The 71,575-nt window shown below is 41.4% G+C and overlaps 2 protein-coding genes across 3 annotated transcripts in view; both read left to right on the top strand.

Annotated features, from left to right (window-relative positions):
* The window catches only part of ARGLU1 (arginine and glutamate rich 1), a 9,955-nt gene extending 3,202 nt beyond the window's left edge, over positions 1-6,753 (top strand). Inside the window, exons 2-4 of one of the 2 annotated variants that reach the window (XM_054211367.1) lie at positions 1,989-2,214; positions 4,564-4,647; positions 5,886-6,753. In XM_054211367.1, the coding sequence (XP_054067342.1) occupies positions 1,989-2,214; positions 4,564-4,647; positions 5,886-6,050 (475 nt within the window). In that variant the 3' untranslated portion in view covers positions 6,051-6,753. Of the gene's footprint in view, positions 1-1,988; positions 2,215-4,077; positions 4,648-5,885 lie in introns of those variants that run through there. The other variant, XM_054211376.1, reaches the window with a different exon arrangement.
* Positions 6,754-13,943: 7,190 nt separating this feature from the next.
* EFNB2 (ephrin B2) lies at positions 13,944-60,260 on the top strand. The gene is made up of 5 exons (XM_054181189.1): positions 13,944-15,147; positions 36,482-36,765; positions 53,772-53,864; positions 54,625-54,738; positions 56,358-60,260. Exons 1-5 carry the CDS (start codon positions 15,020-15,022, stop codon positions 56,738-56,740), a joined length of 1,002 nt encoding a protein of 333 aa, XP_054037164.1. The 5' UTR covers positions 13,944-15,019; the 3' UTR covers positions 56,741-60,260.
* The last annotated feature ends 11,315 nt before the right edge of the window (positions 60,261-71,575 follow it).

Here is a 71,575-nt window from a genome sequence, read left to right as displayed (position 1 = left end):
ATATTTGAAAATTTCAGACATGAGTGTCAGGGTTTGGGTTTTTTTGTAACTATGTACTATCTTTATTCAGTTATCTAACTTTTATTCTAGATTTCCGTCATGTTAAACGTAAAGCTAAAATAGTTGAATAAAACATGCGAATTTGAGCTTTCTGAAAAATTACTCCTGTAGGACAGCCACTTATGTATGTTAAGCTGTATCAGTACAGGAAGGTGAGAGTACTTGCTCCTAAATAGATACTCATAAAAGGGATGAAAAACTTTTAAAATTAAAAGGTTATTTAGTATATAAAGGGTGTTCAAAAATTTGTTTTTAAACTTTTGACCCCTCTTCTACCTTTCATCCAAAAAGGATTGTAGGTAGTAGTGGCTTGGCAGAGACATGCTACCAGAATGGGGTTGATGCGTTTTTCTGGATGATGGTAGTCTTGTTTTTTTGTTTTTCTAGACAGAAGTTACCTCAAGGTATTTTGTGTTGCTTTAGGAAAAGTGAATGCTGGCTTAATGTGCCACTGGATAAGTTTGCTATCTTTTGAGGAACATAAGAATAAAATTTGTCTTCTGGGGCTGAATGTTTAAGTTGGGGGTACCAAAACTTTTTACTGAAGGAGACGGACTACCCATTTGTTTTGGCACACTTTTGAAAGGAAGATATATGAACAGGGAGAATTTGGGAGCCTTTCACCTCTGTGTTTCACGTGTTTATCTAGATTAGTAATCTTTATTATATCCTGTTGCATGTTTGCAAATTGTACACTAGGAAGACTAAAAGTTTGTAAACCTGTAACACTTTTTTCCCTTTTTTAAAGGTTGTTTTTATGTCTCTCAATATAAATAACATTTATCTCTCAAGATAAATAAATAAATGCAAACATTATGAAAATGACATGATAGTAGGATATTACAACAGTAGTAGTTGTTCTAAATCATGGGTTTCTGGTGCTGACAGACCAGAAGTTAAGTTTATAAGATTGAACTTTCATTTTAAGTATTCTGTGAAGTACAATTTCAAGGCTAAAATAACAACTTTCTCCTCAAAGCCCATAATGATTCTAAATAAGCAATATTATATGAAACATAGCTATACAGTATTCATTTTTGTTGGCCTTTCGATATCTAATTGCCATGTTGTACTAGTGATTACTACCCAGAAGAATTTTTTTCTTCCTTTTGTAATAAACTTGCAAATTGATCTAATCTTTTTGTGTCCTTTTTAATGAAAACTTACAACAGCGATCAGGCTGAGTGATAATGCTGTTACTGCTAAACAAAATAAAGACAAAAAGACATTTGAAAATACTTCCAAAATTAAGAACATGGAAAACTGTAAAGGTTGCAAGGATTTATTTAGTGCTTGGTATTGGTATTTTTATTGATAATTACTGTAGAAAAAGAGTGCTGCAATAAGTAACCTAAGAAGAGGTGAGGTATTTGAAATTTGATGAGGTAAATGATTGAATAACTAGATTACAGATACAACACTTGGAATTCTTGTTTAAAATATTCAAAATGCAAATTTAATTGCTTCTGTCTTCTATTTTAGTTATTAAAGATTAGTAATCTGAGGTGGTGGATTTAAGACAGGATTTTACAAGATGTGGCTTAAAATGGAGACCATTTAGATTCCTGAAGGATGGCCAAAGTTGGGTGGGGTCTTTTACTTTTTTTCTTTTCTTTCGCCCCCCTAAAAATGTTCGGGAAGTAGTATGATAAGCCGTTTTCTTAAGCTTAGTGTCTTGAGATATGGAGAGATGCTAAATATGGCATGGTCTGAATGGGTTCCCTGTGGTAGGAACACTGATTGCCTGAATATTCACTTTCCTTAGATGTAGCGCAAAACATTCTTTAAATATATAATCTGTGTCTGTAAGGTATAAAACTTTATAAAAGTGATTCAGTAGTGTGGCTGATGCTGTGTTTTTGAAAGACTGTTTCAGTGCAACCATTTTTTATTGATTAAAAAGTAATCCTGCTGTTTGCATTTTGTAGTCGTCAACAAGAAATTGAAGAGAAACTCATAGAGGAAGAAACTGCTCGAAGAGTGGAAGAGCTTGTGGCTAAACGTGTAGAAGAAGAGTTGGAGAAAAGGAAGGATGAGATTGAGCGAGAGGTTCTCCGCAGGGTGGAGGAGGCTAAGCGCATCATGGAAAAACAGTTGCTCGAAGAACTCGAGCGACAGCGACAAGCTGAACTTGCAGCACAAAAAGCCAGAGAGGTAACGCTCGGTCGTTTGGAAAGTAGAGACAGTCCATGGCAAAACTTTCAGTGTTGGTTTGTGCCTCCTGTTCGGTTCAGAAAGAGATGGAATACAGCAAATCTAATTCCCTTCTCATATAAACTTGCATTGCTGCGAAACTTAATTTCTAGCCTATTCAGAGGAGCTCACTGATACTTAAACAGTTATTCTCCTAAAACCTGAACAAGGATACTTGATTTTTAATGGAACTGACCTACATATTTCAGAATTGTTTGAAACTTTTGCCATGGCTGCAGGATTTATCAGCGGTCCTTTCATTTTTGGGGAAGGGTATTGAAAATCTGTAATTATGTATCCTTCATTTGTTTCATTTTATTTACCTAGACTGTAAGAGGCTTTTGCCTTCAGTCAGGCAAAAAGCAGGGTCCAGCAGTGAGCTGCAGTACCTGTCTTTAACAAATAGGTTTCTTACTCTTCATTTAAAATGAACATTTTCCTTGAGCATACATTGGACTAATTCTGGGACTTCGAGCATAAGCCCATCCACGTCTTCATGAAGGATCTATGTCCAAATCATTATATCCATTTTTAATAACTACTAACAACTACTTTTTTTTCCCTAGAAGTTATAAAAGAGCAGGTTGCCCTTGTCTGAAGTCAAGCTGAACATGTGACTTGGGTTTTTGGTTTTGTTTTTTTTTTTTAATCAGCAGCTGGAGCAGAAGCTGAAAATGTCTTTCTGTGAGACAGTAATTTGCTACTACAGGCTTTGATGCCTGCCTGCACCAATCATTCCAGGATCCAGAAATTTCAAGACAAACTTTAAACCATAAAGGAAATTTGTGCTGAATAGTCATAAGTCTCAAATGTCTTTTTCACTCTGTACCTCCTACACAGTTTATTTCAAATTAATATTTTGATTGGCTTACAAAAGGAAAGACAGTAGCAATGAAGCTTTCCCCTTCATACTAAATGTGACTTGTCTGTCACATAATATCTTTAAATTAAAAGAAAAAAAAAAAACAGAACACTGAGTTCCAACAAATATTAAGCATATTAAATTACACTCGTTTTGCAAATTCAAACCTTGACTATGTAAGAATTGAAGTTGAATTTAGATGTCTATAGTCAGCAAATGCTTCATGTACAGACGTCTTCATTTGATCAGATGGATGACTTTTTTTTTTTTTAACAAAAGTACTTTTGCCGTTGTCAATGTGATGTGAAGAAGTCCCATTGGTTCTTTATAATGCAGAATAAACTTCCATGCCTGGAGTGAAGTGTGCTAGCTAGTAGCTGGTTACTAGTCATAGTAAGAAGTTTTCTCTTCGTATGCTTGCTTTGTTCGTATTAACTTTTTTTTCTTACACAGACACAAACCTCTGGCTAACTTTAAATCTTCCAAATACTAAAATAATTCGGATCTATATTACGTGAACTGAAACACCTCAAAAACTTTCACGCAGTCTTCATATTTATGAGTTGCATAACAGAGTTCCATAAAATTCACCAAGAAAACAACAATTACAAGGCTTTATTTCCTGATCTTGCCTTCCCTGGACTCCTGAATTCCAAGTTCAGACTGCAAATGACAGTTTCAGCTGTCTTAAAATTGTCAAAATATTGAATGTTAAGTCCATTCTCCCAATGAAAGAAGCCCATAGCTCCATGAAGTATGGATTACCATTTGTATTTTTCACTAACAGTAAATGTATTTTTCTTATTAATTGTTTGCCTTAGGAATGATTTACATATTTTTGTTCCTTCTTATCATAAACATCTGCATTCCTCAGCTCAGCCTTCCTTGTATGTTGTTTCTTTATAAATGGTTGAGCTGCTGATGCAGGTATTGCCAAGCTAACAGTACAAATCATTTTAAAGAGGAAGCTGGCGCGTATGGCAGCCGAGGAGCACACTCTGCAGGACACTGGACAAGACAGTAAATATTCAACTTTTAATGCTGATTAAAGGAGTATAGGTAAAGAAATACGTAGGTATACTTAATTGGTGAGACAAACTATTCACTTTATTTATATTTTCTATATTACTTTTTAATTTGGTAAATACTATCCAGTTTTTGTAGTTGTCCTTGTTGATTTGTGTGATATTAAAATTCTAGTAATAAATTGTCAGGATTCTATGATTAGGGAGGGTTTAGTCGGTTGCTGTTTGGACTGGGCGGGATGACTTAGATTGAGTACTAGAAATCAGATTTAGTGGCTGCGCAATTTACCGTTGTGAGACAAAATTGGTGGCTGTAAAGCTGCCACTTTAAGTCAGTTCACAAAAGAATTCTGAGAAAGATTAGTGAACATGCATAAATGAGTATTTTACTTTACTAACATCTTGCCCTGTCCTCCCCTTTAGGAAGAAGAGCGTGCAAAGCGTGAGGAACTAGAGCGAATACTGGAAGAGAATAATCGAAAAATTGCAGAAGCACAGGCTAAACTGGTATGTGAAGATGTAGTTAACAGTTCTGTAGAGGAGTACAGGTCTCTCTGCCTGATTTGCAACACAATTAAAATAAGCAAATCGACTCTTTCTAGAATTTATCTTGTCTGTTGACGTTTATGTCAGTAGCGTTGCTCTCCTTTCCTCAAGCATAAGAGACCAGATCCTTAGCAGTAACACTAGTCTGAAAAAATTGTTCAGGTGCAGTTAATTTAGAGAAAGATAGCTGCTTTCAGAAATTGAAAAGTGTGTTTTTAACAGTATCTCACAGGGAAGGTTGAAGTAAGTTTGCAAACATGTTCAGCTTCTAGAACAGAAGTGACTAATTCTGTTTTGTTGAGCAGGACAAGTACAAACTGGATTTGAGGCTCGTATCATGGTGATGTAGAAGTGCTGAAAGGGACTTTCAGCATACACTTAAGATGTCTCAGTTATGAAAGTCTAGTTTATGTTGGTCTCCAAGCCTACTTAAGCAGGTGCCTGCCTCATAAGAACATTCAGTATGATTTAGCTGATTCTAATCAATTGATGATAAGCTAAACTAAGCTTCTTCTGAATCCTGATTGAAATCTATTGGTTTCAATTATCCAAGTAATTACACCTTTTTCAGGTAAAGATGATGCTTCTTAAAAATGTTTGCTTGAACTACATCTGCTGTAGAGCTCTTTCTCTTTTACTCCTTTCCCAACCTCTTATGCTGGAAACAGGACAAATAGAAAATTTAAGGTATTAACTGACATAATGAACACCTTTAGGAAGACACCATTGGAGGAGCTGTAAGAACCATAAGACAGTGTAAGGATTGATTTGTTAGAAATCAAGTAAAGATGGTTTTGAATTAGGAGAGGTTTTTAGATGGGTTTTGGAGTGGGGAGGACCTGTGAAGGTCTGTTACTTCATTAAATTGTGCCTTCATCTGACACGTGTCAGGGGAATTTATATATACACTGACTTCCTTAATTAAAACGTAACATGTTGTTTGCAAAGCAATGCTGAAAAACATTGCACTCAAGACTTTGATACACTAGCTGTAGAAAATATTCAGTCTTTCTTCTAAACTTAGCTCAAATAACCATTTTATAAATAGTTTCACTGAAACTAACTATGGTGTCTAGCTCAGGTAGAACTGCTTACATACCTATGCAGGATTAGACCTGTTTGGAAGTTAATAGGGACTTGTAAATTGCTTTTATGACTACAAAATATGCTGGCCTAAATTCTACCATTTTCATATATAGGCTGAAGAACAATTGAAAATTGTTGAAGAACAAAGAAAGATTCATGAGGAGAGGATGAAACTAGAACAAGAGAGACAACGTCAGCAAAAGGAAGAGCAAAAAATTATCCTGGGCAAAGGGAAGTCTAGGCCAAAACTGTCCTTCTCACTAAAGAGCCAGGATTAAATTGCAACTCTGAACTCTTAAAAGAAAAAAAAGAAACAAACAAAAAAACAACAAAAAAAGGAAAACAAACAAAAAAACTTTGTATGGTAGCTTCATGTTGAAGTGGTTTTTTTTTCTCTCAATTTTTTTTTTTTGTCTTTTTTGAAAGTCTGGAAAGTTAGCTTGTTCTAATAGGGGCTGTGCTCTGCAATTCTTAATTTTTTTTAAACTTCCATTACGTTAAACCCTTATCAGATCATTGTTGCCTTTTAGAGGGTAATCTGTTCTCATCAATTTTGTTTCTGTATTAGTGGCCTGAAGCAGATCAGGTCAGTTTATGAATTGTGGATGATCTGATAAGGTTTTACTGACCTACGCATCAGAGTTTGACTCTGATAATTGACAGAACTTTATACTGGGTATTGCTGACTTTTAATTTTTTTTTTTTTTTAAAAAGTCAGTAAATACATGAGTAAATTGCCATAGTATTACTGGACCTCTGTGGTTTATTGTTAAATCAGTGTCCTATGATACTGTCCCATTGTTGCTCTTGATGTTCCTGATACAGGTAAGGAAATAGTTTGTCACTTCTGCTATGAATACATAGAGAGAGTTCAGTATTGTCTCTGTTAGATTTGTTTTTATTACATTGACAGCATTCAACCAGCGTTCCCCATTGTGTAAATAAACCAATTTGCTGAATAAAGTGAAAGTCTTAAATTCATATGTTTAAGTAAATTTTTTTAGTACACTTCTATAAACAGCTATAAGAGTGACAATTCACATTACTAAATTCAAGACTATAGTGGTATTTTTTTCCTTAATTTTGCTTTTAACTATTGTGGCTTCTCATATGCAAAATTACACATGGTAAAAAAATCCCTGCAGTTGTGAATGTTTTTGATGGCTGCTGCTGTTTTCATGAATGTTGGTTTTTATTCTGACAGAGACTTATTTCAGCTGTAGTATCATGTTTAAACAGCTGTTTGGCTTACTGCACCCAAACCAATACCTCGATATCTAATCCCTTTCAGTTCACCTCATAATATACTATATTGTATCAGTTAAAGTCATTACCATATAATGAATCTGATGGATCCTAAAGGATTTAAAAATGGAAGTTTTTTTCCCCAAAGGACTGGACCGGCTAGCATACTCGAAGTGAAAAACAGAAAGTGAGATTCTGTCTAAATATATTGTTTTAACCAGAAAGCAACTGTTATACAGATCATGAATGTTATCCATTTATATATACAGGTTTTATTTTGAAAAAATGAAACTACAGATTGAAAACTATATATAAAGTCCCCTTTTTGTATATAATTCTCCTGCCAAAACCTGGATTACTGTAGCTTGTCCAGTTCTAAAACTTTCTTTTTCCTGTCGGTATGCAACATCTGTAGTAACCGTAAAAAGAAAGTTGCCAGTAGTTGCCTGAGCATTTGAATGTCACTGGACAAAGTTGGAAATAATTACTGATATTCCCAAAGGATCTATTTCTGTAGATTTGGCAAATTAAATGTGGGAGCAAGTTGAGTCTGCCACTGAAAGCAGTATTCAACGTGCTTTGTATGAAACCTGGGCTTGGGGGCAGACTTCTGTGTATCGCTTTGTCCAGTATGTCAAGAAAAATGTGAAGACAGTAAAATACCTACCTAAGTAAATTACTGTACTTAAATTTGTCTATATATTGTATTACAAAAGAAGGTTGAAGGTTGCTTAATGCATAAAAACAAAAGCTGAAGCCAAATAAATCATGTATATGACCTGTTGGCAGGAGCAGGTTGTATTTAAAGCTCAACTGATACCTGTATTTCTAAAACAGAAAACGTCCCCTGTTCCCTTATGAGAAACAAGCTATTAAAAGTCAATACTCAAAACAGACCTATGCATTTTTGTTTCCTCTCCTCTTCCAAGAGCAAGAAGCTAAGTTCTCATATGTGCAGCTGTGGTATCAAACATTTTGTTCTCCGTCACTAATTTGCTGCTAAATAGCAGCGTTTGTTCTTTACGGTTAACATTGCATAGGCTTAGTCTTTGAGAGGTTATTTTCAATCACACCTTTAGGACTACTGTGTGGACAAAATGTCCAATCACAATTAGATTGCCCTTTCTGCCGTTCCGTACCTTCGTACCTGTGTTTCCTTCCCCCTGCTGTCAAAGAAGGAAAAACAGCTACATATTTCCTTTTTGTTGTTGTTTGGGCAGAAGTTCAGTTGGTAGAAACCACTGTCTCTTTACTGTCCTAAAGCATTCTGAACTTGTTAGATAGTTTTCTGTGGACCTGGTACGGCACATTTGCATTATTCTGGGGTTTTCTTCTTAAAATTACTGTAGGACTTCAGGGATACTGTTTATTTCTAGGAAAATAAAGAGGTGCACACAGATTGGGAGGGGCGTAAATTGACATTGGATGATAAGAACTTGTGATGTTACATTGCCTTAAGACTCGATACCCATGTGATGCAAAGCAGGTTAGAATATAGAGTGACAGTTAGGTAGTGATTAAACTGAGTATGAGCTGTGCGGGTGGGTCTGCGTGAGGGCATTAACCTACCTAGAGAAATTCCTGTTAGAAATCATGTTGGGAGTTTAATTTTTATTTCACTACAGTTTGAAGTTTCAACTGCAAATTTTGGTTAGACAATTTTTGGTTCTGTTTTTTGTGTTTTGTTTTGGGGTGTTTTGGGTTGTGTTTTTTTTTGGGGGGGTGGGGTGGGGGGTGGTCCTGCCCTTCCCCCCATGGAGTCGTCGTTTTGTTGCCACATGCCCTGAGCGATCTTCACTTCCCTTATATGATGACAGAAGAGATCTTGAGTTTTCCCAACCCCTGATCATAAACATCCTGGAGAATTATTTTAATACCAAACGCTGCATCTACTGGGCAGAGGCAGGAGAGAGTGGAAGGCCTTGGAGCAGTGTCCTAGCAGCGTGCTGTTACTTTGTAGATTTGTTGAACTGCCCTTTGAACTTCCCATGTTCATCGCCATCATTTTTCCAAGCGCAAGTGGAAAGCTGACTGCTGTGAAATGTATTGGAGGGCTGGTGTCCTTGAAGCTTAGCAAAGCAGAGACAGTGAGGCTGGTGAGATGTCTAAGCTGCCAAGCAACTGCGTACCTGCATGTAGACAGATGTGTCGGTATTGCCTTACTAAAGTATCAATACTTCATCCGTTCCTATCTTGTCTTGAAAAAGAAGGATCTATTTTCATTGTCTCTCCTTTTCTCTTAAGCTGTGTGCCACCTCGTACACCTCACCCTATTGCCCTTGCTGACTTGAAGATTGTAAACCCCTCTTTTTCATGCTACTAACGTGCCCTTGTATGATTTTTTGAGTTTCTGTGCCGTTTTTTGCATGTACACCAAATATGAAGGTGTTAGTTGTGGTTCACTCTTAACTGCATGAAGTATCTCGTTAAACGTTTTCAGAGTATTTGAGGATGTGTTGTCCCTTTGGCAAGCAGGAGGAAAATTATTAGCTCTGTTACTGTAGGGTCTCGGCGCAGTGCAAGTTCAGGTAAAATTCAGGTTGATAATGACTTTTTGGTTTGCGTGGCAGAGGTGATTTATTTCAGGAGGGAGCTGTGGGAGCTGCCTGTGTGCCTGAGGCTCATTCCAAGGCAGGAGGATATGGTCGAAGTGCCGGGGCTGGTATGGTTTCGGACCAACAGGCCAGTCCAGCTGGAGCTGAACCATGACTTTCACGCATCTCTGCTCTGTTTTCATGCCAGTACCACTAAATGCGTGCATTTCAGGGCTATCCCCCTCTCCCCGTCCCACTGTTTTGTTAGCCACCTGCGCAAGGGGGCATAAACCCTTGCAAAAGGCTGGTCATGTAGCAGGGGTTTGATCCCAGGTCATGTTTCCCACCCCCCATATCTCATTGCGGACCACCAATTAATGGAATAATTTTTGTTTTCACGGAGTGATACTGAGAATTGGTATAAAAATGAGTCAAACGGCGAATTAAAATGCGTGGTTAGGATGTACCAACTTCTTTTCTGATTTTTATTACGAGGCTGCTTGAATTCTATGGCTGTGCTCAGGAGGAGCCAAGCTCATTTTCTAAGAAGCGATGGTTAACCAAAATTGCCGTTACAAAACAGACACGGAGAAGACAAATGAACATCTAGATAGATACTCTACTGTAAGTGCAGAAAGTGCATTGTTATAGTGTGAATGATATTTTAGGAGCTGTTTCAAGTATCCAGCACACTTGGCCTTTTGTACAAACAATAAACTACCCATTTGAATCAGTGTGCATGAATCACGCAATAATTATTAAATGATTTTTATTAAATTTAGCAATAACTGTATCTATGGAGTTATCTCTTTTCGGCTTCCAAAATTGGTAAATTTTCAAGTAATGATGAATGACAGGGAGCTTTTCCACTGAATAAAAAATTTCATGTCTCCTATATTCTTGCTCCCCAATGTTTAGACTGATGTTTAAAAGAGAATCGGGGATTGTGGGCCCAATCCTGATCCCATTGAAATTAACTGCCTTTTTGTTAGAGATTTCGTAGGGTCAGAGCCAATATCTATGGAATTACTGTCTGAAAGAAGCCGAAATGAGTTATTCGGCGATAGACCCGATTTTTGCTGTCAGGCCGGCTGGAGTACAGGAAATAAAGGTTTAAGCGGTGCAAATGGCCAAGTCCCTGCTTTTCCCTGAAGGTGGAGGGAAAGGCGGGTCTCACCTGCTCGCTGGCCCCGCTCATCCCTCCATCCATCTCTCCCTCCATTCCTCCACCTCTCCCTCCCTCCATCCATCCCTCCACCCCGTCCCGCCGAGCCGGGCCGCCCGGGCGCAGGGGGAGCGCAGCGCGGCGCGGCTCCCACGGCCGCGGCAGGATTTCCTCCCCGCAGAAGCCTGTTCCCCTGCGAGTTTGTCTGCCAGGAAACCGCCTTCCCCGCGAAACCCGAAATATCTGCCGGCACCTCCTCCTGAAATAGCCCCCAGAGGAGCCGCTGCTGCGGCCAAAGCCGATTGCTAACTTCCTAATATTTGCGGGCTTTTTTGCTTTAAAAACCCTTTCCCCGACCCGTACTCTCACGTTTTCTCCGTGTCCGTGGCGATTCCCGCCGCTCCTTGGAAGCCAGACGGGAAAGTCGGAGGCCGATGCAGCGGGAGAGGGAGACACCGGAGGGAGCGCGGCCGCAGCGCGGCTGCCGAGGGGCTCCGAGCCGCCGCGGTCCCTCCGAGCGCCGCCCGCTCTCGCCCGGCACCGGCCCCGGCCCCCGCCTCCCGGCACGGCCCCGCAAATAACTCCGCGGCGCAGAAAGACACCCCCCCCGCCCCCGGTCCCGACCCCAGCCGCGGGGACCGGCCCCTCGGGCAAACTGGGTGACCTTTTCGGGGTAGCCACCGAGCCGGCATTTCTTTGGATGTCTTAACCTTTGTTGTTTGAGTTATCTCGGAGATAAGTTCCCGTTTTTCTCTAGGTTCTTACTTAAAACTGATTTTATTAACGCGGATTTTTATACTCCGACAGCGTGCATCAATAGGATGCCGGAGAGTAGAGTAAAACAGCTGTATTTACGTAAAATGATTAGCCGCTGGACAATGGAAGTCGAGTGATATATTTAGCTACAGGAGGATATTTTCAGACAATACCAGGGCTCTTCATTTCCTTTGGTTTACTTAAAGCGAGGATACGGAGAGTTAGAGGTCACCGTTTACTCACAGCTTTTACAAAACACCGCTCGTAACCTTTTGCTTCAAAACAAACAGAAGCAGCAGCACTGCAAAATTGAGGTAAACCTATTTTACACGTCTCTGTTGCTAGAAGCATTTATCAGGCTCAGTGTTTACATTGGCTCACGACTGGCTACACACCACACATTTGTTTAAAAGTTTAATAATTAAGTACTTTCCTCCCCTCGCTGGCGAAGCTCTCCTTTGATGCCCCTCGATGTGCATAGATACCCAATCTCTGTCTCCCACTTGAGTGCTAAGTTTCCGTCCCGGGAATCAGATCTTTTTCCACCAAATTGCGTCGCCGGATCTGCAATTCCTTCCTCACTGCAAATTAAATTTAATTAAGCAGTTTACTTAAAACGTCTTCGATGTTTTGTGTGAAAAGCAAACTGATTTCCTTGTTTTCTTGAGTGGTAGATTTCATTAGAGAACTACCAAACACAATTAACACAAAATCTATGGGGCATCGAGCGCGCCTCAAATCTCCTTCTCCTTCTGCCGCGAGCGGGACGAGCGGGGTCTGCCAGGCAGGGCGGCGACGCCTGGAACACCAGCTTAGTTAAAAAGGGGGGACGGGGGGAAAGCGATCATTTTCTTCCAAATTGATCGGGGAAGTAGATTACAGTGCCAGTCGTTTTCCTTCTAAGGGCTTCTCCGCGTTCGTCTAAAAGCCGAACGAGCATCACCACTAACCCGATTTTTAAGTAAATGCCCGTATTTCTTCGGGAATAAAATTATACGAAATTGGCTCTTTATTACGGTATTTTGTAGCGTTCTTCGCATGCCTTAACTAAAAGGTAGGGAAATGACAGAAAGAGCGCGCCGTAATTTCCTGGGATTTAACTTTTAATCCTTTCTGCAGATACTATTTTGGCAAGAAATCCCGACTGGAAGAAATTCGGTAACCCCCTTCATTTTACAGGGGCGACTGCGACATTCTACCATCGGCGTGGAACCACGGTACGCACAGCGCTCGGCGCGGACCGTTCGCCGGTGTCGCCTCCCCGGCCCGGAGCCACCAGCCGGGGCAGCTGTACCGCCCGCCGCCTTCTGCGGGGGAACGGCAAAGGCGCCGGGCAGGGCAGGACGCGAAGGAGCCCCGGAGAGGGGGGACAACCGGGGGGGACCGCTTTGCACCACCACCCCCCCCCCCCCCCGCCCCACACACCCGCGGAGGGCTGGCGCTGGCCGCTAGTGGGAGCTGTGGCCCCGTGGAAGTGCCGCGGGAGCCGCCGGGCCCCCAGCGCGGCGGCGGGGCGCGCCCGCGGGGGTCTTGGAGACACACACGCCGCCCCCTCCCTCCTCCCCCCCGGCGCCCTCCGCACCCCGCGCGGACCCTGCGGAGCCGCCGGGGAAGCATCTCCAACGCTGCCTGTAGGTAGCTCCCTGTGGCCAGAAATTAATAATAAAATGAAATTAAAGGGCCAGGTGCCGCCGAGATGCGCGGTGTCTGAAAAAGAACCGGATCCGAAAAATACTCCCCGCCCCCCAAAAAAAAGTGTGTAAGGGAAGGACGAAGCGCTGAGCGATCGTCAGGGAAAGGCGGGGAACCCGCACCCGGCCTCCGCGCCCCTAGTTACGCGCCGCTCCGCATCCCTTTGAAGGGGCTCCGCGTGTCTCTATTTGGGGACGGCCCGTGGCTAACTGTCGCGTAAGCTGACAAACTTTGAAAACTCCGAGACCCCGTGGGAAGTGCCAGCCCGGGGCCGGCCGTGGGAGAGCCCCCTGGCCCCCGCTTCCCCCGGCGGGGCACCCGCAGAAAGTTGCGCGGGGAGCTCCGCGCCAGCCGAGACCCGGCCCCGGCTCTTCCCCGCTCTGTACTTGAAAAACACTTAATTTCAGCAAAGACTTTTTTTGAGAGGGAGGTTTATTTTATTGCATTTTATATTTTTGCCTCCCGCCCGGCCCCGCCGTGACTAAGAGCGAGTGGGCTCCCCCCACCCCCCTCACCCCGGCGGCCTCCCGCGGTGCGGCGGGGCCGGGACCGAGACCGGGGCCGGGCCTGGCGGGGTAGAGGGGAGGAGGGGGGGGGTGTTACCTGCCGGCCCCGCTCGTCTCGGCTGGGCTCGGCGCGGCCCCGCCCGCCGCCGCGGCGGTAAGTGACACTCGCGGCGCCCAACCAGCGCGGCGGCCCGGCGGCGGCCCTATGAGCGGCGGCGGCGGGGCGGCGGGGCCGCGCTTATATGGCTACGGCGGCGCGCTGCCGCCGGCCGCGCTCCTGCGCCGTGGACTGGCCGCGGCGGCAGCACCAGCAGCACCGGCGGAGCGGCGGCATCGCGGGCTGAAGGCGCCGCGGTGGGAAACGGCCGCGGCTGGCGCCGCTCCTCCTTCCTTCTCCTCCGCCCTGGGCTGCGCGGCCGCGCAAGTCCCACGCCCGGCTTTCCTCCTGCCGCCGCGGCGCGCACTGCGGATCTCGCAACGGGAGAGCGAGAGAGGGACGTTTTGACGCTGCGACCCCCCCCCCCCATTTTGTTTTTTATTGTTATTTTATTTTTTTAATTATTATTTTTTTCGCCCCCTCTTTCTTTCCTTGCTCCGCTCCCGGGTCTTTGCCGGCGACAAGGACAGCAGTGCCTCCCCCGGGAAAGCCGGAGCCCTGCGGATGCGCCTCCCCGGGACCGGGGGAGCTGACTCTCGGAGTGGATTTATTGACTCGCGGTTGCTTCCGAGCTGCCCGAAACAGCCCGGGCTGGTGCCTGTGCGGATTGCAAACTGCAGGGAGCAGTGAGAGACACACAGGAGGAGCCTCCTGCCGAGGCTGTGTCCCTTTCCCCCAACCCCTTTATTTCTCCTACCACCTCTTCTTTTATTTTATGTTGTGTTTTTTTTTTTTTACTCCTTTTCACGCGAGCCTTAGACACTGTGAACGTGTATGGCGCACTGGATCCAAATGGGAGTTGGCAGTTTGAGTGGCATCTTCCAAGGCAGCCGGGAGACCCCCAGTAAGAGGAAGGACTGAGGCGTTTGCATATTTTTTTTGTTATTATTGCTATCGTTACTTCGGAGGTAGCGTGGATCTTACCTCGCAGGAGAATTTCCCACATGCGAGCGGCATACATGACTCAGTAGATCTGCCTGCAGCTCTCACCAAGTGCATCGTCGACCCTTCGCGTGTGATTTTTTTTATTTTATTCTTTTTTTTTTAAATTTTGATATTCTTCCTTCCCTATCCGTCGTCCCGGCTGTTGGGATACCGGGCACCCGCCCTGCTGTCGCCGCTCAGGTGCGGGGAAGCCGCGCACGGCGGAGTTGGCGAGGCTCCGGGGAGGGACTCGGTGCCGCCTGCGACCATGGCAGCGCGGAGGCGAGACGCCTCCGCCTGGAAGTACTGTTGGGGAGTCGCGATGGTTTTATGCAGAACTGCACTGGCGAGGTCCATCGTTTTAGACCCCATATATTGGAATTCCTCCAACCCCAAGTAAGTTTCCAGCCCGCTCCCCCCACCCCCGCCGCCTCCCGCCGGGGGCCGGCGCTGCCCTCCGCGGCGCTGCGCGGGAATTGAGGGAGGGGAACGGGGTGGGTGGGGGGGACGGACACGACACGCGGTACCGCGGCCGCCGGGAGCCACGGGGACGGGGCGGGGGACACTGCGAGCGGCGGCGGCCGCCGGGGACTTCAGCCCGGGCTGGCAGCAGGATCTGGCCCTCCCCGGGGCGGGTGGTCCGTGTCGCGGCGGAGCTGCCCCGCCGCCGCTTGCCCCCCGGCGGGAGGGTCCCGGGAGGGAGTGGGGGACGGGGACGGGGTGGGGGGAGCCGGGCCGGGACGGGGCGGCGGAGCGGGATGAGCGGGGCGGCGGCAGGAGCAGGCTGAAACCTGCGGGCGGGGTGCGGGCTCCCCTCCCGCCCCGCCGCCGCCGCCTGCACGGGGTCGGAGCAGCGGCGGAGGTCGGCGGAGCCGGGCCGCGCTGGGCTGCCAGGGAAGGGTGATCCTCTTCAACTTCTCCGTCTGCAGATGCAAACTCATCCCATTGACTCCAGCGAAGTTACATCTGCTTATAACAGGGCTAAATTTGGTTGTGGAGTTGATGGTATCAAGGCACATGTCAGTGAGTAATGAACTAAGCATTACCCATCACACAACCATTTAGTGTCATTCTTCATTAACAAATCCAGGCAAAAAAGTACATGCGTTCCCAGGACTTCACTATCAAAGCACACTGTTAAAACAGAAGCATATCCTTTAAAAAAAAAAAAACAACAAAAAACCACAAAACTACTTTACTTAAACATACAAAATTTCTGCTATTGGGAAGAGGAATTTTTTGGGAAGTGGGCCGTCTTTCTAAAGAGAAATCAGAGTCAGTGACGAAAAACTAATTCTACTTCTCTTTTTGTCTGCTTTCATTTTTGATATGCAAAATAAAAGTTGGCTTTGTTCAGTTGTGAAATCCTTTGAACTTTTGTGATTAAACCCACTATTTTAGAGAACAAAAATCATGATAGGAAGAAATAGTCTGTAATGAGTTCAGGAAGTTTTACACCAGAAATGGGTTAAAATTTCTTTTAACTCATGCTACATATTCAATTATATATATTTAAAAGCAACCCATATGCATTGTGCTAATTGAATTTAGAATTTCCTGTTAAATCCAGTAAGTACACGTCTTGTTTTCCCGGGGGACTTTTTAGAGGAAATGTTAGGTGGTGATGAGACAAGAATAATGGAGTATTTCCTGGATCAGGGATTAATTCTGTGTAGGTGGCAGGATCTCCAAGAGTTTGAAGATTTCAAAGTTTGAATTGGGAGTAGCATTTCAAGTTTATCAAGTAGTCTTGCGTTACAGTCATCATTGCCTACCGTTGTTCCCACTGTAGGAAAAACTGGCTGCAGATTTCTGCCAGTATTTTTCAATAATGGACATATTTTCTATATCTCTGTAAGATTCCTTTGCATAAAAGTTTTCCCATCTTTCTTTTTTTTTTAAAAAAAAAAAAAAAGGAAACTGACAGGAATGCTGTGGACTGCTCAGTTCAGTGTTTTTATTCCTAGCATTGTGTGACAAATGATCGTTTTATATATGCACCAGGTGGGAAGCTAGTTGAAATAAAACAAAGTTTAGCTCCAGTCTCTGGCTCTGCACTTTTATGATGCTACATTGCTAAAGCTTTTCTTTGGCTTCAGAGAGGTACGACGTGACATCTGAGAATAAAGCGACCTGGCCGGTTATAAAGCGGGCTTTATAATGCTGTTTGAATTCTCGAAAGTCAAAGGCTGGGAGCCGGGGTTGCGTTGCATTAGTGGGCCTGCTGTGCTGGTGGAAAACAGGCTCTGAGCCTTGGAGGAAGGGGAAGGCTTTTGCATCCCCAGCCCTTGATGGGTTTATGCCTACAGAGGTCACTCTTCCAATGCAGAAGAGGCTGCTCTGGCCTCTCCGCTGCCAGCTCCAACCTGCTTTCGCTTTTTTTTTTTTTTTTTTTTTTTTAACTTACCTTGGTAGCTTTTATTAGCCATCAGTGAAATGAAAGTATCCGGAGCGGCTGAATTCAACCCATCTTACAGCGCCTGGGGATACGGTTCCTTTATCAAATACAAGTTGTGTTTCCATTTGGCTAATTCTAAACTATTTGATTACAAAAAAAAGGTTTGAATGTTGTTAATGGTAGATCTAATGATAATATCTAATTACTTTTTCAACTTAAATGCACGCTTAAAAATAGGTTCTGCTGTTGATGTAATTGAGTTTTCTTGAGTGATTCATTGAGGCTTAATCACCACAGTGAAGGAGTACACTATTAAAATTAGTCTTTTCAATTGCTGGGGCTAGTGATTTATAGGCCACTTGGAGGCCCGTCGTTTGAGGGAGCTTACAAATGCATTACTGATATTGCTGCCGGTGAGACAGCTCCACTTCTCTGAGCAGGATTTCTTACTAATTCTTGTCACAATTGTTTGCCCGAAGGATACCGAATAATTTCTCCTTAGACGAGGTTGTCCTCACACTGGATTCAAGCTGAATGTTAGCTGCAGAAGTAAGCAGCTGAAATGGGTCTTGGCGTAGTATAATAATAAAGATCCTTTCTAGGTTTGAAATAATAACTATCTGTGGTGCCGGTTAATTTATTCAGGGAAGCTGTGCATTTAACTCTATCCAGAGCCTCAACACATAAATCTGCTGCACAGGTAGGCAATTAAGTGCTGGGAGAAGTTGTTAGTCAGGTTAATATAGAGTATGAAATAATAAATTTTAGGTTAAGGTGAATGTATAAGCTGAATTGGTTTTGCACTGAAGTTTGGAGGTTATAATTTCCAGCAGGTGTCTGGGATGGAGAGCATGCGGTAGCTGTTTGAACACAGAGCTCCCTCCCCTGTTCCCCCCTCTCTCCCTTTTCAGAGATCTGCTTTCATTGCCTCGGTCAAATCACAAGAGGTGTGTTTTAAGTGACATGCATAGAATAATTATACCTGCCACTTTATTGCTTGGGAGGTTAAACGTCATTGTTGCAGATGGTTTTGGTAGACTTTACAGACTTCTCATCTGGAGAACCTTAGATCTCGTGATCTTGAAAACACAGAGAAAAATTACTCTGTAGACTTAACTCCTGTTGACACTTTTTAATGGGGGACTTTCTGCCTGTGTTGTTTCTGCCAAAATAAACAATGTATATAGATAGCAGGGATTACCTCAGTTTCACCTCACCAGGGCTCAGCACCGCCTTTGGCACGCAGGGCGGCACGTAGTGTTATGGGGCGCCTTTTAGTCAAAGGGGAGAGAAATCTCATTCAAAAAAACCATCGCTTATGTCTCAAGAGTCGCTATTCCCTGCGTGCTGTGGGCCAAGCGGTTCTCCCTAGAGACACGCGGAAGGTTATCCTCACAAGTGGTGCGTTTGACACTGATTAAGTTAGGTTATATAGCTGTTTTTCCTCTGCTTCCGATAACCAGTTATATATGGGATATTTCACAGCCCGCCTCTGAATGAATGCTAACATGTCAGAAACTGATAAAATAAACTACAATTGATGACCCTGTTAAATGGTCTATTCAGTAGCATATAGACTAGACTGCTTCTCATTGTATCTGAAATTCTTATTTTTGTAGGTAAACAAATGCACATTCACTACCGCCTGAATAGCCCCTTGAACTATGCTCTGCAGTTTGCATTTGGGTTAATCTTGTCGGTTTTAATATAGAGAGGGGGGAAAAAAGGAGAAAGCACCAGGGGTGGAATTGTTAGTGCTTTCACATCCACATTCCTCACATTTTGTCAGGATGATAAACTGTAGGTAATGGACAGCCGTTGTTTCACAGGACAGGCGAGCCAGCCGGAGCACAAAGAGCTTGCTAAAACGATACCTCACAACAACATGTTTGGGAGCCTCTTGGCTAGGCAAGAATTTATTTGGGAGCCCCATGTCACGGGACCGCACTTTCTAACCTCAGCAATTACAGCTTCAAGCTGAAGAAACAGGAGTGGAAGGTTAAAATGATTTAAACACATGCTCCTAAATTGTACCCAAAACATAGCTGTTGACACTTGGCATGCTAATGCGAGGAGTGAGTGGTGGCTTCCAGTCCATTTGATATCTCTGGCATTCGTAGCCAGGGCTCCCGAGCACAAAGTGAATTAGCAAAATGAATTCAGAACAAACTGAAGGCCGAATTCTTGAGCTGGTTATTTTCCCCAGCCTTTTATACGTGGAGTATAATTGCTATATTATTTATAGTAATTATCTTAAAGCATGTTATCTGTAAGCTGTGCTACGTTATTTCACTTTGTTTAATGAAGTAATTGCCTTTAGAAAGGCAGTGACTAAAAGTCAAGCGAAAATCACTTAAGTTCTCCCTCTTCCCACACACAAGAATGCCTCCCTCCTTTCTTCTTCCTTTTTTTTTTCCCCTCCATGTTTAATTGTAAGGAGATCACGTTGCTTTAGGTGTGATGTTCAGGACCATCTCAAATTCAGCCAAGGTTCCTGTGATGGGAAGTCAGCGGAGGACCTGAGGTGACTGCCGTGACATGCTGGCAGAGACAGGCCTTTCAGCCTTGCGCAGCAGCCAGAGCCAGGGTTGCTTCTGGGGCTTTTTAAAATTATTATTATATATATATATTTTTTTAATCTGGTCTTCATGTGTCGTGCAACCGGCACTACTTGAAATTGCTTGTTGCAAATGAGAAGAAAGTGTTCTTCTGAGAAAAAAATGGTGATTAAAATGTTATTCCTGTGTGCCTAATGTCTGCCTGCCTTGGCTGCTGACATAAAGAAACCTGTTTTTCTGGTCATTTATCATACATCTACATGGATTTGCTTATGAGCTCATTCGTTGTGAGGCGTTGTGGAAACTTCAATAGGAATGTTAAACTGCTTGAAATATTTTGATTAAAATATGCAGTGCCACGGAATATAGACTTTTAACCAGAACTCTGTCCTGAGTGAGGGGAATTTTTTTGGGGGGCGGGGAGGGAGTGTCAAGGGAGGAGAGGTTTTTTTTTGGGGGGGTGGGGGGGGAGTTGCATGAAAAGCAGAGGAAGGGAGGATGGCAAATGGACAGTGTTAGAAGAGCTTGGAAAAACTCCTGTGGCTTCATTGTCTCTTTAAAGCCAGAGAACACAAAGACAAACGCAGTTCAGCCTTTCTCCCATGATGGAAAATGTAAACCGTTGACACAGCTCCCATGTTTAACTTGTTTAATTCTCATTTTAAATTCAGTACTATACCAGCCGTGTGAACTCTGAAGATTTCTTTAGTAATCCATTTTGTAGTTCCGAATCAAAAACAAAGTGAAAAGGTCTGACACAATTTGCTTTTATTTTTAGGCAAATCAACCCTGGTCATAGTTAATAAGGGGATTACAACCCAGACTAGGTCTTTACAGATGTAATGTAAATCAAGGGCAGAGTATAAAGAAACTGATCCCTTTTGATTGAAGTATGGTAAAAAGGCATAGAGAAACTAGCAGCAGTAATCTGATTGTATGGCAATAAAACCACCATTTTCTGTCTTTCAGATAAAAATAATGTGGTAAATCCATGCAGTTCATAAGATGTAAAGGCAGATAAAGGGTGATGCCATGGCAACATATAGATTAGCTTGATGTTAGAAATGACACGTCTCTGAAAGGGGTGTTAGAAACTAAGGGCCTTGCTCCGGGCTGTAAGGTATTATGTGAGAACCGCACAAAACTTGGGGGCCGGGATTAGAAAGTATGAAAGGCCTACTTGTGGCTTGGGATGGTTAAAGCAGTAAAGAAAAGCTGCTCAGTTCTTGCTCATTGGTGGCGTATAATATGGTAAAGATAGATTTCATTTACTGCTTTCTGCCGAGATGGGGACCGATTAAAACTTGAGATGGCTGCAATTGTTAGGTGTGGAAGATTTTCCTTTTTAACTCCTGCCCTAGCAGCAGCCCTTCTGAAGAATTAGCCGCGCTTGGGGTTTGTTGCCTTAATCTATTTGGGCTTCGGGCAGGACCATGCTGGCAGGGAACAGAGAGCAGAGGGGATAGGTAGGACTGGGGTTATCTGGAAAGAAAACACAGACCTTTTGATTTCAGCTGTGTTTCAGGCTGTGGTTTCCATCTCCCACTCCATGGGAGCAGCAAAGATAAACACGCCGCATTGTCTGTGCCCTGGCCAGGTGATGCTTCAGCATCTCTTGTGTTTCCCATCCTGCAAAAATATAAAAGAAATAAAAAAAACCACAAACAAACCAGCATCCATTCCTATTTACCAATAAAGCTGCAGATAACCAGATTGATCTGGCTTAGTCTCTAGGTGGTATTTATTTCCGAAAGGCAGCCTGAAATATAGAAATGGATGAGATAAGCATCTGCTTACCCCCCCTTCCTCCTCCCCACCTTAAAATCATTGGGATAAGTTTGCTGTCAGCCCCCTTGAGTTCACCCGGCAGACAATTTAGCCATTGTTTTGTCATTTATTTTAAGCGATCTGCAGCTGTAAAGGTAGTAAAACATCTCTCCTAGTGTAGCTTCTTGGGTTTTTCCCTTGCCTTTTCTCTTAAAGAGCCTTCTAAATAGTTAAGACTTGCTTTTCTACCCAACTGACAACCGTAAACACCCACAACTTAAAGTCAGCATTACATTGCAAATCAGGGGTACGATTCAAACGAAATATTTACTTTATTGCCTGCTCATTTGTCTGCTAAGGGGGGGGGAAAAGCACTCTGCATTTGTTAGTCAGAGTCTAGACATAAGGGGAAAAAACACTGAAGCCTACAATAACAGTTGTGTCTTTCTTTAGTGGGAATGAGCCTGGGATGAGCTCGGCAAAATGGAATTCATGCTGTTTGTTTGGCAGTAACTCGGACACTTTTTAAGTTTTGGGTTTTTTCATTTTTTTTTTTATAAAGATGTTAATTACATGCTTGAATTTATCATTCTTATCCTACCCCATAGTAAGCTGGAAAGCTTCACAATTCTGACTGAAAAGGGAACTCCAGAACCAAAACTGTCAAGCTGCTGATGTGATTTAACAAATGAAAAATAAACAAGTGCATATAGGGAGCTGAACAGATTGGCAGAATCTACGGGGCCTGAAGTGCTCAGATACGTTTCCTCTCTTGCAGCTTAACCTTCACAAATCTATATCAAAAGATCCAATTCATTTGCTGAAATTCTCCAAAGCGCAGGGGCACCCTCATCTAATTTACAGGCCGGTCACATCCAAGCACCTTGCATTCTGCATTTGACAATGATTGCTAATGGGCCATTCAACTAAAGTATTTGCTTGTTAACAGGGAACAGAGCATGATAAATGTCCAGCAAGCTTGCGGCCTCCTTCAGCTTTTCAAATGCAGACTGGTGCATATTTATGGCAGGCAAATGACAAAGAGAGAAGCTGAATTACTCTGGCCTTATGCTTTCTGTTCGAACAAGGGTTAAAGTAATTAAAGAAATAATGCAAAAACCGATGTCCTTTGTTTGCCCACCATTATCCAACATTTAGCTTTCGAACCTGCCTGTCATGTCACATTTCAGAAACGTACCAGATAAGGCAGGGTAGGTTTGGCAGGGCGCAGAAGAAGGAGTGGGTAATTCCTTATGGAGCGCATCCTGGGCTCCCAGTTCCCACAGGGAATCCTTTGCAGGTTCCCCTCTCCTGAAATAGTTTTCACTGACATACATTAACTGGCAGATTTACTTCGAACACAGAGGTTTTGCAATTTGCGCTTCTGTTCCCTAACTGGGGTGGGGGGGGGGGGGGAGCCCAAACCCAAAGCAGTCAGAGGCTTGGAGAAAACAAGCACATTGCACTCAGCATGTTTCAGAAAGCCAAGTGTGAAAACAAAATGGCAGAACAAAAAACACTTTTGCCGTTGCTCCTCCGCCCCCAAGGACAGCTAGATCTTCAAAACTCAAGCTATAAAGCACACAGACATTCCCTAAACTTCCAGTGTCTTCAGTGTCATTTTGAATCGCTTGGTATTTTACGGTTGGGTTTTTTTTTTGTTTTTTTGTGAATTCATGTTTAATCTGAGCTTGATTTTCAAAAGTCTTCGAGCAGACTTAAATGCAGAATTGCAAGAGATAATTTTAAATTCCATATTTAAAAAATGCCATTTAGTATTTTATATTTCTAGTTGCAAGTAGATAACCATGTTCCAGGCTTCTGTTTAGCTCCTGTTCAACTCCATGAAAATACCTCCAGCGATTTTCAGTGAGTATTACATTAGCCTGCAAGGGCTTTACATTATAATTTTTTTCATTATAGGCAGAATTTTAATTTTCTTACAACGATCAAAATCTATCATTTTACTCAAGGAAAAAGAACATCCAGTTCCCCCCCCCGTTAACTGTGATGCAGAGAACTTTCCTTTGCTGTGATTATATACATTGTCAATGACAGCAAATAAGGGCAGGACCTCTATCTTTTTTGGCAATCCTGTCCAGCCAACACCCAGTGTTTATTGCGGTATCAGCACGATAATTATAATGCAGCTGATTTAAACTTTGATGTAATAGTCTAGGCTTTCTTCTGGTTTTAAACGTAGGTTCCAAGCCAGAAAAGATAAAGGCTGGTAGAGGATTATGTTGCTGGGTGAATCATTCCTAATGTATGGCCTATACATAATCATAAGATGGGTTTTCTACCTATAGTGTTCTTTTTAAATATGTGGTGGTTAATGGCTAAAATAGGATTTACAGAACTTTATTGAGTAGGATTCAGGGCTGTCTACGCTTTAAAGCATAATCAAGTTTTACACGTGTCCACAGAAAATGAGAAATTATATGGCTAGTCTTACACAGGAGGACAGGTTAGACAGTGGAATGATACGTTAGGCTGAAAGATCTGTGCTGCTGCAAATTACTTTTCACTGTTTTGTTAGCTTTTGTTTGAATAGTGCATTTACTTAGGTACCCAAAGCAAAGAACAGTGGCGGGAAAGGTGAACAATGCACTGTAAAGGGAAGTACATGTTCAAGCTAATAAGAAGGATTTAAAATTTATTATTGTTATTATTATTAGTTAAAGCCCAGTTGCAATTGAATGCTATTTTATTTTGGATTGGGAGTTCTGCCAGACTCCAGCCTGTCAGAGCTGAGAAGACTCAAATCAAGTCCAGGCCTATTTCTGTAGCAAACGGGAATCCTGGCTCCTTGCCTGCGGATTCATTCAGGAAGACCCATCTGGCTTTTGATGTTCTGCAAGTCTGAAGCAGTTTGTTTAAGGAACCTATGCAGCAAGCACTGGTGAAAGCACACGTAACTGCGCTTCTCACACTTCGAGTGGTGCATCCTTTTGCGTTTTCATTTTTTGCTGGTGGTTGCCATCTGCTTACCTACCGCCCGAGCAGCAGTTCGTTTCTATACCTGACTGGATAAAAGTGTAAATTTGGAGTTGGGAACATCATGACTCCTTTTGAAGGATTTGCAGTCCCGTAGCATTCACTGTCCACACTTCAGCTGCTTTCTTCATGTTTAATTAATTTCAGTTTAGTTCAGAAGCAGTCTAGCTTAATCACTGCACAACACTTGACCTTTTGGTTTTTTGGGGGCTTCTTTTTCCAAGGTATTTCCAAGCTATATAGATTAGCCGACCAGGGAAGGTCACGTTGGCAGGCGAGATCACTAGTCTGCGTGATAAATATTTTAAAAGAGACAATTTTTAGTGGTAATTGTGGTTCCTTCTACTTTTGATCAGACAGTTTTCAGGCACTTTTGGAAGAAAAACAAAAGCTGAATCTTCATAAATTTATTCCTTATTGTAGTATTTTCCATTCTGTGGATGGGTGTGTGACAGCCAAGGCGAGCAAGACGACATTCTGCTCCTAGGGCCTGACTCAGGAAACTGTCCTTATTCAAAAAAGCTCATGTTAGGCATGTGCTGAATGCTGAATGTTTTTGCTGAAGCGGGACGAATTTAAGCATGAGCTATCTTGAACCAAGGCCAGAGTGAAAAGGTTTTTTGAGGTTGGACAAATACAGATCTCTCTGGAGCTTCATTAATTTTTTTTTTATTTTTTTATTTATATCAGAAAATGATGTCAGAAGCTATGGTTCTGTCTGCACTTGTAACGAGTCTTAATTTTTGCGTAGCTTGCCAATAGTCAGTGGGTTAAAATGGAGTGGCTGGAGCTCCCGCTGTCACTGGCTGTCTGTGGAACCCCTCTGGTAGACTCTTCTACCCAGGGCAGGGGTGTCCGATCCAGTGATGAATGCACTTCTGGACCTTTACAGGAATTTTTAAACTACTCCAGAGTCAGTTTAGCTTAATGTGAGAGTCTCAGACCTGCAGAGGCCAAGAAGAGGGTAGGCCAAAAAGAGGGCCAAAAGCTGGTTCTTGGTAGGTCAGGTATGACTACTGCCTTGGAGGTGGCCGTGGCCGCCCGGTTTTATTCTGCTTCTGAAAGTCAGTCAAACTTCAGAAAAGTTTGTATTTAATGTAAGAACGTAGGATCTCCATGCTTGTGAGTGGCTGAGTGTTGGCTTTAATGTGAGATTGTAGATCTCCCATTTGGATTTTTGCTCAAGGTCATTTTCTCCCATCTGAAATAATATAAAGAGAAAAAGGATGCGGTATAGCACTGATAGAAAGTTGTAACTGGGTTCTGAAAATCTTTGCATAACAATGATTTGCTAAAATAGGTTTGGTTTGTCGTACAATGCTGTTATTGATTTGGCATAACTATTCCTGAACGTTGTGAGTTAACAACTTGTTCTACTTCCAGTGTTTACTTATGCAGGCAAATGGTATGCAATAATATATTTTCTATCAACTGCAAAGCAGCTGAAAGTTTTTCTTTGAATGTGAGATATGATCGCTGATTATTAATGTCTCATCAAGTAACAAGACAGTCCCCGCCCTCTTTTATAGACTTTGCTTGGAGCATGTCTTGAAACAAGACTGTACAGGTGCGAACAAATTATATTTAAGAGAAGGAAGACTGCAAACTTTGGTTGGTATTCTTGTGTTGTGGCTGACATAAGATTTGTTTCTGTAATAGGAACAGTGGAGAAGAGCACAGAATAGCACCGCAATAGAACAATCTGGTTTTATTGTTTCTTTCTTGTGATTTACAGTGCCCTTTTTGAAAAGTAGTTCTTTGGCAAATGCCAGCTGCTCTCTGTTAGCTTTCTAAAAGCAAAGAGACTTTAGTGACTTGTGTTAAGAAGCACACATGGTTTGGTTTGCCTTTCCGTTCCATGCTAACTACTGCTCTGCATCTTTTCAACAAAGCGCCATCTTTCTTGGGTTTGGCACACCCTGCCTCTGTGAGCACAAGTCAAGTAGAGCAGTGGTTTTGTGTTACGCTGAATTCATGGCACAGATTTTTTTTATTTTTCTCTCCCCCCCCCCCCCCCCCAAATCCAAACCATATAAATACCTGATTATCTTTGCCGCGAGAGAAAAGAACTACTTTAATATTCCCAGTAGCATATTTTGAACAACAATTCTTTAATTAAAACAACATTGGTCTCTTCCTGTATTTCGTGGCTAGCAAATGAGAGAAAACACCAGTGTTAATATCAAAGGGAGTCAGTTTTCATTACAGTAATGGTTCAATTGTGCAATGCTGTAGGCAGTGAAATTTAATATTATTGTGACTTGTATTGTAATTGTAGGATGACAGAGGAAAATGGATTAAGTTTAAATATAAGTGTACACAGCAGCACATGGACTTTGTCAAATGGAAGCTGAGGGCTGGGGCAGGACGGGTCCCCCTCTGGCTCTGTCATAATGAATTAGTATTTTGTAAATAACTGGCCACTAGACTATAGATTTATTACCTTTTGTAGATATATGTGGACACACAGAGACATGCATGGATTCTGTACCGACTGTAATTGCAGCGTGGAGTTGCAGAACGGGTTTATGCCTGTAGGCTTGCAGGGTATTTGAATGTCTAGGCTTCTTGTCTTCACCTTTCATGAAAATATTCTTGCCTGCCAGTTTGTGAAGTTTCTTCTGAAGGATACACCCATCCTTTCAGTTAAGGCATTGCTAACACATGAATGGCCTCAGACTGGAAAGCCCTTTGTCATTCTTTTCTTCCTGATGAATAAAACCAAATTCAAGTTGCAGATGATCTTTGCTTTAGAAAATTTGTGCTACAGACAACTACTGTTAACGAGCAATATCCCCTTCTTTCCCAGTTGCCCATATACATGCAGATTAAAATGGAAAATGGTAATTTAAACCATCCATTACTGATCTCTTCCGTGGAAGATTAGGGACAATGAAAGCTAGATGTTCCATTTGTTTGCAGTGTAGCCAAGTGGAAGATGTCCCCAAAGCAGTGCCTGATAGTCTACTAGTGTGCAAACACGATGCCCTGTCGTTCTACTCCATATCTTCACCGTGTTTCTCAGACGTGTATGTTCATGTTGAAACCTGTTCTAATGTTAAAGTGCAAAAGGGGGCAGTAAAGTGCTATCCAAAAAATGTTTATTTTTTAAGGGTATTTTTTGTGGCAAAAGTTGCATTTCTCAATAGGCTTATAATCTCTCGTATTTAAAATAACGATCACATGATTATCTTCTGTTTGAAAGGCTTACAAATGTCGCCAAAGCGTATCGTTAAGCATTGTGGGAACAATGTTTGCTCTGTGTATTTCCATGTTCTGTCCTTTAACCCCGTCCTGAAACATGCTACATATTTGGAAGGAATCGAAGGCAGGAAGCTTTCCTCAGATATATTTAGGACACAGCTATACGAAGCACTTCTGAAAGAATTCCAACTTTGCTAATCATGTCTGGTTCTCATGTTGTGCATTACCAGCACTGCGTTTCTGGAAAAACAAAATGAAAAGAAAGCTGAGGCTAGGGGTTTCTGCTTGAAGTACTAAAGCGTGTAGTGGTGGCATGGGTCAAGAGTTGGGCTCTCATCCAGACCCGCATGCATCATTTGTCAAGAGGTAACTAGAAAGAGCAACTAATTACAATGCACCTAGTGAGTGTTTTCTCTTTCTGAAATTCCTTGGAATAAGCCGTTTATTCAGATTGGCTACCTCTCTCCACTGCAGCCACTTGCAGTTTTTAAACTCTACGTAGAAAGAATGTTTCTGCTGAAATGCAATAAAAAGGAGAGTGTGCCTGTGTGTGTTTCCATGCTTGTGCATGAGAGACAGTGAGCAAGCAATGATTTGAGGAGTTTACTGTTTGGTGAAGCTGAGTAAGTCCAGCGCTGTTGTGAGGGTTCATATTTCTGTAAATGCTGATGAAATGTTAATATAATACACTTTAAAATAGAACATTGGTCATATCCATCCTTTTTTTTTTCTTTTTTTTCCCTTAGTTAGGAGGCTGTCCTGAAGCACATTAGCGGTTCTTTTGTGGTAACCAGAATTGATTTTGTAAATGGATCAGAATTCTCTAGTGCTCTAAGTACTTTTAGCAGAGCAGTAATTGCTTTCTGCACAATAATACAAAAAGTTAATTGCTATTAATAGTGCTTTATGTGGAGGTCATGTATGAAAACTGAATGTAAAATCTATATTTTAAAAAAAATTTCCTTTGTCAACCTTGGTAAAAAATCGAATCGTACATCTTTTCAGCATTTCAAGCCTTACTCGTGTAGTAAGAGTTCTAAGCCAGGCTGCATGTTCTTGTGCAAAAAGCCCAGCTCTCGTTTCCCGTTGTAGAGAAAAAACCTAACAGATAGGTGTTTGCTCTCAGAGGGTTTTTTTAGGGCAGAGGAAAACGTGCTTCCCTTTTATGGGAGGAAAACCGCGCATCCACTTTCACACCCTGGATTTACCTTGGGGACGGAGAGGTAGAAAGAAGCACAAGTTGGTCTGAAGATTTTCGTTTTCTAAGTGAGTTTTTTGCCTTGCTCTGCGAACGAGAGCCAAGCAGCGAGGGAAAGGGCAGCTTTCCAGCCAAACGACACCATCTCTTGCAGGCGGAGATGGCGTCCAGTTGAAACAGATATGCTGTCTTACAGCAAAACCCTTCTGGCAGCTGTGCACCAGAGGGGGGACGCTGCAGGCAGGACACTGCCTCTGCTCGGGGTGGGGTGGGCTGGGGAGAGGGACCTCCCAGCGCCCCCGAGTCCACGGTCACCTCGAGATGTCACGATCCCCTGGACAGGAATCGCAAAGTCATCTGCCTCTGCCCGAGCCCAGGATTGGGGTAGTTCCGAAATAAGAGTTTGCGGCACCTCCTTTAGCTTATTTACTTTTTCCACGGAATGAGATCACATCCGTAACCTCGTACATCACAGCTTTTAAGGAACCAGATTTTCTCTTAGAGGGAGTCTCTCCACTCAGATGTGTTTGGTGCCGGGTTGCAGGTGACCTTCCTTATACGTGAAGGGTGAAAGGGATACGGTGTCTTAGCTGCAGATTTTGTGCTCTCAAGTGCAAGGCACCTTTAGACTTGGGACCGTCCTAAACTGAACGGAGCGAAGAAGTGAGCGTCTGTTATCTGTGCAACAGCAATAGTCACAGGAGTTATTTGGGGAAGGAAACTCATGACACATCTTTCTAGGAGACAAGTCAGGGCATTTTCTGCCCTGCGTTGAAGAGGGGTGGTGTCTGTGAGTGTCTCTTTATGCAGTGGAAGCTCTGTGCCTTTAAGACTGTGACATGGTGGTACAATTTGACCGTCAAATCCTGCAGGTCTGTGCAAAAAAACGTTCTCTTTGGGGAGAAGTGTATGCACTCTCAGCCCATCCTTATTTTACGCCTATTAGAAATCCTTTCTTGTATTTTAAATGCTTTCCTCTAGTATTTTGCAAAAGGTAACACGATGAATTGCTAAATGAAACAGCTGAAGTTTCATAAATGCTCCTCGTTCCCTGTGTACTTAACATTTTGAGAAAACATCATAATGCTGCAGAATCACTCTTGCATAGGTTATTAAGATTTCAGTTGTAAACGTATTGCATTCTTTTGCCCTGCTGAAGTCAAGGGAAGTTTTGCAACTGATTTCAATAAGAATATGTCCAGCAAAAGGCACCAAGAGTGGCGTCCATTTGCATGGCTTCTTGTGACACACAAAATGGTGGCCCCACTACCATTTTGTATCCAAGATGGTCATTAAAATCAAATAAACCCTTGACCATTCCCTTTTTCAGGGCAGTGCAAGTATTTCCCCCTGGGTAGTCTGAAAGAAGATGGGCTCCTTTGGAGGTGAGGGAGGGGGAGGACAAGGGGGTCCCAGAAACCCCAGGATGGAGATTTAGCTACAGTTTCAGGGGACTTTTTAAAGCATTTATGGGCTCGCTGCAGGCTTAATTGCAGGACAGCCCGAGCCCCCAAAAGAGGTTCTTCCTTCCAATGGAAGTGAGAAATACAGGAGCTGCAGCTTTAGAAACTTGTGCTATGCTGTTTTGTAATCTGGCTTTGTATAATGTGGTACTTACCATTAAAGATCTTAAGGGATGAGCGTGAATATATTTGTTTATTTATTTGTTTGAATTCCATTTAGTTTCTAGCCTGCAAGTCCTATTAATGCAAGTAACCATTGCTTACATGAGTAGTTTCATTAACTGCATGGAAAAATGTTACATATAAATAAACGTCAGCAGATTAAACTTCTTAAATTTTATTTAAATTCACAAACATACCTATTTAGCATGTTCTGTAAAACTGTGTTATAGTATTAAAATAATGTAATAACACTGCACTGGCAAAGAACAGTAGCTTCCAAAACTCACTTAAAAGAATTTTAATAATATGAAATGCTGTACTTTTGTTTTCAAAGTTTCATTTGCCAGTCTGTGTGTAAAGCCAGTCTGTCGTCTTGCTGTGTCAAATTATGGTAATTTTTCTTGCAGAGATTTCATGTAAGAGTAGTGCATTTCTTTTTAACCAAATTCCATACCCATTTTGAGACAGAGACTCCACATTAATCTTTTTTGATGAAGCTTGTTTTTCTGTCTGTTCCACAGCATTTACTGATCCTCTTCTCATTGAATTCACGTTCACTTAATCCATTTAAAATGGAGTGAGATCAGTCCTATAAAATCACTGCTTCTGCAAAAAAGCATTTCAGGTTTACAGCTGGGTGTATACTTTATATCCACATGGCATATCTCTGTATATGATGTTGAATGTGACAGAGACTAGTGTGAAAGCTCTGTACGGAGCAAAGGACTTACAGAGAGCTCTGGCCTATGTTTTCGAATTTTACTCAGTTCAAAGACTTTGGGAGTCAGTAAACTGGTTTTCATTTTATTCAGCAGGCTGTGATTTGCCCACTGCTACTTCATTGAAATCACTAGGACTTTTTTCCTGGAACTTTTATTTGCTTTGCATCAGTCTGGTTGGACTTTTGGCTTGCTTACATATTTCTCCTGTGGACAAAATGATATTCAAAATATGAATGTTGTTATTTTCTCAAGCCAGATGATTAATACACGTACTATTTAATAACCAGTCTTTTTAAACAGTAAGGGCTTGTAGGTCGAATGCTGTTCTGTATTCTGTTTCAGTTTGCACTTGTACAAGTAACGGACTAGCATACTGTGTTATTAGTATTCATGACTTTTCCTTAATAAAACTTTTCAATGAATAACTTTATAGTCAGGCTGGTAGTTAAACTTCATAAAGTTAAGTGGGTAGGATTCCCCAACAGAAGGTTTCAGGCTGCATTTTAAGAAGCATCCTTATTGTTTGCATTTTTCGGCTTATTTTTGTTACATTAATTTAAAGCTAACTGCCTACACCAATTAGTTCAGGTAAGGTATTAAAGCACAGAAATTTGGCACCGTTTCCCCAGTTAAATATAGAAGACTCTCAACAAGCACTAATACACTTTCTAAAATTGCATTTATTTTATAATTACTAGGGTATAGTTAAAGCTAAGTGTGCATATATATATTTGTAGTATGTACGTACATATATAGTTTTGCAAGTTGGGAAAAGCATGAGGACACAATTTTTACATCAGTCAGTATTGATCAACTAAATCTCTTTAAGAATTTATTTACAGTTTCAGAAACGTATGTGTAGTTAGGAGTAATAGAATATTCTCAGTGAAAAAGAGCGCTGACAGACAAAGTTGTAATTTTTTTGAGAATTTACTATTATGAAATTAGGTAGTTTTGAATGGTTATCGTTAAGGAATACTCCATTATAATTTAAAATGGTTGAATGTGCCAAGTTTCTCTAAACAAGAAGTAGATTATTAAGAAATTAGTTGGAAACTGTGTATAATATAGATTTTATTTTTTATTTAACTTGTCTAGGACTTTGAGCAGTAAGGGTGCTAGGAACTGCTCAGCCTTAAAATAAGTGTGGTACAGAAAATTAGTGCAGTAGGGAACAGAGCCCTGTGTTCCTATTTTCTGTTCTTGTGTCATGTGAATTTTTGGTCTGATACGATACTTATTTTTAACAAGGTTTGGGAACTCTGCGTGTTGCTGTTATTTGATAAGCTGCATGACTAGTTGGACGTGTGGGAGGGATTCACGTCCCTGGGCTTTGCACAGATGTCAAATGTCGCCCACAATACACCAATTTTGGGCTGACAGTAAAAATGCCCTCTGTATCCAAAAGTGCACAAATTTCATCGTACGGCTTTTACTGTACTTAATATACTCTTCTGTGCTTTCTCACAGTAAGCACCACGAGGATTATTAATTGTAAGCAAGATTCTTCAGTTGCTCTAGTCTCATTATATCTGACTGATGGCAGAAATGAGTCGTGGAACTCGTTAAGCTTTTCTCCTAAATTTCTGCTGGGGTACAGGGGCCTATACTGATATGTAGGTTTCCCAGTAAAGAACATTTAGAGCTGAAAAGCGGAAATTAGGAAGTTAGCTTTTTATGGAAAGCAATGGTTCCAGTGCTGTCGCTATCCTGACTCCTCAAACAGCGTGTCAGTGTCCCAAGCAACCATTGCAGTAACGCAGCCTCCTCCGTATCAGCCACAGGATTCTGAAAACCTCTTGCTCCGTCTTTATTATATTTTTGTTTGGGGGGGGAGGAAGGGAGGTTTTTTAATTAGTTGAAGGCACATTCTGATCAGATTTTTTTAAAGCCTGTTCATTAACTTCATTTTTACAGATGCCACCGTGCAAATGTTTTGTAAGTGTTGGTGCTCCTCCAGAATGCTTAAGGCTACATCAGCACTTGCAGAAATAAAGATTCAGGATTAATCCTGAAGTTTTTGTTAACCTCTACCAAGGCAGAATGTACATCGTAATTTTTATTTTTTTTTTCCCCAGGTGTAATGTTTTCAAAAATAGGATCATAAAACAGTAGTCTTAATCCTCCTGACATTTAATCAATAGCTTCAGAAAATGCTTAGTACACAGCAAATGATTTATTTAAAGTCCTTATGAAAATACAGTAGCAAAAATGTTACACAAATGCAGGGATAATAATCATGCCTACTACTAATCGGCCACTGTAAATTTTGTGGTTGACCTGAAATGCATGAGGTGAATTCCCTTCGTCCATACTTTCTTTATTGTTGAAAGAAAATAAGGAAAGCAAATTGGAAAAACATCTTTCTCGCAAAGGTCATGATCAAAACTGCAAACGGTGGAAAAAATTTCCATACAATCAAGTTCTCAGATTAATCCTTTCATTTCCAGCCTTTTTTCTTTCCTAATCCCATCAGCGTTAGATCCTACAAGTTCAGAAACTCAAGTGGAAGGAGATTTACTGAGTTTAGTTCTCAAACTGTACAGACTTCAGAGCCATAGTGAGAATATTCCCCTGCCATAAAGTCTAACGAGTGCGTCAAGTGCGTCGCTTTAAAGCTCTTGTAAAATGTGTTTTAGCTGTCTGTTGGGGGTGGTTGTGTCCTCTACCTTTTATGAGGCAATTCCTGGCTACTTAACCAAGGCACACAAGCGTGCTTTCTCTCCGGTCGCTGTTTCCGAGGATTGCCTGGCACGCCGTCTCTCAGCCCATCCTGTTTGCGCTCAGGGTTTGCATGGAGAACATATACCGCCGCTGCTTCATTACACACACGCATATATACGTACACACACAAAATCTAAAATTATAATCAGTGTTTCTTGTTTTTCAGGGCAGCTTTTAGGTCATATTATTGATAATGACAGACAGGTGCGCGTTTCTAACCTTATGAATTTCATATTTATTATGCATGGGAATATAAATTGATGAATTCAAAAACAAAGATCTGAAATCTCATGTGTTTCATATTACACATTCCCGTTACATGAAGAAGGATCACTAGCAAGAAGAAATATTTGCAGCGGTGGGATCCCACAGTGTGACCAGCCTTTGTCCTGGCATGCAGATGGGAATACAAGTAATTTTTATCTTTGTGGTACAACACTGCTGCACAGGAGCAAAGTTAAATGGGGCTGTGGTCAGACAAGGTGGTAAAGTCAGTCGCAGGTGGCAGAGGTTAGCTCAGAAACTCTGTCCCTTTGCCTTTGCCTGGTCGGAGTCGATCCCAGAGGAGAGCCTGAGTCAGGATCCATGCTGCTCCCTCAGGAACGTTTGCTGGCTGGGGTCTTCCTCCCACCATTTCCTCGTGGCCCTTGCAGAGCTGGCCTCTCCCTCCGTCCTCCCTCACCAGGCCGGTCACTCCGAAGAGAATGCATTTCCACCTTTCCATTTATTTCACCATTTCGGCTTTCGGGAGGTGGTAGTCACTGCATTCCTTTGGCATGTCCGAAAACTGGAGGAGGAGGCGCAGCTTCGCCCTGTCTCCAGTGCTTCTCAGTTTGAACAGCCATGGCCAAGCCTAGTTTCTGCAGTCTGGAAATTACACTGCATGACACAAAAGAGCGCAGTGATTTATACATCAACAGTCGCTTTTCTTGCCATAACATTTCATTGTTCTTTTTCCCTAAATCTGTAATTACATGTCTTTGTCCTGCTATGTGCTGCTTCACAACAAATAAAATTCTTGCACAGGCTTTGTGAGTGAAAATAATCCCGTTCAATTAGCACAGATCGTAAACTTGCATTGTGTGGGAGCAAGCGGTTATAAACGATGGATTTGAAATTTGGGGCGTTGCGTCATCCTTTTCTCTAAGCTAGTAAGTTCTGCCCCAATACTGCTGTGTGCTGGTGGGCTCCTTCAGCCAAGCCAGAGGCTGGAGGTCACCGACGCCTACAGCTTTGTTCTACTTGGGCCTTAATACTCTAATTTAGTTTCCAAGAAGGCTGCCTGTAAATAAGCTGGATTTACTATGTGTGCTATTTAAATGCTAGCACTTGGAGAACGGTGTTTGTTAGGCGGCAATTGTTTCAGTCGTTTTTTCAGGCCGATTCTCCATTAAGGAAGATATTTGGAAAAGGCTGGCAGGCAGGAGAAAGAGGAAGGAAAGTCAGGCTTTTAGGTCTGTGCATTCGAGGACGTCATGTCATTGGCTGTCGTTCTAAACCACACACTTCTTGGCCTTAATTGGGACCAACATATCTTATGGAGAAAAACAAGAAACAGACCTGCTGTGGCTTTTGTCCTTGTGAGAACAAGGCTCCTCATTTTGTGGACGAATCAATAGTATAAGTAATTATTTATATTTTTCTTTGGTGAAGAAATGGTGAAGTTTGCCTATTAGTTAATACAAGTAGGAAAGATACAATATCGAGTCTAACCCCAAGCGCTGGCTCACAGCCAGTTTGTGCACGAAGCCTTCACCTCTGCTAAGGCAGAAAGCACATCCGTGCTTCACTTGTAGCACAAGAAAGGAAAAAAGAGCTAAAGTAATGACAGTCATGGTGGAGTTTATGAGGAGAAGAAATCGTTGTAGTGTAGCGGTCACACCGTCTTGGAAAAGTGTTTTATCAGAAGCATGCGTGGTCCTTGGGTCAGGTAGATGTCTGCCACCCCAGGTCTGTAAGCGTGATCCTGGTGAGTGACTCATGCTCCTTTGTGTTATACTGGTAACATCGATCAGAATCCTAGTGTGTTGTTAACTCTTTAAGTTGTTTCCTTTCCCATGTAGCTGCTCAGAGGGGTTTGAAAGATTATTCTTGTCATTCTCCCATGTCCAAAATTAGCAAAATATGTGCAAGAATAGTAGAAATGTTACGAAAGCGGAAAAACCAGGATTGTAGCCCATCAGACGTTGTACTAGCTGTTGTAAGTGGCCAAACGTGGAAGAAACAACAGTGCCTGCCAGAGACGTAAAACCTACTAGAGTTCCCAAAACTGGGATAAGGACTATAAAACTCAATCCATCTGTAATTTCCAAGTTCTAAGTAAACATTTTGTTGATATTAAATTGAGTCAGGCCCAAGCTATTAAGATCTGGTTTGCTCAGTCTGTCATTTTGGTTTTGGAAATTGTGTGTTTGTTCCTTTCTGTCCACTGCAATTGCTACTTTTCTGGATGAGATTTTACAAAGTGTCTCACATTTTCCCTTTTTTTTCTCTCCTTTTTTTTTTTTTTTCTCCCCTCCTTATTGTTTCTGTTTTAGATTCCTTCCTGGACAAGGGTTGGTACTATATCCACAGATAGGAGACAAACTGGATATTATATGCCCAAAGGTGGACTCTAAAACTGTTGGCCAGTATGAATATTATAAGGTCTACATGGTTGATAAAGACCAAGCAGATAGCTGTGCTATTAAAAAGGACAATACACCTCTCCTCAACTGTGCCAAGCCAGATCAAGATGTTAAGTTTACCATCAAGTTTCAAGAGTTCAGTCCTAATCTCTGGGGCCTGGAATTTCAGAAGAACAAAGATTATTACGTCATATGTAAGTTCAAAATATCAATTTTTCATTCTTTTAAATATGATTGTTCATTCTTTTGTATGTTGTCTTGTACATTACAAGCAAACGAAGAAAAATGTGAATGGGTTTGTATTTTTTCCCTGAAAATATTCTCTTGCGAGCACATTTTAAACATTATTCCTGACTGCTCTGGTGCCTCTATCTCTTTTTTCCTTGGTTTGTGTAAACCAGATTAGATTGTACTTCTGTGCCTGTAAAGGGCTTCTCCTTTTGTGCACAATATCATGTCCTGTGTTCACATTAAAGGTTGTGTGCAGCTAAACCGTGATGTGTTTCCTGCTCACAGCTCTGGTGATGTGCCACGCTATTGGCCTTGCCTGTGGGTGCCCTTATGCCACGAGTAAGAGTAAGGTGGCCCAGCCATTCTGAGCTGAGGCATCCTATGTGAAATGGCTGGCCATTGCTCCAAGTAGTGCAGGGATTATTGCAGTGACCTTTTGGCCATTTTGGTGCCAACTTTGACAGTGTAATTTCCCCACAAGGGTTACTGGTGGGGCTCTAGTTGAGCATGCATAGCTGCAATACACACCTACTCTGTCCATACGTTAGCTAGGAGGGTTCTTGGGCAAACCCTAGACTAGCATGATCTTGAGTTTCCTCCTTTTTTGTGGTCCTGGACTTGTAAAAAGAATGTGCATGACACAGGCCTGTGTCCAACAATATAAACTTTGTGTGAGTTTTAGTCTGATAAGGGACTTATGGCTGAAAGCAAGTCTGGAGGTAACCGCTGTGTGTAGTGATTCAAATTACTTATGATGTGTAAAGTTAATGATGTGAATCAGGAGTTAACATAAGCTGAGACCTCAGCAGTACAACAGCAATTTTCATTAGCTTAGGTTTTGTCATTGTAGTACTACGGCCTGTGGACCTCATTTAGCCCCATGGGGACTTTTGATGTCTTGAGCAAGGATCACCAGTTAGTAGGAGATGGACAAATTCTGTGCTTTGGCTTTTCTGCAGTCACAATGAAGTTAGATACTGGTGTTTCTTACTTCTGCCACCTCCTTGAAAACTGAAGGGCTGATAACTATTTCATATAACGTCTGGCACTGAATGTGTCGTCATTTCTTAGTTAAAAATATTTGTAATTTTACAAGTGCTCTGAGCAAGTACTTTTAAAATGGAAATGCATTTAATATGAATTAATGCTCACTTCCCAGTTATATCCATAATGGTACACACTGTGTACAAACCAGGTTGTATGTCACAGAAACTAAGAAAGAATTCACTGTATTAAATATTAAATGTAGAAATTAGTAAATAGCAGTTGTGGGGATATAAAACACCATTTTTTTGTTTTTAAGGTTTGACAAAATGATCACTTAATTTAGGTGCTTTCTCTGTTTAGTCAGGGGGTATATAAAAACCTGATCCCACTTAGACAGCATTAACTTTGACCAACTTCCTGCTGAAATCCAGTGAGATTTACCAGGGTAAAAGCTGGAAGATCAGATGTTGAGAGATAGTTGTCAGTAACTCCAGTGAAAATGTGCAGCATAAAAATGACCATGCTCAAATAGTTGGCTTTAATGATGAAATATGTTCAGTATTTAGTGCTGCTTTTAAAAACATCCACAGCGGACTAGCTGTAGTGGAACAAATGGCACTGTTACAATTATTACCTGAAAATTATGGGCACAAATGGAGTTTTCTGATACCCTGTCAGTTCTGTCATATCTGTGTCATGGATTTACCTAGAGAATTATTAAATATGTCTCATTTTCATTAGGTTTGTATAATTATTTCATTATAGCAATAAGACATAATAGACGTTGCATTTCCTGGAAGATTACAGTACAGTTTGGTTGAAAGAACTTGCTCAGCTTTCAGCCTAATGCCTCAAAAAAATCACACTGGCCTTGCAATAATACTGGAGAGCCTTAGGATATTACTTTCCCTGCTCATTCTGGCATAAACAAATGGCTAATTTATCACTATATTGCTAGCATACTAACCGAGCTGCAGCAGGGGTACCCATACATTTTAATAGATCAGACAAAAAGAAACCAAAAACCACCCTGAAAACCCAGTCATCCTGAAGCTAAAACTCTCGCTTTTCTATCATTCAGGGAGAAAACAATGAACTCAGTGATGTCGGTCTCAGAAACACTAAGAGGGGGTAGAAAACTAGGCCAGGGCTCAGCTAGGACACCATTTTACAGAGATACTGGAGCTAGATAGGATTTTAACAGTTTGTGCTCAAAAGCTCATGACCTGACACAGCCTTGTCAGATATAAGTTCTGGTAGTCAAAATGTTTACTGTCATTTTTATAAGTAATATAATACGTCTTAATCATGTACGCAAATCAGGCCATAAATAGTTTGCATACATCCCTGTTCCCTGACCTGTAATTTGACTGGTGTGCTCAGGCCTGAAAGGGGAACGCACTGGGTCTCCCACTGACTCCAATACTGCTCCCTCCCTCCTTCCTTCCTTCCTTCCTTCCTTCCTTCCTTCCTTCCTTCCTTCCTTCCTTCCTTCCTTCCTTCCTTCCTTCCTTCCTTCCTTCCTTCCTTCCTTCCTTCCTTCCTTCCTTCCTTCCTTCCTTCCTTTTCTTTCTCTCTTTCTTTCTCTCTTTCTCTCTCTCTTTCTCTCTTTCTCTCTTTCTTTCTCTCTTTCTCTTTCTTTCTCTCTTTCTCTTTCTTTCTCTCTTTCTCTCTTTCTTTCTTTCTCTTTCTCTCTTCCTTTCTCTCTTTCTTTCTCTCTTTCTTTCTCTCTTTCTCTCTTTCTCTTTCTTTCTCTCTTCCTTTCTCTTTCTCTGTTCCTTTCTCTCTTTCTTTCTCTCTTTCTCTCTTTCTTTCTCTCTTTCTCTCTTTCTCTCTTTCTCTCTTTCTCCCTCCCTCCCTCCCTCCCTTCCTTCCTTCCTTCCTTCCTTCCTTCCTTCCTTCCTTCCTTCCTTCCTTCCTTCTCTTCCTTTCTGTTCTTCCTTCCTTCCTTTCTTCCTTCCTTTCCCCTCTCTCTCTCTTTCTCTCTCTTTCTCTCTCTCTCCCTCCCTCCCTCCCTTCCTTCCTCCCTTCCTTCCTCCCTCCCTGTTTATTTGGGAGTTTGGAGTTTTGTTTTGATTTGTTGTTTTGTTTTGGTTTGTTTTTTTGGGGGGGGGAATGGGAGTCCTATGAAGTGAAGGCAGTGATGCGTTTTATGTGCCAGCTTTTGATTTTGAATTATTTTAAGATCTTGTATTCCCTTGACTAAGGGGCATGAAACAAACCTGAGACAAGAGTTTTCTGAGCCCAGCATCTTTGCAGTGCTCGCTATGGCTGCGTCTGCAGCCTAATCTCACGCTGTTTATGCTGGCTGGCTGTTGTCATCCCTTTAAATGTTTTGTGCGTTGTCATGTACCTTTATCGTCTTGCCATTATTTGAAAACACGGTTTGTTTTTCTAAGGCAATAGGATGTGGTTTGTGGAGCTGTATTAAACAGTAAAATCTCTATTCAGATTAGGGGGTTAGTAATTTTGGGATGTGGAGTTATAAGACAGGATGAAGCAGCTTCCTGAACCCTCTGTACCTTTAGGGAAATGTGATTGTACAGGAATTTTTCAAGCCATAATTTTTATATCATCCAGATGTATTCATGATGGCTATAGCAGAAGGAGATCTTTTCTACTTACTACTTCCCTAGGTGTAAGCATATAAAAGATGAAACTTTCCTTATTCCACAATTCACAATTTTTTTAAAAAATAAAAATGTAGTTGAGTTTCTGATACCTCTTTTCACATTTAATGGTACTTTAATCCAAAAATAATTGAATCCATTTCTTGGCAAGATATTCCTCAGTATCAATATTGGGATCCAAAGAGTTAATTCTGTGAACAGCAGTACTTGGAAAGGTGATACTGAGTGGTATTGGAAAGTGAATAAATGATGTAAGGGAGTGTCCTTGCTTTTCTCTTCCTTGCTATCATCAATTTTTTGTTCCTGGGAAAATAATAGATTCGTTTTCCTACAGCTACCCGATTTCTTTTAAGCAGAACTGGAGAAGGTCAAATGTACTTGAGATCTCAGAAGTATTAATGTTAGATTATCCTAAAATATGCGACCATTTAGCTAACATATCATAAGTGTCTAAGGAAATCCTTAATCATATGCATGAAGGAAGACACATCATGCCCAACAACATAAATACCTGTGTGAAGGGCAAAGTTAAGCAGAAGAAGGGTGTGCAGATTTGTAACTCTGATGTTTGCATGAAAGAGTCTTTTTATGTCTTTGCATGGTTAGGGAATGAAGTATAATTTTCTGCTGCTGTGGATTGCTCCGAACAAGCAATGAGCATCTTCTCAATAGTAGGGGACTGATTGCAAGTACTTGGGTCATGGTGTAACTGCTTCAGTAGCTCTCAAATGCAGCATTTCTTGTACGGGAGGGAGATGTGTTGGTGTAGTACAAGCATATCTAATACGTCAAAGTTGTTTACTTTTGCTGAACAGGAGTTGTCCTGAACCCTTCCCAACAAACTTGGCCTTTAGTCAGAGGGCATGGAGAGCACTGTGGTACCCTGGGTTCGCACCGAGGGAGCGCCCTGGGGAAGCCTGCGGGCAGCCACGCCGGGGGGAAGGGAGCAGTGCCTCTTGTCTTCCAGCCACCGTCACGCTCCTGAGGTAGTTTGGCCAAGCAAGCACATACTCTGCTCACTTCATCTCTTCTTTTGCATAAGCAAAATGAAGATTATGGGCTGCCATCATCAGCATTAGAAAATAAGTCACCTGCAATGAAGCCTTCACCTGTTTGAAATTTGTAAAAGAGTGGCTTGAGGCTTGGGAAGGGGCTACAGAATGGTCCTAGGAAGGTTTCCTCTAAAATGCTTGCTCTGCCTGCAACCTCATTAACCAGGCTTGCCGAGCTAATGACGCTCATTGGCTTTGACATTGGCAAAATGGAATATGCAGCTTTCCTTACATGTTTTTTTTGTCAACTTTTTTCAAGTGACCCACTTACATAATTGGCCTCTGGCTTATATTAAAAAACATACATATATATTTGATCCCTGACTGATTTAAAGGTTTATACTGGCTAGTAGCACTACATTTTGGATAACTGCTTTAATAGTACTGTGGCTTTTAAAATCCAAACAGTCATTCTGAAACTTTAGCATTAGCTGGGTTTGAAAAAATCACAAGGCTTTTTATGTTTTCACTTTGTCATTCTGTTACAATTAAAGGGCAATAACTGTCTGAGGAAGAACATATTAAAGGACAATATAGATTGTGCCCTGAAATACGGCCCAGCTGGGAAGAATAAATCTCTTTGCGTGGCCAAATAGATTTACATTAAAATGTTATTTTCGTACTCTGACCAAACAGTTTAAGCTCTGGCTAATCTGTCTGGCTGGGCATTCTGACACTTCTCTGAGGCAGGTTTCAGTCCGCAGCCCCCTACAACCTCCCAAACACCCAGCGAGAGCCACCCGAAGGAAACAGTAGGTTTTCCTTTGTTTAGGCGTTAATTCCGAACTAGCCAAAACATCAGAATTTCAATTCCATTTCTTTTGCAACAAAGACGTTTTCCATGCTTTTTGTTAAAGACACTGTGGTGCAGGAATGTATTGTTATTTATTTTTTGGTGGTGGTGATGCTAATGAAAGCGTATGTGATAATAGCCGCCACCACGATTCCAGTTGTACAAAGATCACTTTTTTTTTTCTTTCCTTTCTCCTCGGAAAATTAGATAAATGATTTCTTCTTAGTGTAAAATGATATCCAGAGGTCAGTCTTTGACTTTGCTGAGAGTCTTTTAAGGGATATCTCGGCAATACCACTTAGCTCTTGTTGAATTAAATATAAATACAGCTCATACAAATAATATTATTGGAGAAAAAAATCAGTGGCTGTGCAGCTTCAGATTTCTGACTGACTGTAAGACCTACAGGATTAATGGAGTCATGGTCCTTTGGGGTTTTGTCCCAGACCACACAGGTCTTGTAAGAGAATAAGGCTATTTTAGATTGATGGACTTTGTTCATATTCGGTGCCATTACCTAGGCAATACCGACCGTTTATCTCCTTTAAAGTAGACAGAGATAATTCAGCAGGAAATCTGTTATCATTTCTCTATTCCTAAGGGAAGGAAATGAAAGATAGGAATGCTCAGTTTGTTAATTGATGGCATCTTGTGAAAAAATACATTTATCCTCCCCCACACCCCCCAAGTATTGCAAATAGATATGAAATCAGATGAAAATGAAGAATGATTATTCAGACTGGAAGAAAGAATTATTCAGGAAATACTCATGAATTAAACAGGTTTTAAAATTTCATAGGAAGCTGTTTAATATTTTTAGTGAACGTTTGTATTTCCCATTTTTTTTTAGTTCCTCATAAACAATTTATAAATACTGGAAAGACAGTACATTCACAAAGAAAGACACAATAGTCTCACTTAGAAGTCTTTGTAGTATAAATATCAACAATAAGGGACACTTGAAGAGCTTTGCAAAAAACAGCTGAAACACGGATCTTTTACAAGTTTTATGTGTTCTTAGATTTACGTATACATCCTTATTAGGACTACATGAAGAAGAGGGTTGGGTTGAGTGTGTATTTTATACTTTATATGCAGGCTATGAGTAACTGTTTAAATCAAGGGGGTGTGTATTGGGGAGACATGCCACGCTATGAGGAAAGCATCTGTCTAAACTGAAACTTAGAAGCGCGCTAGCATACTGAAAGACGTTTAACTTGCATTTTGTACCTAAGTTTGGTGATTAGCATTTATCTCATCAAGTGGGATGATCAGTCTTTATTTCATGCAGTTGCTTGTATTATATCTGGTTACGTATTACAGTATTTTAAGTCCCAAAATAAAAGTCCAGGAACTGCATAAGCGTTTATGAAGACTTTAATGAAATTGATTTTAAATACTTGAAATTGTTTGCCTCATTAAAGTGTTTACATAGTTGGATTGGAGGGAAATGTACATTTGTCTGAGAAGTGCATTAGCTAAAACACAGGGTTGAAATGGTTGAAAAACAGGGTTAAATGTCAGTTTGGACTTTCTTTCCTGACTTCAGTCAATCCTGGAAACTTTGGAGGAAGAATATTTCAGGATTTATTTCTGATAAATCAGGCTATAAAACTAAGCCCTAATGGGCAGTCTTCCAGTTGCCTTTTTTCAGTCGCAAGGAAATCATGCAAATATTTCTGTGAGTAAAAGCAGGATTAGGCTTAAGGTAGTCTTAGCAGTTCTTGGAGAAGAGTCCGTACTAAGCTGATAAGGCTGGTTTTAAGAAGCATGTTCGGATCTTTGTTAGCATGATTTATCTGTTTTCTGTTCAGTAGATGAAGACAGCAAAAATAACTAAACCCCAGCAGCAGACTTACCCTTATGTGCTCACTGAGCTGCTGTGAGAGAAACAGGAGTCTGAATCCAAATCCCGCCAGGGAAACTGAGACGGATTTGTTTTTCAAGTATTTCACCTTAGCACGTAAATGCATTAGACCACAACGGTGCAGTTGATTGCAGAACACGGAATGGTTGAGTTTGGGCGGCACTTCTGGAGATGGTCTAGTCCCCTGCTCAAGCCCCTGCTCGATTAAGCTCAGCTGCAGCCAGTTGCCCAGGACTGTGTCCAGCTGGGCTTTGAATATCTGCAAGAATGGAGACCCCACAGCCTGCCTGGACAGCCTGATCCAGTGCTCAGTCACCCTCAAATTCAAAAAGGTTTTCTGAGGTTTAAACAGAAACTCTGTATTCCAGTTTGTGTCCATTGCTTCTAGTCCTGTCACTAGGCACCACTGAGAAGAATCCAGCTCTTTCTTCTTTACCCCACCTCCCCCAGGTGTTTATACACATGGACAAGATCCCCCTAAACCTTCTCTTCCCAGGTCCTCGGCCACTACTTTTACACAGGTGCTCCAGTTCCTTCATCATCTCCATGGGTATTTACTGGATTTGCTCCTGTAAGTCCATGTGTGTCTTGCACTAGGGAGCCCACGACTGCACCCAGAACCCCAGCTGTGGCCTCACCAGAGCAGAGCAGAGGGGAAGGATCACCTCCCTCTGCCTGCTGGCAGTGCTCTGCCAAATGCAGCCCAGGAGGCTGTTGGCCACCTTTGCTGCAAGGGCACGTTTGCTGTGCTGGCTCATGGTCAACTTGTTAACCACCAGGACCCACAGTGCCGTTTCTGCAAAGCTGCTTTCCAGGTGTTTGGCCCCAGCCTGTGCTGAAACTTGATTCCACCTGCTGTCCAGAGGCTGCCACAGCAGATTTAGTAGCAGAATCAAGACATTAATTTAATAATTTGTGTTGCAAAATAATAATAAAAAAAACCCTAACAACTTAATAATGTTATACTATTAAAACAGTAGTGAAATAGTAAAAACTGTAAGAACGTCATTATTAAAAGTATTGGTTCTCTTGTCTAGTTAGGACTTTTCACAATTCCAGGCACTGGAGGATTAACATACCCGTCCCATCAGAGTTTCTTAAAATGGATCAAGATGTGCCTATGTGATAATTTCCAAAGCAGCTAAACCCCTTAATTTCTTAGAGCAAGTATTTGAACTAGAGGTCCTGTAGCACCTTGGAAATCCGGATTGCTTTATTACAGCAATGTTCCCTCATTAAGTTTTACTCCATGGGTGTTTTAAAGTTCCAAACACAAACTTAAGAATACTGCAATCAAAACAGTGTTTAACTTCTGATCGTCTTTGCCAAGTGCACCGTCATCCAATAGTATCATAATTGATCTCAGTACTAAGGTGCCAAACTCTATGTTGCTGAAGGATAGTTAGATGATGTAAATAGCTTTTTGTGTTTCGCAATAAAGCACACTTTTGTTGTGCTTGATGTAAGAGCAGGAGATGAAGGTATTCTTTTATTGAAGCAAACATGTGGAAAATTGCTCTAGATTGTTATAGTACAGAGCATCTCCCCTGAAAGGAATGAGGTTCATCTATAGGGCAAACTCTGACTGTGCCACTTTATTGGGTTTACTTCTGGACTCTGTGTGGTCAAAGCAAATAACGTCATGTCCATCTAAACTGTTATAACCATGAGACTGGCACATTTTCTCATCTATAGTGTTATATTCTAAACTGTCACTAGGCATTAACTCAGTCACTGGTGAAGCCCTACCACCTAGAGATGAACTCTGCCTCAAAATGATGTTTTCCACTTCAGTGCTACTCGTATAGCAATTACTGGGTCATTAATATCATTGCATGCAATTAGTGACAGTAGAATGAGCAAGAGGTTTGTTATTTATTTAATATGAACTTTCGCTATAACCCTTTCTTATCCAAGTGCTACAGACAGAAACCAGAGAGATTTTCAAGGCAGATGCAACGTCCTTGAAGAGTAGTGTTGAGATTGTATGATACCGAAAGTAGGTCCTCATTTAACGTTAAACCTGCTTTTGTTTCCAGTGAGGCCGCTTGTCATTAGCAACAATCAGTGTAAAACTTCAATGCTAACTAATTCTATTAGTTCTGTTCAGCTGAACTGTTAAGCAAAGCTTGCTGTGGTGGTGGGGAGATATTTCTCCCCATCCACGAGAGGCTTTTGCCAGTAGTGTGCTGGGAGAAAGGATGAGCTTACGTAAAATACTTGTTTGTGGTTGTTGAAGTTAACTAGCTAGTAATCTGTTTTAGATGCATACTTTCTGATATACGCTGAATACATCATAATTAGTGGGCTTACATCTGCCACAGTTACTTCAGCGCTCACAAATATATAATTTGTTTATGTAAACTAGAAGCAACCATGTGTGCAGTAGATCATTATCTGACAACATGTCTCAAAGTATGTGAAATATAGAACTGAAATACTTTTAGAAATGCTTAAATATAAGGAAAGACTTAAATTGTCATTCATAGTGATACACTATTGAGATGCTTTTATTTTTTATTTTTATGATCTCTAAATCATTCCAAGAGAATTTGGAAAAGGGACGCTTGCCAGCAGTGAAGCAAGTAGGATTTTGTTGTGGGTGGGTGGATGCTGTGACCTTCTGTAATGGATAATAATTCAGCAAATAGTTTACAGTTTAGTAGACTTCAGCTGTGGTATTCCTTAACCCAGAGATAAAGTGGTGCCGTTTTTAAAATGATAGGCAGCAGAAACCAGTTGGAGCTCATGGTTTTTTTGATACTTTCCAATTCCGTCTTGCTCGCTGTCTCTTTTTCCCTTGATGGAAAGACTTTGTTGACATAAAGGGCTTTTTTTTTGCCACCTGTATTCTTGTTGTGAGATGCCATGTCTCCCTGGAATTAAGAGAATAATTCTAAATGTAGGAAAGGGGGGAAACTTTACAAGAACTCTCTCCCTATTTTGTGTTGTTGTTATATACCAAGGTATATCACAGTACAGAACTCATTGGCTCTGTCTTGCTTGTGTCCTCCATGTTGCACCCCCCCAAAAAAATATTGGAACAGTAATAAAATCTGTCCCTTTCGTGCCATATGAAATCAAGTGGATAATTTTATGGGGAATTATATAAAGGCCCCTATATCACGAGTCCCATCCAAGTACCACAAGTCACGCCATTCACATTTGGACAAGACACATTTTAGAGCAGTGGTTAGAAAAGTGAATCACAAAGTTTCACGGCAGAGCCTTTGCCTTCTTCCAGGCAAGAAGAGGCCTGTTTTTTATTTTACTTCATTTTGTTCTGGTTTTAGCTTGACTGGGGAGGGCATTGCTGCTTACTTTCTGTGCAGAATATAATTTGTGGATCCTGTTTAGATATGAATCCTGAGACGTACAACATAGGGCTTAATTTAAAAAACAACAAGGATGAGAAGTGGAAAAGAAGAAGGGAGAATTCTGTTCCTTTCCTTCACATAGAAGTTTTGCTGCATGTGTGGATAGAGGGAAAAAAGGCTGCCTTCAAGAGACTTTATAAACGCTCCATAAGCTTTAGTTTAATGAGAATTCCTGAATGGTCTTTAGGTTGAGAAACTCCTTAAAATTCTGCTGCCACCTTGGTTTTGTAAGTAGGACAAATAAAAAACGAGACATGTTAGAAAAGCAGGAAATTATTGGTAAACCATTTTAATACATTTTTCATGACTGTCTCGGTGTCCTACACTATGTTAATTGAGCAAATTCAGCAGGTTTTTATCTTTTTTTATGAAAGATCCTTTCTTCATCTCTGTAAGATCAGTAGAAAAGTTAGGATGTGATTTTATTGTTCAAGCACAGAGAGTTAAAGAGAGGAGGCCTTCAGTCTGTCCATAGAAGCACAGACAACACAATCACAGTACTCTGTCCAACTATTCATAATGCATTTAAGTTTTAGCGCTTGTCGTCCAGGTTTGGGACCGCTGATAGCTAAATTTTGGAAGACAATTTCATTTTTTAAAAAAGTGAAGGTTTCAGTGCCAGTCTCATTTTTTGTCACTACAAGCAAGGGCAAACCGTTAGTTGCTAGTAGTTGAAATTAGTATATTTGTCTTCTCTATAAACTCTCTGCAGCTCACTCAACGTAGTGTTTGCCAAGCTACCTGTTCTTTGGTGAGTGGCCTGAACAATTTTTTTTTGGTTGTTTCAGATCTCCATGCAGATCTGGCATTGCTACTAAGAAGGGAAAAAAAAAAAGGAATTTAATTTCATTTAATTAAAACACACTTTCTATTACCTCAGCTGCCTTGTACTGCATCCCTGGCTGGTCTAGAAACAACCTCCGTGTTGTGATCTGTGATTTGTGGTTTCGCAGTGTGTGATTTCTGGTGTTCTTAAACTTGTCCCATAAATTTAGATAATTTATGGGAAAGAAGAATTATTTATTCAGTGCTTTACTAAAAGAGTCATTAAAAGGACCAAAAGCAGATGAAAGCAGTCAGAGCACAAACACACGATGCCTGGCCAAAATAGTGTTCTATTACTTAATAAAATAAAAAACCCTCAAAAGCTTTACATGCACTTAGTAATCCTGTGAGTGCATATGTGATCAAGTGCAGCTTTGCTTTAAGAATAACTTCATCCCACTGTTGGATCTAAAGCTTTTGTTGATTTTTGCTGCTGTTTAGGCTTTTCCATTCTGTTTCTAAGCACAGCTGGAGAAAAGTAGAGATGGGTATGATTATTTGATATTATTTAGCGCTGATTTTGAGAAACGTATGCTTTGATGCTGAATTCAAGCAGCATTTAAGAAAAAAATGGTGCAAATCACTACTATTGGACAGTACTGATCTACCCCGAAGAAACCTGTAATTCTTATTTTTCTATTAACAGATCCAAACCGGCAGCAATTAATCCTTGATGACCTCATCAATTATGTGTCTTTGATGCATTGCCAAATGGCTTGTATTGTCCACCACACTAAGGGGGGACAAAACCAATTTTGCTCTCACCCATCAGTTGACATCACTCATTCATTCTTATAGTCTGTGGTTTAAGGTCCATTTAGTTTTCACAGGAAAATTAAGTACGATGATCATAATTTCTGTCTTCAGCTATGTAGTCCATTTCATATTCAAGCTCTAGAAATAAACGTGCTATAAACTTGTGTTGGTTCAAAGGATATGACATTTAATTTGCGAGTAGGTAATGTTTTTCATAATACTAAAACATAAAAGTATGGGTAATAATTGTGGCAGAATTAAGAGGCTGAGGGTTTTGTCTGCTGGTGTTTTCTTTTAAGCAATTGCGATGGCATTTTTTCATTTTGTAATGTGTGTTTCTAGGAGTGAAAGAAGTTGAATTTTTGTGACTGTGCCTTCATTTCTAATCTCTTTGTGAATGAAAAGCTATATACAGGCACAAATCCAGCAGCTTAATTCTCCATCTGATTAGAGCAATGTTACCAACCTGATAGGTTGAAAACAGCCAAGATCCATGCAGTGACTTGGCCTCCTGGGAGGCAGAGTAATAACAATCAAATGAAGACATATTAAAATGCAATATTACTTCCTCTCCATGGGGACTGTATAAGAATCATAGCCAGGAACTATTCTTGTCAGCTGACTCTGTTTCGCTCACTGATTCCCTGCCTCTGCATTTATGACTAATGCATTTTGTACAATAAACAACACTTGTGAAGTTTTAAAAGCAAATAAATGTAAATCATCATCATACATTGATTTACATTGAGTTCCAGGTTGGGTGTTTGGTTGTTGTTTTTTTTTTCAGTTGGTTGAGTTTTTTTTTTTAAATAATTTCTATATTTCAAAGAAGGGAAGGCAGAGCTGGAATGAAATTCTTTGGTCTGAATCATTTCATTTCCTCTCGTGTAAGTGAGATGATATGTTAGGCAGTGTTTTATGAAACTGAAAATGTATTCTAGTTTCTCCAAAGCGAGTGTGTATCAGCACTCTTAACTATAATTTTGTAAGAGGTCAGTTTTTCTGAAAGTTGAAAACCCAAACTTAATGTTCCTTATAAAATGGCAGCTGCTGTTATATTCAAGGAATGCAGACACACAGCGTTTATATGGAACTCGAACATAATTTTTGACTGTCTGCTGTAAACACTGCCTATAAATTATTATGATTTTGTCAGAAAGTCTTAAAATTAATAGATTTTAGGGCAATTGTATGTGTTTATTTGTAGATGTGGATAAACTGAATAATTTAGTGCGTTTTTGACTGTAATTATTAGTTTTGTGATTGACACCAGAGGAACAGGACAGGTCTCAGAACATCACAGGTACCTGTCCATCACAAAGATTTAAAAATATTTTGCTACCTGTTTAGCAAGATTACTTTTAGTTTCCTATGTCTTGCTGTATTAATATAAAGCGGTGTGGGATCCTGAGAACATTTAATACTCATGAGAAACTTTATATTAATCATTAATTATGTTTATTAATGTTAATATTTAAGTAGTATCTAGTCATCTTAGCACAGGGCCATGTATGGCAGTTCATGTGTGAGCAATTGCCTCTAAAATATATCCATATTTAGACCTAAATATTAAAAAAAACTCAAACGTTTTCTTATTGATGTATATGTATATAAAAATAAACTGGATGGAAGGTCTAAAATTTGGTCATGTAAACACACCAGAGAGTAGCATTTCCGTTTCAGGCACAAGAAGCTTGTGTTACGTTTCTGTGTTTATACCCAAAACTCCTATCACAGACACTTTTTTTTTTGGTCTTATCTTTTCCGAATGAGCAGAGCTCCAGGTGCAGGGTCACTTTGCTGCAGAAGAGTGAGCACGGTGGAGGAGCTTACATGATAGGGGGTATAATTTTCATTTGGAGATCAATATAGAAAGGCAGCGGCGAGTGTTTGAGGAATATTTTGTACTCGCTCCCTTGTTTGACTTCTGCACACTCAACTGTCAAGGGGCATTAGCAGTATGAAACTGTGTTTTCTCTGATGTCCCAGATTACTTCTTTTTCTCCGCGCAGCTTTTCAAAGCTTGAAATTGTGTTTAAAACTACCCACTTTCTTCCCGGTACACTAGGGATATGCGAGGTTATGTTTCGATAGTCTTAATGAATTTTGAAAAATAATTTCCTCCAGTGGCCTTGGGTAATTGTCGGTTTAATTACAGGGAGAAGCTGAGATGGAAACTTTCCTTTGTCACTGAAATGCTCCTCTTTGAAAATTCCCCGTTCCCTGGGACATAGCAGTCTGTACTCTGAGCTATAACGTAGGCTTTCCGAAAACCCCTTGAAGAACTGTGGAAAAAGTGAATACTTCTGCAAATTCATTCATCTGACATCAAAGCTATGAAAGCATTCTTTTAGCGAGCAAGCAAGGCAGATTGCGCTCGCGTAGGCACACAACCAGACTCATTGTACATCTGGGCCTTCCCGTTTGGAGACTGTATTTGAAGTAATTTTGCATTCTTTTTTTGCCGTCTTACTTTCTTATTCTGTACTGAGGTCAGACTGCTTCCTCTGCACCTTATTGAGGTCTCCTGCTCTATGGGTTAAACGGGTGGGCCTTTAAAGAATAAAAAGGCATTGATGTTCAGAAGAAGCAGCATTCTATTCAATTAAAATCAAGTAGAAGGTGTTTAAGGAGATGAGCGCCCCCATCGCCTCAATTAAAAAACAAACGAAGAATAACGAAAAACGCAAGTCAAAGTCAGTGTTTATTAGTTGTACTTTCAGTTGATGCTCAGCTTTGGTATTTCTATTTACTGCTTTTTTTGCCTTGTCCTTGTGCTGGTACATTGGCAAATAGGTCATAAAAAACACTTTCAGCAAAGACACATTTGATTTATGTCCAGAACTGGTTCTTAGTATTGATTTTTTTTCCCTCTGGAAAAAAACAAAAGAAAACAAAACTATATGTCTCCATTATTTTCTGAGCCTGGCAATGCAGTGGCACATTTCAGATCGGCTTTTATCTTAAATTACTCATTGCGCTCTTTTATATTTTAAAAAGTCTTTTTTGCAAGTTGGGAAAAAAAAAGACGTAGTTTCACAGACAGCCATTGTCATGTTTTTACAGGGGGGAGGGAACAAGGGGAGGAACTGGGAGGGACCACGTATGAGGAGAAGGGAATTTTAGGAAAAGAAAGCACAATTTGGGAAGTTTGTATGGTGGCCGTAATTCGAGTTAGTACAAAAGAGGCAGAAGTGGAACAAAAACAAGAAGTAGATCAAAGGCTAGGAAGCAGGGTTCAGCGGTATGGGGTTTATATCTTTACGGCTAGAGAGAAGATTAGAGCAAGAAAAACAGTGCCATGGGGCTAGGAAGACATTGTGAAGGAAAAAGGAAATACACATAGGCTGCGTTTGAAAGGAAATCCCCAAGGAAGGCGAAAGAGAAGGAGTGAGAATTAAAAACAAAGATCTGAACAGTGTGAAGCCCTGATTGAATTAGATCCTGAGCTGAAAGGAGAGGGGCAGAGGCAGGAAAGTGCTGCTTAAGCAGTTCACCGCGGCCACGGCGAGCAACGAGCGCCGGCATCTCCCATTTTCTATTTGTTTTCTCCAGCTGGTGGCTGGCTGCCAGCGCGTGTGCGCGCACCCGCTCCTACGTGCATTTTTTGGGGCCTTGGATAAACAGCTCCAAAAAACAACGGTGGAATGTGCACCCCCGGGACAACCGGGGTAGGAAAACCCCCGGTGGGTTCCCTAAATAGCGAAGCTGGAGCCCACCGTTGGCGGACGCGCCTGCTTTGCCACCGTGGCCGGGGCATCCAACGCACATGCCGAGGTGGCGCGGTGTGGAGTGGCTGCGATGCCCGGGGCTGAGGAGCTACGAAATAGTTCTCCAGCAGCTGTTGGGGGTTTGCAACCAACAGCTGGCTCGGGCGGCACCCCTAGACTGTGACTCAACGTTTTGGATTCTCCAGGGGAGTTGTGCTTCGCCTTCAAATCGCATTGCAGCGTCAGCTGGCGGCGGGGACGCCCGGTTCCAGCCAGCGCCTAGATAAGGGAGAACAATATAAACGCAGGGGAAAGCACCCGTTTGTTTGTACGAGCTAAAAGGTTTCTGTGAGAATAGAGCGTATTCCCCCCCGCCACCCGCCCCCACCAAGGCTCCTCAATGCTGAGAAAAGTGAGATTGTACTTTAAAATATTAAATGGTTTTCCAATCAGGGCAGAATCTCAGCTTTCACCTGGGTCTTTTGTATGCGTTCACTTCTTCCAGCAGGAGATTTGTAATAGAGGAAGCAGGTGTAACGTGGTGATTATAAAGATATTGTTGGGGAAAAAAAAAAAAAAAAAGAAAAAGGGTGAATTTTCAGTGCTTTGCTCCTCTCAGCCTGCCAGGGCTTGCTTTTCAGCTGACTCCATCACCTTTTAGCAAGGTGCCGTGTTTTTGTCCAAGTCAGTCAGTCAATTGTGCGTAGAAAAAAAAAGGTTGCTGGGTAAATTTGAAACCTCGATAACACATTCCTCCATTTGTATATATTGTATGGCTTACCGATGTATTCATTCCTTTGGCTTTCAACATTTCACAACTTTCCATAGGTCAGCCCGAGCAACAAGAACAGGTCCTGGTAGATTGAAAGATTTCTGCTTTCAGACACTCATGTTCACATCACTTTGCCTGTTGATTTCCTGATTTTTATTTATTTTTATTTATTTATTTATTTTCTTTTATTTTTTAATCAGCAACATCTAATGGGTCTTTGGAGGGCCTGGATAACCAGGAGGGAGGGGTGTGCCAGACAAAAACCATGAAGATCCTCATGAAAGTTGGACAAGGTAAAGACCATCTGCTGTTTCATGAAATCACTTTGATCAGTCTCAGTGTCCTTATAGTTTTCGGGCTTCTTTTAGCAGTGTAGAGCAGAGAGCCGACCGAGCCTAGTGTGGTCATTCCTCCCTTAGAGTCTGAAAGCAAAGCCTGTTTTCTCTTCCTCGGCTACTGACAGATTTCTACAGGAGGAGGGTTAGCGTAATAATATCTCTTCACTGGAGAGATCCCTAGAAGGAAAGGTCACCTGGGAGTAGTGTGTTTCAGTCATTTTTATTTTTATTTTAAAAACAAAAGCCACAACTCTGCTGTTCAAAATTATTTAAAATACATGAAAGGAGGGAAGCTAATATTTCTATAGTTTGCTTGTTATGAATTCTGATTACAGAGAGGTTTTTGTTCATTGTCTCTTTTCACATATAGATAACCTATTGTGCAGGAAGAAAGAATTATTCTTCTGAGTAGAAGTTGGTTGGTTTAGTAGTCAATCAACTTCCTCAGTTAAACTGAAATGTCATCTGCAAAGCTTTTCTTGCCAATTACAGGAGTCCCTATAGTTTCTGCAGATGGCCTCACAATTTAAACCTCTGAAATAACTAATAACCATTTTGCTTTAAAAGGAAAATTACGTACTTATATCTCCCAGACCTTTGCATAAAGATTCTTCTGTTCAAAGCCATTCCTGTCTCATGAGGTACCTAGAGCCAGCTTACAAGGCTCTGTACCGTCAAGTGCCGAAGCTGCATGAGTCTTCTTTCTCTCCCCCAGATCCCAACTCGGCGGGGCTGCCCCGGCACACGGATCCCACCAAGCGCCCCGAGCAGGAAGCTGGCACCAACGGGAAGAGTTCCACCACCAGCCCCTTTGTGAAGGACCACTCAGGTGGGTGCGGCAGGGCTCGTGCCTGGGACGGGGCTCTAGTGGAGTCTTCTCCTTTGTCCCCAACCACATTTTGTTTTACCGTTAAAGTGCTAGAAAAATGAATGTTTTCGTACTGAGATGAAGCAAAAGCCAGTTCTCATGCTCTGGTGGGTAGTGTCTGGGAGCTGTAAATTTTGGCAACGGCTGCTCTCTCCCCTCTTCCACTCTGCAGTAGAAGTTAATTACATCTTGTGAGAATATCACTCATTTACAGGAAAGTTTTTGGATCGGACATTTGCTAAGCAGCTTTACGATGGTAAATGCTGCCTTGCATTTAGTACTCTGGCAGATGAACGAGTCTTTCTGTCTTTCTCTTCCCGTATAATACATTATCAAGTGGTTCTCGACAGCCATTTATAAAGTTTATTTCAAGACATCTATAATTAATGTCCTGATCTTTTAACTGACCATATAAAGTCTACATATGAATGGATGGTCTTTCACTAAATTTAAAGATTTATTTTTTTTAATAATTACCTAATTAAGACAAACAGATAGCTCCAAACAAATATCTTCAGGATGCATTTCAGACATTAGGTGAACAAGAAAAAAAATAACTATCAAGACCCAAGGTCTCTGGAAGAAAATTTGTTGAATTGGGAATGCTACAAAGCAAAACTTCCTGTTAGTTGATTCTGGGGTTCCTGAAAATGGCTGCAAGTTTTCCTTGCTAGCTCTGTCATTAGTTACTGGGCTAATGGATCTTTGATATGGCAGTCACTGGGCAGGCTTCAGCCATTTCCTATGAGGGTTCCAGTAGGAAAAAGTTCACAGTTATGTGGATGTAGCATCTGCAGCGCTCTTCCACCTGTGAGTGAGCACCAAGAGAGGGAAGTCAGTTCAAATTTTCAAGTGAGAAAGTGTCAAGTGAGCACTCATTTAATTTTCGTGACCAATAACATGACAGTGTAGTGGCACCAAATATTCAACAGGCTGTTCAGCACGTGAGCTTTCCTGACTACCAAACTACCAAATGGTGTTGTTTTCTTTTAAGTGAATGTAAGTTAATACAAACAGATATATGCCATAGCCATTTTACCTATCTCCTACACTGCCTCAAGCTCCTTTGCTTCATGCGCAAGCAAGAGGAGTCCACATAATGAGGCACTAAGGACGGTTTAGCTCAAATCAATATGCGAAAGATAAAATAGCAGAAGAATGGTGTGACACTGAACAGTACCAGTTGTCCTGAGAATTCTCATTTCCCTGTGTTATTTTCCCCTCGCAGTCCTATCCCACCCCTCTCTGCTGCCCGGGGCTGGCCGGCATCTGTTAAAAGATGCGGTCTGCATCAAAGGCTGCCTTGTCAGTGCCAGTCCTCGCCGCTGATGGATGATGATGTATGAAACAGGGTGGTTTGGGAGCAGCACAAAAGTGAGACCAACAGACACAAAGTCTTGTTTAATATTGATTGCTGACTTCGGCTGTTTGCATTTAGCTATCTAACAGGGTAATTGGTTTGTCAAAGTTTAGCTGTCAGTTAATTCTTCCAGTCTTGCTTACTCCACACATTTTTAAGCAGCGTAAATGGGTCGCGGGATGGCAATAACTTTTGTCTGTTGTGTTTCCGTTCTTTCCAGGATCTAGCACAGATGGCAGTAAGGCTGGGCATTCCAGTATACTGGGTTCAGAGGTGGCCTTATTTGCAGGGATTGCATCAGGGTGCATCATTTTCATCGTCATCATCATCACTTTGGTCGTTCTTTTGTTGAAGTACCGGAGAAGACACAGGAAGCATTCCCCGCAACACACGACAACTCTCTCACTTAGTACGTTAGCCACCCCAAAACGCAGTGGCAACAACAATGGTTCTGAGCCCAGTGACATTATCATTCCTCTAAGGACTGCAGACAGTGTCTTTTGCCCCCACTATGAAAAGGTCAGCGGCGACTATGGACATCCAGTGTACATAGTTCAAGAGATGCCTCCTCAGAGCCCAGCAAACATTTATTACAAGGTCTGAGAAACACACAACCAACTCTGTGGTACAGTTGAGTCGGAGAGGAAACTCACTGGTCAAATGCTTTCTGTTGGGGTTTGTGATGACGCCTTGTGCGCTAGCATTGACTCAAGCACAGGGGGGGAAAAGGCGACAGCTCTTTCTCCGGGAGCCGACGCGAGCTGGACAGCTTACCTAGTCTGTAGAATTCCTATCTCGGTGAATAAAGTATTCACTAAAAGCTGGAAGACTTTTATGTAGAAGATGCCCATTCTGATTGCTGTACTCTTGTTACATTCATCATCCTCAAAGCCATGTGCTGCGGGCGTTCAGGCATGTACAAAAGCCAAGGGAAGATGGAGTGATCCATGGATGTTAATAGCTCTAGGCATCCTGGGAAGGTGCTCTAGGATATATCAAGCTTGAAATGCAATCTTCTGACTTTTGTGTGTCTCTCTCAGTGCGTACTGGATTTGTCACACAGACCTTGGTGTCTAAGTAAGACTTGTTAAAGTTCTCTTGCTTTTAGTCCGTCACTGTTCCATTTGTTTCTGTTATCCGAGGCTCTGCCATCCTTCACATAAAATTTCCTTTCACTCCACCTCCTGAATCACTAATGGAACATTAATGTTTGGAGATCCACGCTCCATCCATCTGCTACAGCAGCCTCACTTGAATGGGTAATGCGTTTATAGAAATTGTGTTTGATAGTAAGGAGCCTTCCAGCCAAAAAAGTTAGGCTGTCAACAAAGTCAAGAGCAGGACTGGGTGGTGGAGGGAAGGGCTGACTGCAGTTGCAACTGAATACTGCTGCCTCAAAAATAGAAGCTGGGAAGAAAAAAGAAAAAAAAAAACAACCACATTTAGGTAGCACAGCACTTTGGTATGCTAAGTTTTAAGAGGCAAGTAGGAGACACAATAACACGCGCAGTGGATTAGGGCTGCGTTTGAAGGAATTCATGGTTATCAAATACCAGTGTGCAGAAAAAAAATGTAGTACCTTCAATACAGTAGAACAAAGGGGTATTGTTAGTAAGTGAACAGGCTTGGAGAGGACAAGACAATAGCAGGCCGCTGAGGATATATTAGGGCAGGGCTGTTGCGGTACTGGCAATAAAATATACAGCTTTGAAGCTGTAGCGAAAACGTAGTCTGCGTTGGATGACTTTTAAGCAGACTCAGCTGCTATACTATCACATTATACTAAACACAGGGAAAGCATTTAAGAAAATAGCAGAGAGCCAAATCTGACCAAGATGATTATAAGCCAACGGGTCAAATGAGCTGTAATTCTATCACTGGTAAAGTTGTGAAAAAGACCTTTCTCATCTCTAAAAGTAAAACCGAATTTCTTTCTGACTGAGCCTTTTGACACTTTGGTTTCTTGTAGTGCTGTCCCTGCACAGTGAGTGTCGGTACTGTCACTGACACAGCAGTTCATTGGTGCTCTGTTGCAAAGTTAAAGCACATATGGCAAACCTCTTGCAGTTCGTAAGAATAAAATAAATTATGACACTGAGATGGAGAAGGAAGATATGTCTTATTTATAATAGGTGTATAGAACACAAGGGATATAAAGTGAGAGTTTTTCTTTCGTTCGTTCTTTCTTACTTTCTTTTTGTTTTGATTTGCTTTTTTACTAATATATATTTTGAGATTGCACAGAATCTACACCAGAAGATGTGAAATTCATTTGCGGCAATTAAATAGTCTTAACTTGTCATCATTTTACATATATATGTGTGTGTATGTATGTATATGCACACATACATATGTTTATATATGCACATATATGCATATATATACACACTTTTTTTTTAAAAAAAAGAAACTGCTTCTGGGAAAAACATGAGCCATCCAAAAAAAAGAATTGGAGCATATTAAAAAAAAAATAAAAATATCCAAAGCATCTCATGAGATAAAACTAGGAAATATAAGGCCCAAAATATCAGGAAATCAGCGTTACTGCATCATGTATTTAACAATGACAAGGTGTGCCGGCATTTATTTTCTGTGTTGTGTTTTCCCTTGCCTTATGGGCTGATGTGTTCTGTAGATTTCGTTGAGGTTCATGGAAGCGGGGGGGGGTTCAGGTTAAAGTTTTCTCTTTAGCATGGCTATTCCCCTGAAGCTCCCACCCTGGGGAGGAAATAAAAAAACCTCTACTTTTATATGTGCTATGCAAATAGACATTTCTAACATAGTCATGTTACTATGGTAACACTTTGCTTTCTGATTTGGAAAGAAAATGTAGCAACAGCATTTTGGGGTTCTCAGACCTCTGGTGAGCACCTGCAAGAAAAAAAAAAAGGAAAAAAAAAAGAAAAAAAATCTGTCATAGAAATGATCACTCTCTCTGTTTCCTGAACCTGAAAATGATGTTGGGATGTTGGTCCAAAAGAGAGAAACAAAACAAAAAAAAAAAAAAAATCCCAACCCATGGTTCTGTGGAAGGTTACCATGGTGACTAACTACAGTACATATGTAATTCTTTTCAACAACCCTTCCTTTCTGTGAATCCATCCATACAAGGTTCTCTTGTAAGTCATTAAGATTTTATTTTGGGGGAGGGGGAGGAAGGGAAAAGATGGGCTTACTGATCCTGATTTTTATTAAATCAAATCTACGCTTCATCGGTTGGCTACATTCTAGTTATGTACTAAACTGTGAAAAAAAAAATAATCAGATGATTTGCTCAAGAGCAACCTGCAACCAATTGAAAAAAATAAAAATGTACTGTGCGTCTGTTTTGTGTCTGGTGCAGAAATATGACAATCTACCAACTGTTCCTTTATTTGACGTTGGTCCAGCTTTGAAAAGTTACTGTAAATGCCTTGCTTGTATGATCATCCCTAGTCACCCGACTTGGAATTTGCACCATCATGTCTAAGTGAAGATGCTGTAAATAGGTTCAGATTTACTGTATATGGATTTGGGGTGTTACAGTAGCCTTATTCACCTTTTTAAATAATAATAAAAAAAAAAACCACATGGAAACAAGAAAAAAAAAAGGCTTTTCTTAACCAGATTGTGTATATAGAGCAATGTTGGTTTTTTATAAAGTCCGAGCAAGATGTTTTGTATAAAATTTGAATTTTGCAATGTATTTAGCTACAGCTTGTTTAAAGGCAGTGTCATTCCCCTTTGCACTGTATTGAGGAAAAAAATGGTATAAAAGGTTGCCAAATTGCCGCATATTTGTGCTGAAATTGTGTACCATGAATATTTATTTAAGAATTTCTTTGTCCAGTTTGTAAGTAACACAGTATTATGGTTGAGTTATAAATAATTTCTTCTTTCTTTTTTTTGTTTGGTTTTTTTTATTATTTGTTTGTTTGTTTATTTGTTTTGTTCTGTTTTAAAACTAGCCGGTCATAAGTTTGAAATCTGCTTTAGTTCCACATTGCAATTAGTTCCCAGAAAATGAAAATTATGAAAATCACATTCCACATCTGTTTCAAAATGAATTTGTTCTTAAAAAAATAAAATATTTTTTTCCTATGGAAACCTTGCCTTCTAAGTATTTTCTTCTTTTGTGTTGCCTTTTTTTTTTTCTGTTTTAAAAGATGAAAATAAATCAGAAAGCCACCAAGCCTGCTTTCCTCTGCTCCTCCCTCCTTTCTTCTCTCTCTGTCTCCTCCCTCCCCATCTCTCCACCCTGATTGCTAGTGATTTATAGGAAAGAAAGCTCCTTATAATACACTGGCTTCTGTTAACCGACTTCCCAGATTTTCCCTTACCTATATCATCAGATTTTAAAAAACACAGGGCGGGTCTTATGCTCTTGGAAGGCAGTGAGCTTCAGTCAGGTGCAGTAGCCAGGTTGCCTGGATGATCTGGGAGGTGAGGTTGCAACCATACAAGTAATGCCCAGACATTATGGAGGGGATTTATACTGTGGGCAGAGCCAGAGAAAAAAATATACTGGAAGCCTTCTGGGCGCTGGTGCTGTCACTGCTGCTCCTGAGGAGGGGGAATGGCAAGCCTGGGGTGGAGGGGCTGGGCAAGAAGCGACGTGATGGAAGATGTTGGGAGAATGGCAAAGGGTTAGAAATGCTGCAAAGTCAGAACATCTCTGCATGGTTCTTTCAGTGGGCCCGTGCATCGTCCCGTCCCTGCTTTACTGTGCCTTAAATTAAGGGAGATGGGGGCCAACGTGCAGGTGACAGAAGCCTTAATACAAGATCTGTGGTTGCACTGCTCTAAGATAAGATAAATGATTCTCTCATTTAATAAATAATACCTTCATTTTTTTGACAAAGCCCAGTAACGCCAAAAGTGAAGTGCCTTTCAGTTTGTTCGCAGCGTATAAATGGTGTGATCAGCGTACAAATGGCGTGATCATCCATGGAGTAACAGGTGGGAAGATCTACAGAGGGGAAAGATGCATTTGTCACTTCAACAGCAAATGCCAATTTGTCATAGAATTGTCATTGAAGAAAGGCAGTTAGTTATTCGTAGTATTGGCCACGCAATTCCCATTTGTCAAATTATTTTTTCTTTTCTGAATAATCAGGGAAAAGAAATTACTGTATGGCAAAGGCACTTTATATGTTGCAATGGCACAAGCATTCTGAAACCAGACGTACAGAAAGCCCTGGAGCCTGTGGAACGGTAGGGTTAGCATGGCTTCTTGCTGATGGAGCTCATTTTATAGGTCCGGTTTACAGAATCTGTGCTGGAAGTTGACCTTAGAGGAAAAGTCACACAGTGGCACTTTGGTTCATCCCCTGACTCTGACACAGGTGTCCTTGGGAGAGTTACTCGGTCCATCAGAAAGCGTAAGTGCCCGTGGTGAGCATCCTCTGACTTCTCAGTAAATCACTTGGGCCTAATCCTGCATTTACAGATGTAAGTCACTTCAAAGGAGGTAGTCCTGTGTACTCAGAGGCACATGCTGGAGAGACTTCACTCCCTGCTTCGTGCTGCACATGGGGGATTTCAGTTGCTGATCTCGGTGCCTTGTCAAGAGGGTCCCCACATCGTTAATGGCTGTGAGGTGGTCAGGTCTGGACTCCTCTAAAAGCTTGTCTGATACAGACATCTGTTAGAGCTGTGACTCTAGCTTAGTAAAGGCTAAGGCTATTGTTTTTATTTTAGTCCTTGGTAAATACTGGAACCTGGGGATAAGAGGAATAATTTGATAGTGTCAAGTTTACGTGGCATTTTCATTTCTGTGCCTCTTTTTTTCATCTATGATGAACGTATTTTATTCTATAAATACATTATATTTATAACTAGCATGTATACTGACACCCCCCCACACCTATTTTTGTCACTGTTTTAGCAATAAGGGAAAAACAGTCTTGCTATAAACGATGTCTTCATTGGGGGAGAAAAATGATTGCCAGTGTAACTGTGTCTGTATAGTTAGGCTTGGGGACAAGGATGCTGTGTTAATGGGAGGGCCTTGCACACATATCTCCACAAACATAGCAGAACCTCCACGGAGTCTGCTAAACTCATTTTAGTAAATGATACGTGCCTTAGACACTCAGCATAAAGCCATTGACTTATAACCCATCTTTTATAACTTGCAGAGGAAAAAATAATCATACTTGTATTTTGTACTGCTGCTGACGCTGCACCATTAATTATCAAACAAGCACAAAATCAGAATTTACTGCCTTTATTATGAAACTGGTTCCCTGGCAAGAACTAAGTCCAAGTCAATAGGCTCCGCTAAGTGGAAAATAAAATTATAATTCACAGTTGTTATCCATCTAGAGCAGAATAAGGATCTGTTACATAAAATAGTGCCTCACAAAGTAAGCATAACAATGTTACTGCCTATGTTTAAAACGTTATACCTCTTTCTTTAGCCTTTCCCTTTAACTTTGCTGCAATGCATTGATCAAATGCTCACTCAGTCAGCAGCACGCTTGTTTTGATTCTATGGGCGCCGTAAATTTTTTTTTTGCAGAAAAGCTTAAAATTGTGTAGTGGTTAACAAAATAAAGGAAAATGAAAGCTCAGTCTTTCTAAGAGACACTCTCCATCCTCATAGCCACAATAGAAATTTTGGTGGGGAAAAAGCCCAGGGTTTACAAACACCAAAAAATACTCATTATACAGTTGGCATGTCATTACATGAAGCATCTGATCAGAAATCAAGTAATATTTGTTTTGGAAAAAGAAGAGTGTTGGAGGATATACCACATTGTATTTATGATTGTGCCATTCATAATCCGAATGGTGCTAGATTCAGCTGACTGAGCTATCATCTATGAAATAAAATAATATCTGTCTTTCACATGACTCATGGAAATACTTTGATGCTTAATTAAGGCATAATGCAACCCATAAGAGCTACCCTACAGATAAAATCATGGGGCTGATGGTGGAACTGGAGTTCCTATTGTATGTAATGCGTAGATGATATCCCTGCCGGTGCCTGGCTCTGCCGATGATGGGTGAGGTGCTGGCAAAGGGGGGCTGGTGACTCTTGAGAAACAGGAGCAAGAGCCTGCCCATGCACAGTGAGGATGAGGAAGGGGAGCTGCATGTGGCTGCTCCTGGAGAAAGGGCTGTGGAGCAGACGAAGGAGGTGAGGAGAGGGAAGGTGTGTAAGAGGGCAGTGACTTCCTGAGGAGAAGGCTTGGGGATATCTGTAATGACAAAATCCTGGGGAGAAATCAGACCAAGATGACAGTCCCAGCTATGGAGACAGTCAGAGAGCCAGGGCCTTTACAGCTCTGGTAAAGGCTTTGGTAAAGAACAGGTAACAAGCAATTTTCTGTTGCAAGCAGAAGAAAAATGTTGACAGATGAAAGGCAAATAAGTGTAGTATTTGATAAGTGTTGGCTGTTGTTTCGAGCAGGTGGGGAGATCAGGCCAGGTTGTTCTGCTAGACATTGAGAGGAGAAAGAACCTACGTGGGATGGAGAACAGAGAACAGAACTCAGTGTTTTCTGCAAGCTGGGATGCTGTGAAGAAGAGATCAAAGAATTGAATAGCTGTAGGACTATTAAAAGTCTAAACATCAGAGAACCTTGTGCATAGTTGTCCTAACCTCTGGAACAGGACTTGTGTTTTCATAAGTGCATTGACAGAGCCTCATGTGCTTAGGCTGCTGAAGAAGTGCAATTAATTTAATAGTATGGGGAATCCACTGAGGGTGGGAAAATGGTTGCTTCTAGATCAGACTTTCAGTGGATGTAAATTAACATAGTTCAGTTTGATATCTGATCCTACTTATCACAGTTCAGAATTGCACATGCATAAGCAATACTCACACAGATTTTATTATACCTCTTAGCTATGAGAAAGTGCTTTATAAGAGTGTTGTCCTGAATATTATGAAGACTGTACTCAAAAACATGCCAACAATGACATGCTTTTATAAGAGACTGCTATTAAATGCCATAGAAATTGTAATTTGTATTTTGTCAAACATCTTCAGCAATTTGCTGTATCTGTTCATTGAAAGTAGGTTGGATTACTAGCAAATATGTAATAAAAATTGTTCACATCTTAATGTGTCTTTTTGTCCTCTCTTCTAACATATAAAGTCATTCCTTCCTACTCCTGCATTCAGTTCTATTCCATATGCATAACCTGCAGGTCAGCTGTCTGACATTATTACGTTATCTCTTCATCCCCACACACCACGTTCCCAGTGTTTCCAAGTCTCGTAATTCAAGTTGTGAAATTTTGGCTTTCTTTAAACTCAGCTGTTGGATGTATATGATCACAGGAACAATTTAGTAATTACTCAGAAGCAATAGCATTTTAGCCTTCATCATCATGAGGAATACTGGAAGATGTGAGACCGGAAGGCAGAAGAAGATGCAAAGGAAGCCTTTGTCTGTCACTGTGAAAAATCTCATGATTTGGGGAAGCCCAAATGATGATGCAAGAGTTTAAAATAGTTGCATGTGCTGCCTTTGCTTCACACTCTTTCCTTCATGATGTGCTATGGGGTTTTTTTGTACATAACCAACAAAGCGCATGTGAATTTTCCAGGCCTCAAAACAGTGTTCAGGCTGTAGAGGTTCATGCTGCTGGGTCTGAAGCTCTTCTCTCAAATTTCCACTATTGGGAAAATGGTGGCTGCTTTCCTTCAGCCTGTTCATCACAAACCTCATGCCATGCCCCGATCACCTGCTCAGTACGCCAGCCCTGCCACTCCCAAAGCCCTTTCTGGGCCTTCGTATCTTCCCAGATAAGCTTTCACTTCTGGACAAAGCTTTTGTTGCTCACTGTGAGTTTCTTTTCAAATGTTGCCCTGGTCTTTCCTCCTTTTGTATGACCGGCTCTGGATTTCAGCTGGTGACAACTATTTCATGAAAAAAAAAAAAAAAGTGTTCTGATAGAAAACAGGAGCAATCCTTGTACCAGGAGTATGTTTTCTTCTAAGCCCCTTATTTTCCAATCATCTTTAGTTTGATTTTTTATGCAGCTTTATCTCTTCCTTTTGTATTTATTCAATTGCATCTGAAGGAAAATAGCATGCAGTAAAATTCCTAAATACAATTTAAATATAGCTTAATTCAATCCAGTTGTTTTTACATCTCCATTCATCAATACATTAAGCTAAGAATATCTCAGATTATTTTGTCTTGTTTCTTGCAATTTTAAAATAAATATTAAATCTATTAAAATCTCTTTTCGGAAAAGTGTAAACAGTTCTCTTTGGAAGACACCATTTGGGCAGAATTAAGAAACACTGATTGGTGTGCCACTCAAAATTGAGTAAGCATATTTGAAATGGATAACTTCTGGCAATAACCAATCTTTGGTTTTGTTTTATTTCCTTAAGTCAGCTCAACACTGAGAAGCAGAAAGTGCTGCTGGTTTTACTGTCGGTGCACCAGCCTGGTGGCAGCCAGCTTGGGGCTTATTTATGTAGCTTTGTCCTTTCAGTCTCTTATGACGAGCAGTGATAAAACTAAAGTCTGGATGCTTTGGCCACCGGTAGGTGTAACCTATGTGATTACACACAATACAAGGGATTTATACTAAGACATTGTTCCTGCAGGAGAAACATAAATCCCTTTTGCCAGCTCCCCTCTACCCCCTTCTAGTGCTGCATTTTAAAACAGCAGACGCTTTTCCTTCAGATTTTTCACCCAGCCTAAATATTTCAAAGATAGCATCAGAACTATATTTATCAAGTTATACAACACTTTTGTTTTTCTGTGTAGCTGGCTACTTGCAGCGCTTCCACAGCATCCCTTCACTCAAGACACCATTAATAGACCAGTGCCTACGAACATGCAGAAGAGACTGGGCAGACTTATTTTTGCATGAGTTTCTTTGAGCAATACTGTCACCTTTTACTTGTGGCACGTTACTGAGAGATCAAAACGCCAATACACCTTGGTCCGGAAAGGCCTCATCCCTGCTCGCAAAAGTTATAAGGGCTGATTGTATTTTCTCTCTTTCAGTCACCAGCAGTGAGGGATTACCCTGGGCTGTTCACGCTTTTGCAGGGAGGCGGAGAGGAGGTGGCGAGGCCTCAGTCCCTGGCGCTTTGATCGTTCCTTCTCAAAGGGAAGAGCTGCTCTGTGTTGCACAAGACGGGAGTTTCGCACAGCCCTCGCAGCGGCACCGAGCCTGTGATAAATCCAGGGCCGAAGCTCTGAGCGATGGTGCTCAGTCGTTCAGCTTTCTGCACACGGCTGTGACAGCAACAGTTTGGAAATCAAAAGATTTCTTGGAAGTTGGCTGACGGTGTAAGGAAGGCACGTGGGGGCTGATCCAGGGCTTTTGGTGTGCCGTACCGCCGCTGAGCGCTCCACCAGCTGTGCTTTGCAAGAAACGAACAATGAGGAGGGTCTGGTTTAATTAAACCCTTGGAAGCTGCACAGGTGGTGAGAATCAAGGAGGCAGGGAGAAACGGCTGCAACTATCACAGCAGCATCTTCTGCAGACCCGGAGGTGGGCTCTGGCTTCTCAGGAGAGGCTGTTTCTGGGTTGTAGAGAGAGGTCTGGGAAGGCTTACACTATTATTTGATGGCTCCACTTAACATTACTACCAGCTCCTAGAACAGCGTTTGACCCAAACGCGATTTCTTAAACCTGAAGTGGAGTTTTTCACTGATGCAGGTGACTGATTTCAGTGCCCTGAAGAATTTGGCCCCTGGTTACTAACCAATTGACAGCCATAAATCAGCTGGGAATTCAATCACTGCAAAATATAAGACCTATTTCGTCAAATGATCAAGTCTCTTAGAAACAATGGCTCTTGCAAAAATCCTACCTATTGCCAGCTATTTTAAGATAAACAAAATTGTTGAGTGTACCAAGTTCTTTTTCTTTAAAAACACTGAAAATCAGATCTCTGAGCACTCTTAACTGGTGTTCAAATTCTGATTTTTTTAAATATTCCTAAATTCTAGGCCTGAGTGGCTTTCTGTGGAGGTGAGTTTTATAGTTCAGTCACACATCATATAAAAGAGTGTTTTCTTTGATCAATTTTTAGCTTTCCACCTTTGAAACTCTCTCTACTCATTTATTCTGAGACAGAGAAATCAGCTCCTAAGTTCTATCACTCCTTAGCATATTTCTACCTTAAAAAAATAATTCATTCACCTCATTCTCATTCTTACGGTGCCCGTGCTCCACAGTATATTTCCATTTAGCATATTTTCCATGCCCCAAACAATTTTTTTCACTGTACTTTGAACTCTCCCTTAGTTCTGCTTTATCCTTTAAAAACAAAGAGAAGGAGAATAGATATAGTTTGCCAGTCGAGATTGCGTGGCTTTTTCCTATAGTGTAATCTCAGAAGAGCTGATGAGGAGCTGCATGTGAAACGGTTTGGATGCCATCATGGCCAATTATTGTGTCCACAGCATTGTGGGAAATTGCTCCTGTAAAACATCTTGGCTGGTGATAAGCACTTTAAGCTTGCATTAATAGTAGTAGGATTTGAAACTGCTGAGCATCTCTTAGGCATCCTATCCAGAAAGAGAGGATTGTATTTTTTGTGTGCAGTCACAAAGCTTAAGAGGTTTCTACCTATGTTTCTCTACAGCAAAATCAGGATGTTTCCTTTGTAATACATTAATGGGAAATATATCTCTGACTGCTCTGTCATTGCATCTTCCAACTTGCTGCATATAATGCCTTTTTCGCATAGGCATCTTAATCCTTTTTTTTCCTCCCAGACAACGTGAATCACCCCTGTACTAACAATTTGCTTTATTTCTCAATCCAGCTTTTGTAGACGGACCACACTTTGAGCAAAGGCTGGGTCCTTTCCCGCATACTTAGGGTCCCTGCTAGCAGCCAGACTGTCACCAAGTCCATAGCCTCTTAAAACAAGCATTTGCCTTCCAGTTTACGTCATACACCAGGGGGGTAGGAGTCCTGGGTTTAAATACATGGCCAGCATGACACAGAACAGACATATGGATATATGATTTCAGGTTAGTGCCCTGTCAGGTATTTTCAGTCTGTTGTTCTCTTCTGTTGGAGTTTTATCACTTTTGGTAGCTGAACAGCTACTGCTCGGAAGAGCCTCTAATGCACTAAAATTCATGAGCCTGTGGTCTAGGGAGTCAGGCTCTAGCCCTGCTCACCCAGCCTCGCCAGTTATGTGTAGTGGCATTATCCTTTCACTGCTCAATAAGAGAGGCGGATCAAGGATATCACAAAACCTGACATTTCGGGAATTCCCCTTTAACAAGGAGGGCATGGCTTATATTGCAGAAGGGACTGCAAGCCCATCTACACAGCCTAAATCTTGTCTGAGGGCTCTGATCCTTACATTGTCCCAATTCGGCACGTGTCCTAAGTGGGAGATTGGGACTTACTGGCAACGTGCCTGTTTGTAAACTCTCCTCTGAGCTTTTGGCTTGGGCTGAGATCCCACACACTTCATTAATGGTGGACAGTGAACTCCATCAGGAGTTTGTTTGGTTTTTTTTCAGAAATCAAGGCGTCCACTGGGTCCAACATCAAGGGGAGGCGTCATCAGCGCCCATCGGAAGGATTTAGATGAGGAAAGGGACAGCGGAGGGCCTGACTGCTTCTGAAGATCCCAAAAAGATGAATCTGTCAATTTTTGCTCTAAATGGGAAGCTGAACTTTAAGTCATGGCTTAACCAAAGGGCAGCATATGGCAGCGCTACAGCTGTTTGAAATCCACTTGCACTTCACACTGGCACTGTGACAAAGGCTATTGTGTTACAGATGCTGGATGACACAGTAAATCTAGGGCCATATTCGACTCTCGCACGCGCAGGCATAATTCCCACTGACTTTGTACACGTCTACACCAAAAAATGTACGGAAGTGCGTAGGACTGGAACAAATGTACGGTGCTTGCAAGCAATCCTTCTGGCAGACTGAGAAACATTTGATGCCGTTAGACCGCTGTAGCAGGAAGCGTGAATGCTATAAGGCGGAGGAAAAATTAGGGAATCCATGAGGTCTAGGAGACGCCTGGTGATTTTGAAGACGAATTTCTGCACTGGAGCAACAGGCATGCTGGCTGGTCATTACATGGGGAAAGGGGCTCCCCCCGCCGAGATCCATTTGCCGTCTTTCATACTTTGTTTTTCATCTATCTGCCAGTTTCTACAAGGACAGAAAGAACTCAGAGGGATTTTTTTTTCTGGAGCGAGAGCCTACAGGAGGCCTAAAAAGAGCATTAGACAAATATATCAGAGAGGAGATCAAGTTGCAGGGGAGCTGTGGCTGCCAATGATGAGATCTTCAGTTTCTTAGTCACTTTAGGTCAGAAACCAGGTGTTACGTTGTTGATCCCACGGCTGCTTGTCATCCCTTGCCTCCTCCCGTAATCAACAGTCTCAGCCGTACAGCTTTCGGACCTCCAGATGTTTAAAAATACACTTTTAGAGTACCCGAACAATAAAGTGCACTTTTCAAAGCACTGCTTTCTATGTTCAGTGGCTGAGCCGGTGCTGACTCCTGTATACTGATTTTTAGATGGAATTTTAAAAGCTTCAACAAGTCTGGACACATATTGTCTTTGCTTAAAAACCTGCTTAACCCCTTCAGCACTGTGGGTTTAGATCCTCTGAGGTTCATATAACTACAAAGGGCTTAAAATTAGAACAGTGGAAAATAAGTAATAGGAAATCAATAGCCTTCTTTTTCTCAACAAGAGTAAAGGCAGAAAGGAAGACTGCTGTAAACATATCTTATGAATTCAACTTGTGCATTTTCTACCTCTAAGAGCCAGAATGAGCTGAACAGTCAGGCAGCAGGGACAATTTTGCAAAGTGTCCAATAACTGAAGAAAATACCATCCCACTGGAGCATTTGGAGGACTTTATTTTAAAACAGTCACGACCCCAAATTTATTAAACCAAATGACATTACAAACAGTTGGAAAAACAGAGCAAGAGAAAAAAACATTGTTTAAGGTTCAATAAATAAAATCTATCCTTATGTTAAAGACACATACTTTATTCTAAAAGAGGCAGAGCTGGTGCTGGCATCAAAGACAAGGATGTCAGCAGGAAGTGCCGAGGAAACAGCTGAGGCCTTACACTTCAAAAAGCTTAGCTCTGGGTGAGAGATGTTCCCACCAACAGTCAAGATTCACAGATGACATTTTCAGATGTCTTCTGTATTTTGCATCCAGGCAGTCGCATGATGTATCTTATGCCATATGTCTTTTCCAGGGGCTTCAGTTGCTTAGGTGTCTACAACTGCTTTCAGTTCTCCACTACAAGGTGGAAAAGAAGTGTATGAAAGCCTCCCTGGCTTGTCTTGTTATTTTAGAATTAGTTCCACGAGATTTGGACAGATTCCTATCTCTTTTCCATTAGCAGAGATGACAATTTTTAGCTGCTTAATGCAGTGTTAACCATTTTCTCCGACAAGGACATGGCCAACCCATCAGATCCTTGACAAATGATTGATTTAACCTAGAAATATCTATTTACAAGCTAATGCAAAAAAATATTAAGGATGAGTAAACTAATTAATGAGTAGTATATTCCCCATGGCAACACGAATAAAATTACTGCCAGGTCAACAGAGAACTCAGCGTTGCTCCATATGCTTCTTTTAGTGGTGTTCGAATAGTACAGGTGTAAACTTTGGGTCACATTATTGTTTCATATTTAAGTGGGTCATTAAAGGAAGCTGTCACCTACTGAACTAATGTTTTTTTAAAATTCCTTCCTGCTGCTGTGAAGAGCAATAATAAACTTCTTATCTTGCTAATACATCTAGAGTTCTTATCAAACTCCTGTTTTTAGAAAAACTCTGAGTCCCTTGAAAGGAGGCTGAATTTCCCCTAAAATCAGAGGCACCATCTCAAATATTTGTAATCTGAAAGAGGGAAAGAGAGACTCTGTGTCTTTAATGCCCTTCATCCATTTATTTGCTAAGGTGGGGCAGGAAACCTGAGTCTGACGGGGTGTGGGAGGGAAAAGCAGCCTTAGGCACAGCTGATGTAGGTCTCCGTGCCCCAGATGCAGGAAGAGTTGTAGGCACGGCAATGCTCAAACCTCGATTTTAGGCGTCTGACTTCTGTAGTGGAATCCAGGGACCCAAATGCGGTGCGTGAATTCCCCATCTAGTGCCTGGGGAGAAGAAATAAGTGAATCATAATCTACCCAACTAAATTCAGCTATTATGCACAGGCTCTGAAGTCAGTGGGGTTAAATTGAAAATTAAATGGAGAACACTTGGCCTGTGGTTTACTTGAAAGAAAAGAAAAAAAGAGTAAAAGTGTGTATTTCTTTAAATTTTCTGCTGACAGACCAGAGATAATTAGCCTACAGCTGCAGTCTGGGGAGAACTGCTCTTTTTTCTGCCTTGAAGCAGCAGGTGAAAGCCTAGAGAGAGAAGCTGGGTGCCATTGACTTAATTTAGTTGCTTGAATTGAAGGCAGCGTATAACACCACAGAGAAACAGGGACGTGGCAAATCT

The sequence above is a fragment of the Rissa tridactyla genome, chromosome 1, assembly GCF_028500815.1.
Source record: "Rissa tridactyla isolate bRisTri1 chromosome 1, bRisTri1.patW.cur.20221130, whole genome shotgun sequence".
NCBI lineage: Eukaryota > Metazoa > Chordata > Aves > Charadriiformes > Laridae > Rissa > Rissa tridactyla.
This window is presented reverse-complemented; position numbering and strand designations above follow the sequence as displayed.

What these genes read in the sequence shown, in the direction of transcription:
- EFNB2 (XM_054181189.1), top strand. Translation starts at nt 15,020, where the DNA reads ATGGCAGCGCGGAGGCGAGACGCCTCCGCCTGGAAGTACTGTTGGGGA. An exon ending in CAAAGATTATTACGTCATAT is followed by an intron (nt 36,766 to 53,771) that starts GTAAGTTCAAAA and finishes TTTTTTAATCAG; the next exon opens with CAACATCTAATGGGTCTTTG. An exon ending in CCTCATGAAAGTTGGACAAG is followed by an intron (nt 53,865 to 54,624) that starts GTAAAGACCATC and finishes TCTCTCCCCCAG; the next exon opens with ATCCCAACTCGGCGGGGCTG.